General features: G+C 36.3%; 1 protein-coding gene across 1 annotated transcript; it reads left to right on the forward strand.

Annotated features, from left to right (window-relative positions):
- Positions 1–28,913: 28,913 nt before the first annotated feature.
- TYRP1 (tyrosinase related protein 1) lies at positions 28,914–46,867 on the forward strand. The gene is made up of 8 exons (XM_070480508.1): positions 28,914–29,046; positions 29,476–29,941; positions 31,336–31,658; positions 34,415–34,619; positions 37,492–37,659; positions 40,123–40,302; positions 43,225–43,371; positions 44,224–46,867. The coding sequence occupies exons 2-8, from the start codon at positions 29,557–29,559 to the stop codon at positions 44,427–44,429; spliced, it is 1,614 nt and encodes a 537-aa protein (XP_070336609.1). The 5' UTR covers positions 28,914–29,046; positions 29,476–29,556; the 3' UTR covers positions 44,430–46,867.
- Positions 46,868–72,089: the final 25,222 nt, after the last annotated feature.

Below are 72,089 nucleotides of genomic sequence, written 5' to 3' on the forward strand. Positions count from 1 at the left end.
AGTTATCCCACCAATGCAAAGTTTATTTAGCATTAGAAAATAAATCGGTGTAATTTATCACGTTAATAGAATAAAAGTGAAAATCCATATGAGAATCTTGAGATTCAAAAAGATTCAATCTCCATTTATAACATTAAGACTGTATCAGCAAATTAGTAATAGAAGAGAATTCCCTTAATTTGATTAAGGATACTTCCTAAAAAAATCTATAAGCAACATTACTATTACTAGTGAAATGCTGACTGTTTCCTATTTAAGAACAGGAAAAAGATGCCTAGTATTACCACTTCTAATCAACATTGTGTGAGGACCTTATCAGGGCAGTAAAGCTAAAAAATAAAATGTAAGGGGCTTGAATGGAAGACCTAAAATTGACTTAATGCATAGATATACCGATTGTTTGAAAAGAAAATTTAAAAAGAACTTACAGAAAACCACTATTAGAATTAATATGGGAATTTAGTGAGGTGGCTCCATTCAAGGTCGGAATACATAAAAAATAAATTGCATTTCTATATACTAGAGACATAAAAATGAAAATGGAATTTTAAAATGCCATTTAAACTTCCCATCATTAAATATAAAATATCTATGACTAAAAGTAATGAAAGTTATATAAGGCCATTAAACTAATAATCACAAATAGAGCTAAGAAAAGTTAAAGACCTAAATAAATGGAAGGTGTAGAGCAATTGATAAATCCCATACATTTCTGGTATGAGTCTAAATTTGTATCATCTCCTAGGAAGACAATTTGGAAATAACACTGTATGTACACATAATCCCTGACCAAGCAATTGAACTCTGAAGTATATATCCAAGAGAAATGAGTACTTCTGTGCATCAAATATACTCCACAAGGTGTTCATTCATTCTGTATGCTTGTAACAGCCCCAAACTGGAAACAATACAAATTCCTGCTTAAGGCTGCATAACTAATAAATTGTAGTATATTTATACAATTATTTATATAGAAATCACAAAAAAATGCAACTGCTGCTGCATAAAACAACATGGATGAACCTCAAAGCCATATACTGAGTGAAGACTTCAGGATAGTCTTTAACTAGAGAGGCATATTAATTGGAAAGAGGCATGCAGGAACCTCTCAGGTCTGCTAGAAATGTTCTATAGGTGGTTCTAGGTAGTTGTTACACTTGTGGCTATATACAGAAAAAATTTCAAGTTGTACACTTAAGATTCAGTCACCTGACTGTATTTAAATCATACTTCAGTTTTTAAAAGGTCAAAGGGACAGGGTAATGGAAGAAACAATTCATCTTCTGAATCTCTATTGTCTCTCACACAGACTATTCAGACTGCACTTTCTTTCATCTGGTATTGCTATCATTAGCTTAAACACATTTTCAATTCTTGATTATTCATGACATAAAAATACAGTACCATAACTTAAGATTCTATTTGTCAGTGTATCCTCAGTTTCTAACTCATTGTCTGATTGTAATATACAGAAAACAATAAACATAAAATATGATCATGAAGAATAAATGTGGTAACATTTATTATGAACATATAACCTAGGATAGTGCCGAAAACAGCATGTGCTTAAAAATATTTACTATTTTTCTTCCCTTCCTAGCAGTACAAGCTAATTTTATGCTTAATATGCAGCAATTACAGCAAACTGCTTCTTTCATTCTGTAATTAAATTCTCTCTGTGAAATGTACTAGGGATTTTATTCCCTTTTAATAATATGGATTTCTTGTAAAGTATGATTCAAAATATAGAACAGAATTACACTGTTGCTCAAACAGCAAACTCTTGAACAATGTTGACTGTCCATTAAAGGTGAGTCAGTGATCTGTTTTAATTATTGAAATGTACTAATAACCAGGACATAACACTTGATTTTCACTTTGTTTCTGGCCAAATATTGTTAAACAATAGCTAAAATATATAATGGTAAGTATTTCCAAACAGTTCCAAACAGAAGTGATGGAAGTCTAATAAGATTTGACAATTCAATTATTTTAAATGGATTTGTGAGTAAAAGACTGATATTCTCAATTCATCGTTAAGATTCTATCTCTTCTATTATAATTACTTCTAGGCCATGTAGCATAAACAATGTCTTCTTTGCATGGATCTGGGGCGAAAGGAAAGCTACATCTAGATGAGATAGACAATTAGCATTAAAAGTAGCAGAAACTGAGGAATAGGAGAGGCCCTTGTATTTCCCAATCAGAAGTAAATGCATGATTCCAATATGAATCTTAAAGTGTAATTCACAGGGACAGACACAAAATTACTCACATTGATTTGTGATTAAATTGCTGCTCACATGAGCAGTTCTAGGAAGTGTATTTCTCGGGTGAGTCGCATCAGGAATACATTCATTTGATGATGGGAAGTTATTTTTCTCAGGAATGACTGGAGAGGTCAGCTAATCAAACATAAATTCATATGGCTGATACAAGCATTGGGGGGAGCTAATAATGCTACAGAAGAAAGAGCTATTCTCAAAGGGTTAGCCATCTACGAACATGATACTGTGTGGTTGGGTTTGATTTGTAATTCTATACAATGACAGTTCTTTAAAACAAATTTTTTTAAGTAGACTTTTAAAAACATCTAGCAGAGAGATCTTAGGACAACCACAGTAACTTGTCTAGATCATCCACATAATTTCACTAGCTCTCTAGTTTATACTGAACGAATGTTATGTGTGTATCTTCCAGTCAGACACTTACCTATTTCACGTAAGAATATAAAGGTGATCTGTTTTGACATATCTCTGGACATTTTCCTTCTATTGAGATGTTTCACAAGTACATATTTTGTTTATTTTACAAATAACCCCAAATAAATATAACCAAAGAATAATCTAGGAAAGTTATTGCTACTGCTTAAAGAAAGAAGGTAGTTACATATATTTACTTACATGTTATCCCAAGATAACAATTAATTGCCAAGTTTTTAAAAAAGAATAGGCATGCTGACATAAATATCTTGGTGTTTCTTCACTTCTGATGATCAGAACATCCTAATTATAGTAGAATTACAGAGTCAATAAATACCTTAAAAATGTGTCAAAAGGTGTAGCGACTCTAGCCAGCTACACTTTAAAGGCGAAGGGAGTAGGAACCTTCTCAGCAGATGGAATGGTGTAGTGTCTGGGGCTGGGGATTTGCATGAATATGAATTACAAATAGCACAGATAACATGGTGTTCAAAAGCTGTTAACGAATCTTGAATGTCAAAGTCATTTAGCTGACATTTGGAGGGACATAATTACCTTAAGAACATGGAAATGGGTTGGTCTAAATGGCATGGGCAGAGAATAACAGGACACACAATGGCATTGCTTTGGCAATAACTGTGACGAGCAGGCATGGCCAAGGAAGCCAAGAATGGCAGACATTAATGCAGTGACATTTTTTCAATGCATGCTGCCCTTTCAGAAATATGCATATGAGGCCTAAATAACCTCTGACCCATTATAAAATAACAGGAGACAAAAAAAAAAAAAATCCTACCATAAGCCCTATTACTGGCAGCTTAAAGAAAAGAGTTCATTCAGATTTGATGCACACAGCTTTACATATTTCAAACACTTAAGATACATTTAACATTACTAGACTTCAAAGTCCCATAATTTGTCATAGGCTGACTTATAAGCCACCTAGAGTATCTGCATTGAAAAGACTGACAGTTCCTGATGGTAGAATATGCTGCTGCTAACTAAATAATTTCCTAAATTAACATAAATTATCAATCAAAACTTAAATATACATTTATAAAGGAAAACTGTTTTTCATCAGTGTCTTACTCATTCAGGTGTATAAAAAGATACCTGAAATGTGAGGCACTGTGAGAGCTGGTGGAAGTGTACCAGACAAAGGTATATATAGTAATAGGTTAGTTCAAGGTTTCCTGGAGGAGAAATATGGTAGAGATCCACAAGAGAGCCTATTTCACTCCCTAATATTTGGCACTGGTGCTATACCTTGGGTATCAACATGATATTAGAGGACATCAAAAGAAAGTGATGTCCCATTAACATTTCATCAGATCATTCACATATCATTCCTGAAATATTAATTAAAATTCAACACCAGTGATGCAATGAACACTTTAATATCTACCCACTAAAAGCAAATTTGTGAATTCTAATTAATATTTTATTTGAAAAAGTGAATGAGATACTTGACTTCTTTATCAGATCAATATCTCAGGCTGCAACATTTGGAGTCCAGCAAGCAGACTTCAATTTACACTTCTATTTACCTCCATTCTGATGCCAGCCCTGATGAACTTCAGCCTCAGTGATCACAATTTCCTCTTCTCTTCAAAGGCACGGTGGTCTGTTCCACACCATTTTACATTTGCTTACTTCTGTATTGTTTGCTAATCTTTCTTATACATCAGTATTTTTTTCTCTGTGGAATCACATAAATTACGTATGGAATGATTAACATTATATTGAGGATGTAATAGCTACTGATAGAATTTGTTGATAGAAAGACACTGCTGTGTGATGAAAAACAACAAACATAGGTTGTCTATTTATGCTAGGAACTGTGTTAAAATATGGAATAATAATTAAAAAAAAAAAACATGTAGATCTTTTTAATGGAGATCACAGCCTGGAAAAGTCAGAAAGTGGGCATGTGGATCCACAGTTAGCAGTCAAAGTGATTGGGAGACAGACAGACATGATGATAATCACTATTACTATTGAATACAATAGAAAAACATCATGAGGAAGTATGGTGGAAGATTCAACGAGGTTTTGTTAGTGAAAGGAATAAAACCACTCATCATAGAGAGGGCTATTTATTAATTGTAACATATTTCAAGGTCAAACTTGAGTAATTTGAGATCATGCAAAATTAAATTGACACAATAATTTAAATGACAGAAATAAAATCAATATAGTTTATCTCTAATCTGAGTGAACAAAATACTGAAATCATTATATCTGTAAGGTACTCTACCCTAAAGGACCTGATTCTAAAGTATAATCATCATAATTAAAACTGGTTCATTCATCTAATGAATAAGTACTGAGCCCGTACTCTTCTCAGACAACATGCTGAGGGGTTGGGGAGAAAAGCCATCAGGATTGATTCTCATGACAGTATTTCTCTTTGAACAAAGGGTGCTTATTTTGGCTGGCTCGATATACATCTAAAATTACAAATGATTATAATTACATCTTCTTTATAGTAATAATAATACATGTGTGTTATGGGAAGATTTGAAAACAGAAAAAAGGAGTTAAAAAACTACAAAACCTTAATAATGTTCTCTTTAATGCCTGTATTTTAAGTTTAGATATGTTATTTTAAAACCTCATATCTTACTGTATACAGAATTCTATTACATTTTAATATAGCTTTATGTTTTAATTATTCTCCTCATAAATCTTCATAAGCATGAATATTATGTTTTCATATTTTTTTCAACTCATTTATTCCACAAGTGGTTGTTCAGGATATACTATGCTGCTGACACCATTCTATATGCAGTGATACTCCCGGGAACAAGGAAATAAGTTTCTTGCTCTCAGGGATCTCTGAATGGCTCACATGGCTTTGCTCTAATTAATTCTTTTATTCACTGTTTTTGGACAATATTATTTATCACTAGAATAAGGAAGCACAATGAAAGCTTTATATAAATATGTCCTTCAAATACTTGATAATCACCTAATGATACAGTTCTTGAAATGTCCTAAATCATAAGCATGTATAGTTTAATATTTTTGTTACATTCTGTAAAATTTTTTAAAGAAGAATTTGATAAGTATTTACATGCCTACCTGCGGTGTATGAATGTGGATAGCTTTACACCTCAATGCTATTAAAGATGTTTTTTAAAGCTTTGTCAATTTAATAGTCAAAAAAAGACCCATCTGAAATTGGCTTTATTTATTGTAAGATTGTATAGATTTTCTTAAGTTCATTGGTAATGTGTATTTTTATTATTTAAACTATTTGTGCAAAACATTTGTTCATTAGTCAACTGGTGGTATCTTTAATGGATTCCTAAGTGTAATTTGTATGGTTCAGTCTGTAATTTTTATAAATATTTTCCTTTGAATAAAATGGCTTCACACTGGAAGAGTGCTTTCTTAAGTCAATTATTTACCTCTCTTCATAGAGATTTATGTTTCACACAGACTGCTTTAATCATTTATTTTTCTTATTGATATAACATATGAGATAAATGTCTAACTTGGTTTTCTTCCTCATCAGCATGGCAGCAGCATCTTAAACTCATGTCTTTATTTCCAGGTGATAAATATATTTTTCTATTTCATGTCTCATAACATTAGATGGAACTTCTAAAACAATGTTCATGATAGCAGTGATAGCTACCATGATGGACTCATTTTGATCTTAATAAAAATTACTTAAGTATTTCCCTTTTAACTGCATGGCTAGCTGTTGACTTATATGTGTATTTTTTAGTCAAGTTAAGGAAATAGTCTTCTGTTATTAGTTCATCAAGAGTTTATTTTCATCAGAAACTGGTAATATATTTTCGTACATGCCTTTTAAGAATGTACTAAGAACTCCTCAGTGTTTTTACTCTTATGTACTGATAGACCATAGTATTCAGTTTCCTAAAATTAAATTCCCATTTGTATATCCTAAATAAATTCTTGATTATAATTTATTATATTTTAATAAGCTACTGAAATGTATTTATTGGTGTTTTGTTTAAAAGTTTTGTATCTATATTCCAATGTGAGATTTGTATGTAGATTTGTTTCTCTGCATTGTCTTTGTGAGGTTTGGGAATAGGGTTTTTAGAGCTTCATGCAATAAAAACAGTCTGTTTCTATGACAGATAAACAACTGGGACTAGGATTATCCTAACTCTTCTTACAAGTTTTTAATAATCATATCAGTACATCAGTGTGCCCAAAACTCTTCAGATACTGAGGATCACATTTAGACTCCAAAGAAAGCCAGAAATTGCTACATAAATATAGAGGGGGAAGATTTTTACTTACATTGAGTCAGAGGTTTCTCTTTAATGTAGAGAAGTTAAAGAAATAGTCTTCTGTTATTAGTTCACCAAGAGTTTATTTTTATCAGAAACATGTTTACACACAGCATAGATTTTACACCACACCTAACTTTTGATGCCAACATAATATTTGTTTTTTGTTTCTTTCATGTGTTTCATTTTGTCTTATTTTAATGCTACTCAATAGTATAAGACTTTTACTCTGTGGTTATATAGATTGAGTTATTTATCAGTTGAAAAAGAAATAGTTCTACCATATTAATGTAAATAACTAATGTGATTTATACATCTTATAGCTTTTCTTTGGGATTAATTATTCCCCATAAGTTAATTGCTGTGAATGCATAATTAATTAACTAATTCTAGGTGAGGTGTCACCTAAGTAATTGGCAGAATGTCTTTAAAACTAGTAATCTGTTCTCCAACTATTTGCAATTATTTCAAGGTGCTACTTTCTTTTTAATGTCATTAAATCTCAGATTGCTATACATGAAACAGGTTCTGTGGCATGACAAACTTAATTAGAGAAAAGGAAATACGGTGCTGTAGAACTTATGAGAACACATTTTCAAAGTTTTAACTGGTGACTTTCACACTTGTAAGGGAAACACAATATTGTATTCTTTGTCATGTGGTCATGGGTTACTTGTACACATGTGTGCGTACATGACTGACGTCACTTGGCTCAATGAACAATACCAAGTTATCAAGGCACCCATGAGAACTGCATTTATGAAATTCACTAAGTTATTTCCTTTTTCTATTCCCTTGGCATTTCCTTTCATTTAAAAAAAGTACAATGGTCTTAATTTTCTTACTCTGGAATTTCTCCAATTTGACTTGGTCAAGATAATTGGTTCCTTTCATGTCTTTTGAGTTTCATTTTCTTCAAATTAAATAGATTCTGTGGATTTGATAATTTCTGAGATCTTATCCTTATGCAACATATTATAATTAATAGGTGATGAAATATATGGACATTGTAGACCACATTAATGACCTGAAGTTGAATTCAGAGTTATTTTTTAACTTACTTGCATTTATTCATAGCTAATTAATTTAAATCCATTTACTCTGAGTATCTTCATATGAAAAATAATGAGAGTAATAGATCCTATGTCATAGAATTGTAGGAAAATTTTAAAAAAAGATATGTTCACAAATACTTTTACAGTGTCTAATATGCAATGAGTGTTCAATAACTTTTGTTATTATAATGATTATTATTTTTCCTTCACATTGACAGGCATGCTTTTAAACAAGTACTAATATCAATGGGAGAAGGCAAGGGTGGGATGTTCTGAGAGAACAGCATTGAAACATGTATATTATCAAGTGTGAAACAGATCACCAGTCCAGTTTGGATGCATGAGACAAGTGCTCAGGGCTGGTGCACTGGGAAGACCCAGAGGGATGGGATGGGGAGGGAGGTGGGAGGGGGGATCGGGATGGGGAACACATGTAAATCCATGACTGATTCATGTCAATGTATGGCAAAAACCACTACAATATTGTAAAGTAATTAGCCTCCAACTAATAAAAATAAATGAAAAAATAAATAAATAAACTAATATCAATGAGGACATTGCATCCTATAAATTATATTTCTTAAAAAAGCTACACTAATCATCTATATTATTATTTTTAGTTGATTATCATAAATTGACTTGTGAACAACTTTTGGAAACCTTTTACAATTCTTCATTTCAATCTTTACATCTTTATTACAAGAATACTAAAATGTTATAGGCATAGTGTGACTGATTTTGAATAGCCTTTGATAGTCTTGTGATTTAATCTTGCAAACACAAAAAAACAATAAGGGCTAAATTAATACCAAGTGGCTTTTCAGTGGGCTGAGAGATTACTCAATGGGCTGAGAGATTACTCATTAGTAACAAGCAAAACCCATATGAAAGAATGACTCTGTAAAACCTATCTACTAAAATTGAGTCAATTTTTTTTTAACAGAGATAGTAGACATGTATCAAATTTACAAGTGACACAGAACTGGACACAAAGGTCAGAAAAATAATAGGTTACAACATAGCTTACCAAATTTAAAATTGGCAAAATTGAGCAAGTGAAACAGAACAGGGACAATCAAACTCCAAAAGAAGTATAACGTTAAAAAACAAGTGAGAGGAGTGATTTCCTTATTAGCTATGTGCTAATAAGGTTTGAATTTACGATAAGCTCAATGAATGACGAGTCTGTTGAAAAAATGCAACACAATTATAGGATTTATTTATTTAAAGAATAGGAAATGATTAGTCTTCAACAAAGGAGGCAAGAGTATACAGTGGACAAAGTCTCTTCAGAAGTGGTCTTGGGAAAACTGCACAGCCACATGTAAATCAATGAAGTCAGAACACACCCTCACACCATACACAAAAATAACTCAAATGACTTAAAGACTTTAATACAAGATGAAAATTGAAAGTGAAATTTGCTCAGTTATGTCTGACTCTTTGCAACCCCATGGACTATACAGCTCATGGAATTCTCTAACCCAGAATTCTGGAGTGGGTAGCCTTTCCCTTTTCCAGGGGATCTTCCCAACCCAGAGATCGAACTTAGATCTCCCACATTGCAGGCAGATTCTTTACCAGCTGAGCCACAAGGGAAGCCCATCAATATAAGATATTATACCATAAAACTCTTAGAAGAGAACATAGGCAAAATATTCTCTGACATAATTCCTACTGATGTCTTCTTAGCTCAGTCTCCCAAAGCAATAGAAATAAAAACAAAAATAAAAATAAATAAATAGGACCTAATCAAACTTGCAAGCATCTGCAAAGCACAGGAAATCATCAACAAAATGAAAAGACAATCCACAGAATAGGTGAAAACATTTGCAAATGACGTGGCCAACAATGGCTTAATTTCCAAATAGACAAAGAGCTCATACAACTCAACAACAGAAAAAAAACAACTCAATTTGAAAAAGAACATTGAGCACTCACTGTGTGTGTGCTTAGCTGTGTCTGACTCTTTGCAACCCCATGGACTGTAGACCACCAGGTTCCTCTGTCCATGGAATGCTCAAGAGACACAGATATAAAGAACAGACTTTTGGACTCTGTGGGAGAAGGCAAGGGTGGGATGACTTGAGACAATAGCATTGAAATATGTATATTACCATATGTGACATAGATGACCAGTCCAAGTTTGATGCGTGAAACGGAGCACTCAAAGCCAGTGCACTGGGACAACCCAGAGGGATGGGTTGGGGTGTGAGGTGGGAGGGGGGTTCAGGATGGGGGACACATGTACACCTGTGGATGATTCATGTCAGTGTACGGCAAAAACTACCACAATACTGTAAAGTAATTAGCTTCAAATTTAAATGAATCAATTAATTAAAAAAAAAAAGAATACTGGAGCAGATCTTGGTGGGCTACAATCCATGAGGCCAAAAAAAATCAGACACAATTGAGAATGCACACACAAACCAATTAATAAATAAATACTTATTTGTGACTATGTATAGCTCAGTTCAGTTCAGTCATGTTTGACTCTTTGTGACCCCATGGACTGCAGTACGCAGGCTTCCCTGTCCATCAGCAACTACCAGAGCTTACTCAAACTCATGTCCATTGAGTTGGTCATGCCATCCAACCATCTCATCCTCTGTCGTCCCCTTTTCCTCCTGCCTTCAATCATTCCCAGCAACAGGGTTTTTTTCAAATGAGTCAGTTCTAACTGTTGTTTATTGACCTGCATACAGATTTCTCAGGAGGCAGGTCAGATGGTCTGTTATTCCCATCTCTTAAAGAATTTTCTACAGTTTCTTGTGATCCACACAGTTAAACGCTTTAGCATAGTCAATAAAGCAGAAGTAGATGTTTTTCTGGAACTCTTTCACTTTTTCAGTGATCCAACAGATGTTGGCAATTTGATTTCTGGTTCCTCTGCCTTTTCTAAATTCAGCTTAAACATCTGGAATTTCACAGTTCATGTACTGTTAAACCCTGGCTTGGAGAACTTTGAACATTACTTTGCTAGTGTGCGAGATGAGTGAAATTCTGTCGTAGTTTGAACAATCTTTGGCATTGCCTTTCTTTGGGATTGGAATGAAAACTGACCATTTCCAGTCCTGTGGCCACTGCTGAGTTTTCCAAATTTGCTAGCATATTGAATGCAGCACTTTCACAGCATCTTCTTGTAGGATCTGAAATAGCTCAACTGGAATTCCATCACTTCCACTGGCTTTGTTCGTAGTGATGCTTCCTAAGGCCCACTTGACTTCACATTCCAGGATGTCTGGCTCTGGCTGAGTGATCACACCATCATGGTTAGCTACGTCATGAAAACCATTTTTGTATCGCCCTTCTGTGTATTCTTGCCACCTCTTCTTAATATCTTCAGCTTCTGTTAGGTCCATACCATTTCTGTCTTCATTGTGCCTATCTTTGCATGAAATGTTCCCTTGGTGTCTCACATTTTCTTGAAGAAATCTCTAGTCTTTCCCATTCTATCGTTTTCCTCTATTTCTTTGCATTGATCACTGAGGAAGGCTTCCTTATCGCTCCTTGCTATTCTTTGGAACTCTGCATTCAAATGGGTATATCTTTCCTTTTCTCCTTTGCCTTTCATTTCTCTTCTTTTCACAGCTATTTGTAAGGCCTCCTCAGACAACCATTTTGCTTTTTCCCATTTCTTTTTCTTGAGGATGGTCCTGATCACTGCCTCCTGTACAATGTCACAAACCTCAGTCCATAGTTCTTCAAGCATTCTGCCTATCAGATTTAATCCCTGAATCTGTCACTTCCACTGTACAGTCGTAATGGATTTGATTTAGGTCATACCTAAATGGTCTAGTGGCTTTTCCTATGTTCTTCATTTAAGTCTGAATTTGGCAATAAGGAGGTAATGAAGAGCCACAGTCAGCTCCTGGTCTTGTTTTTCCTGACTGTATAGAGCTTCTCCATCTCTGGCTGCAAAGAATATCATCAATCTGATTTTGGTATTGACCATCTGGTGATGTCCATGTGAGGAGTCTTCTCTTGTGTTTTCAGAAGAGGGTGTTTGCTATGACCAGTGCAATCTCTTGTCAAAACTCTGTTAGCCTTTGCCCTGCTTCATTCTGTATGCCAAGGCCAAATTTGCCTGTCACTCCAGGTATTTCTTGACTTCCTACTTTTGCATTCCAGTCCCCTATAATGAAAAGGACATCTTTTTTGGGTGTTAATTCTAGAAGGTCTTCATAGAACCGTTCAACTTCAGCTTCTTCAGCATTACTGGTCAGGGCATAGACTTGGACTACTGTGATAGTGAATGGTTTGCCTTGGAAATGAACAGAGATCATGCTGTCGTTTTTGAGATTGCACCAAGTACTGCATTTCAGACTCTTTTGTTGACCATGATGGCTACTCCATTTCTCCTATGGGGTTCTTGCCCACAGTAGTAGAGATAATGATCATCTGAGTTAAATTCACCCATTCCAGTCCATTTTATTCCGCTGATTCCTAAAATGTCAACGTTCACTCTTGCCATCTCCTGTTTGACCAGTTCGAATTTACCTTGACTCATGGATCTAATCTTTAAGGTTCCTATGCAATATTACTCTTTAGAGCATCAGACTTTACTTCCATCTCCAGTCACATCCACAACTGGGTGTTGTTTTTGCTTTGGCTCCATCTCTTCATTCTTTCTGTGGTGATTTCCCCACTGATCTCCAGTAGCATATTTGGCAAATGTCGACCTGGGGAGTTCATCTTTCAGTGTCCTATCTTTTTGCTTTTTCATACTGTTCATGGGGTTCACAAGGCAAGAATACTGAAGTGTTTTGCCATTCTCCTCTCCAGTGGACCACGCTTTGTCAGAACACCCCACCACGACCCTACTGTCTTGGGTGGCCCTACAAGGCATGGTTCATAGTTTCATTGAATTTAACAAGGCTGTGGTCCATGTGATCAGATTGGTTAGTTTTCTGTGACTGTGGTTTTCAGTCTGTCTGCCCTCTGATGGAGAGGGATAAGAGGCTTATGGAAGCTTCCTGATGCGAGAGACTGACTGAGGGGAAACTGGGTCTTGTTCTGATGGGTAGTGCAATGCTCAGTAATACTTTAATCCAATTTTCTTTTGTTGGTTAGGTTGGGTTCCCTCCCTGTTATTTGACCTGAGGCCAATCTGTGGTGGAGGTACTGAATTTAGTGGCCTCCTTCAAAAGGCCCCATGCACACACTGCTGCACGCAGTGCCCCCAACCCTGCAGCAGGCCACCACCAACCCACACCTCCACCAGGGACTCCTGGACAAGTTTGGGTCAGTCTCTTATGGGGTCACTGCTCCTTTCTCCTGCATCCTGATGCACATAAGGTTTTGTTTATGCCCTCCAAGAGTCTATCGCCCAGTCCTGTGTTAGTGCTCACGGCTGTATGGTGGGGTTAACGGCAACCTCCTCCAAGAGGGCTTATGCCAGACCCAGGTCTGCTGCACCCAGAGCCCCTGCCCCTGTGGCAGCCCTCCGCTGACCCAAAACCCTGCAGGAGACACACACAGTTGTCTCAGTCTCTGTGGGGTCCCTGGGTCCCGCTGCACACAAGGTTTGTTTGAGCCCTCTGACCATCTCTGGCAGGTATGGGGTTTGATTTTAAATGGGATTTCGCCCCTCCTACTGCCTTGCTGGGGCTTCTGCTTTGCCCATGGACGTGGGGTATCTCCTTAAAGTCACTCCAGCGCCACACAGCCACCACTCCAGCACCACGCAGCTATGTATTTATGACTATTCAAACATGGAATTATGCAGAGGCTCGTCACTACATGATAGCATTTTCTAAGTTTCTTATTCTATTGTGTTGCTGCTGTTTTGCCACTAAGTCATATCTGAGTCTTTGCAACCCCATGGACTGTAGCCCACCAGGCTCCTCTGTCCATGGAATGTTCCAGGTAAGAATACTGGAGCAGATTGCCATCTCCTATTACAGGGGATCTTCCCAACCCAGAGACTGACTTCACGTTTCTGGCATTTCCTGCACAGGCAGGTGGATTCTTTACCACTAGCATCACCTGGGAAGCCCCTCAAAAAAAGGCAGAAGACCTAAACAGACATTTGTCTAAAAAAGCAACAGAGATGGTCAAAAGTCCCATGATAAGGTGCTCAACACCGTTAGAACAGGCTTTAGTACCGGCACAAAGAAAGCCCCAGATTCAACAAAATTTTTCCAAGAATTTAAGAAAAAATAACACCAATCTTCACGAAGTTGTCCAGATCATAAGAAAAGGAAAAACTTTTGAACTCACACTTTTAATCTGGAATGACACTGTCAACAAAACCTGATAGGCTGTACAAGGAAGCAAATTAGAAGCTATTCTTTCTCATCAAGAAAAACATAAAATCCTAAACAAAAACTTATCAAAATGAGCTTCGTAATAATTTTAAAATATAATGTGTCATGAAAAAATATTTTTTAAGAAGGCCTCCAGAATATTTTTAGGACATTATAAAATACAATGTGTTTCTCCCGATATGACACTCCATCAGTGAAATCCCTTCCTTATTATTGACAAAAAAGATTTTAACCTCTAATCAGGACAACATTTTTTCATTAGACAGTGAAAAGTATATAAATGATCACATTCTTCTTTCCCCTTCTATTGGTTGGAAACTCAGAATTCACTTACTCATTTATTCAATTTTTACTTATCATATTTGTACATTATATTTCAGAAGTTATTCTGTTCCAGGTACTGGAAAAAAAACACTGAACATGACATGTTCTTGTGGAACATTTATTCTTGTGGGCATGGAGACTGGGAAGAAAAGACATGAAGCAAACAAGCAACAAAATACATGAGAAAAATATGTTCAATAGAGATAATGTTATGAATGATATTAAATAAATTGACAACACTGAGTTGAATTTTCACTAATTCAGGACAACTGCGAAAGTGCTGGGATAAGAGCATCTAAACAAATGGAACAGCAAGGATAAAAAAAGCCAACAAAGGCAAGAATCTCGACTGCTGATGGAAAACAGGAAGAGCAGAAGGCTTCAGAGTACTAGACTTAGTGTGCTGTCAAGTAAAGTCGGAGACCTGGACAGAAATTGATAGTGCTGGTACTGTAACATGAAGAGGTAATTAAGGCTTTATTCCATGTGTGAGAGGAAGCCATTCAAAGGTCTTAAACAGAGCAGCATGATCTGTTTCTCGTTTTTCAATAAACAGTCATTCTGTAATGCTGTCAACTCTTTAGAAATCTATGATTTACACATATATAAGCATATGCATTCTTCGTTTCTCACATGCTGATCTTCTATTCTGATTTTTGTGTTCTCTCATCTTGTCAACTTATTATTTAAATCTCAATATTTTCTGTGTATATGTATTTCTTGCAAGCTTATTAAAATCTTAATAAAAAAGGTAGGTCATAAATTTAAAAATTAAACAAATTATGATTTGCTGAATATGTTTTTGAGAAGAATTAATTTCCAAAGACCCAAGTTTAGTCTTTAAAAACTCAAAGTCTGAGAGTCTAAAGATCTCTGTTTTTGTTTACAGAAGAGGCTAGGAGGGTTGGAAGGTGAATTTTGGGCCAGGCAGGAGGGTGAAGACACAATTGAGGGATGAGGGCTAGGGAAAACTGGAAGTGCAAGCTTGGTCTAAAAACACATGCTTTCATTTTTCCCAACTCTGGACCAACCAAATAAAGTGTGTTTCCCCCTTAGAATGTGGTGTTTTCCATTATGCCTGTTGAAGATCTTGGGCCACAGACTCAGGTGTGAGAGAAACACTTATTTTCCTTATATCAACCCATTCCTCAATGAGATGTGAGAAATCCCTATGAGTAGTGGGAATCTGTCCCTCATTCAAGGGTATAAGACTCAAACTTAAAATGATGCAAGAAATTATGGGAAGGAATGATCATTTTCAGTGTATCCTGGTAACTGCTGGCAACCTCATCTCCAAGTCCAGAGCAACCACTCAAAATCCAGTGGCTCTCCATTTCTTGCCACATATTTGATAAAGGAATATCACTTTGGGGTAGGATCCTATGGGGGCTTCCCTGATAGCTTAGTTGGTAAAGAGTCCACCTGCAATGCAGGAGACCCCTGTTCAATTCCTGGGTTGGGAAGATCACCTGGAGAAGGGAAAGGCCACCCACTCCAGTGTTCTGGCCTGGAGAATTCCATGGACTATATAGTCCATGGGGTCGCAAAGAGTCAAACACAACTGAGTGACTTTCACTTTAGAATCCTGTGATTCAAGTCTCATCTCCGGAGGTGCACCATGCTACCAACACGTGTATGGGTTGGCAACCTCCCTGTTTATTTGCCACAGAGCACTTCCTGGGCCCCATTATTCCCTGGACAATCCCCCCTACATACCTTCACTCACCCCAACCCCTATCTCATTCCCTGACCCAATGAAACTTCAGCATCAACTTTGAAAAGATACCCTCTCTTCCCTTTCTTGTCAGTAAATCAAATGGAATTTCTTCAATTGGCTTTGAATTTCTGAAACAGTCTTTTTCATGTTATTCTTACTGTTCAAATAAAGATTCCCAAAAGCCTGGTTGACTCAAATGAGAGAGAAGAGAGAAATAAATGAAAAAGCTAATAAAAGTTATTATTTCAAAAACAAATCATACCTTTTACAAACCATTTCTGCTTGAAAGTATGGTTAGAAATTTTTAAAGTCACATGAAAATTCTGCTAATAGGTCACTGAAAAATCACAAATATTGCTCTCTGAATTTTCTTAATGTTGAATTCATTTTTATAATATTGATAAATATCATTTAGTTAAGAATAGGAGATATAAATATATATAATGGCAAATTAATGTAGAAAGTCAAAAAGATTCAGATTGTGTCTCTAGGACTGAGGAGCAGAAGAACTGAAACTATCAATAATAATAGGTTAAGTCAGTGAATGTAAAATCCTGATGTTTAAGAACTTTAGAGGAAATTCACTGCAATTTTGCAACAATATGATTATATAACCATTATCTGTGACTCTGAATGTTCCTTATTTTGGAACCTTTCAAGAGTCTCTGTAAAGAGGTCAACCTCAGTATTCCATTTTAGATCAATTATTTTTTATAATGATTAGATGAAATCAAGGGTAATATTCAAAATATATTTTTTAAAGTAAGAGAGATACACAGATCAGTTGGACAGATATAAAAAGCAAAGTTCTATGGCACCTGGCTTGAATCCTGTACTTAATGGTTGAGACACAAAAAGGAATGAAACTTGATGAGAAAGGAGCTATAAAGGGACTGGAATCTGGGAAATTATCTGCCTATTTCTGGCAAAGTATTTCAATATTTTAACAACTAATAACAACTCTACTCATGTGTAGCAGCTATCAGCTCTGTGTGTAACCATGTATGTATCATTCGGTGAGTCAGAGAAGTTGGGTCAAGTAAATGCAAGTATGTATTTCCTCTCTGAATAAGGGAAATGAAAAATGACAGGAAATTAATTACATGTTACAGATGATAGAGGAAAGATATAATTTCAAATTCAGTCTAAGGGTACACACTATCTTAAGCAGTATTTTAACATTTTTTGTATTTAACTCCACCTGGTTACAAAAACTTTCCTGATCTCCTCATTTAAAATAAAGTATATTTTCCAGTTCCCCACTGTTAGCCTTGTTCCCATGTTTCCAACCCTGTGTCCATTTCCTTTATATCAAATATCACTACTTGTAATGTTTTTAATTCAGATGTCTGTTAGTTTAACTGTCAGGGCTTGGCATTTATTTGGAAATTGTTCTGTGTGTGCATGTGCTTGTGTGTGTCTGCTTATCCTGGTTTTTTGACTAGAATGCAAGCTTCCTGAGACCAGGACCACTTTTGCATCAGGCATATCTGTATCCCTTGTATTCACAGTGCCTGGCACAGAGATGATCAATAGTTTATTGACAAAATAATGATCCGAAATCATTAGCCAATCACTCCAGCTCCATTTTAGCACTTAATGTTTTTTAAAATGGTGTGAACTCCTTGAGAATAGGGGGCAGGTCTCAAATGTCTGTGTGTGTATGCTGGTCTGTTTCCCAGGGTCAGACCCAAAGATGGAGTTATTAAATGGCAGCTGAAAGGCAAAAGGAAGACAGAGAAAGCTGCTTCTATTACTTCTCCACAACAAAGACACAATTATTTGGCCAGACTCAGATGCTTAACTAATCAAAGTTTGAATCTCAACCTCCAAACATGGGGTTTATTCCAAGATCACATGAGTTATAATGAAAAAAAAGAAAGAAAGGAATGCAAACTATTTCTGCCTGAAAGCATACTCTTACTCTAAAAGTCATATGAAAAATCCAGCAGCAAGTCACTGACAAACCACAAGCATTGTTGTCTGAGTTTTCTGAATTATAAATTTCAAATGCTTCATCTTAGAAAACCAAGAAATAATAATAATCTAATTCTGATGTCTCTCCCAAATTCTAGAAAGCTGGAGAAATTTACAAATAGTTAAATCTTTCTCCATCTCAGGGAACCAAAAAGGAAACTTGACTTTCTCCTTCAAAGCTTTAGGTTTGGGATTCATAGGAGGACTGTGTTAATTTTTTAACCATTTGATGCAATACAGCATTCACATGGCTACAGTCCACAGTGTTGCAAAAGCCTCCAACACGCCTCAGCAACTAAACAGTAACAACATTCACAAGAACTGGAAAAGTTCTGCAGTGAAACAAACCCAGGGACGGGGGAGATGCCCTGTGGCTAGTCTGCTGTGGCTGTCATATGCTGCCTTAGACCAAACGGTGGTCTCTGGGTCTTTGCGTTTCAGTTGAGAAGCAATGAATACATCAGTTTTATTCATATAAAATTATCCACATTTAAAAAAATAATCTGGAAAAATAATAAACAATGCCTTTTTTAAACCTTTCAGTTAAAAAATGGCACTGCTCTTCAGAATACAAAATATACTGTGATTATGAAATTAGCAAATAAACTTACAGGATTCCCAGGTAGATCTAGATATCACAAAGAACAGTTTTGTTTTGTTTTGTTTTGTTTTGTTTTTTAGAATATGCATGTTTCATGCAACATACATGAAAAAAAATATTTGTGGTTATATGAAATTCAAGTTTATCTGAGTGTCCAGAAAACCCTTCCAAAAGTTTGAATTCCAATTTTTCTACCAACTACTTTTGGCTATTAATTTAACCTCTTTGATGCTCCCCTGTCTGGAAAATGAGAGTGGACACATCTATCTTGCAGAGCTTTTGAGTAAGCTAAATGAGACACTGTGTTTCCTCATATAGGTGCCAGGTCAGAAATAAACTTAAGCATACCTTTCAATGTTAAGGCACATTATTAGTCAAGATAAGGCTCGGCATATATCATGCTAACAATGTTGAAATGCCCAGTCTCCTAACATTACAAAAGTGTGTTTCTCTCTCTTGCATTGTTTGAGATTCTATGTAGCTTCTCAGTAGTCCAGACAGCATGGATCTTGTACCCCTACCATTTTGCCATGGGGCTACCTTCCTAATCATCAGGCACAAGTAAGAAGGACATAAGAACTGTCCAAGCAATTAACTGTTTCAGCCTGGAAGTGATACTTCACTTCTGTGCATGATCCACAGACAAAATCTGTCATATAGCCCTACCTAGCTACAAGGGGGCAGTAAAATATAATCTCCCACTACTTTAAGAAGACAGGAACCTGTGTGCGTTAGCCCTACAAGTCTTTATTACAAAGGTTATCACAATATTAGAAGCAATGATAAAATCTGCAAGTTAACTAAGCACTCAGTGGTCCAAAGTTCTTCCTAATGTGAACATCTCTTCCAGGATGTCACTAGTGCTTCATTGACCCTTAGCTAATGCCTCCAGTGGCAAGAGACTCATGGCTCATTGCTAATGATTTTCATCTTTGTTGAATTTGTTCAACTCAAATCTGTGTCCTTACAATTCCTAAAGTTTGTTCCACTCTGTGGCTGTCACTGTCAATATTTGTGCTTTGTTGAAAAACAACAAAGAAAAACTACTATAGAAAATAAGGTAAAAAAATGGAGAAGGCATAATTACTATAAGAATGAAGAATAAACAAATACTTGAGAAAAGAATAGATCACTTTTAAAAGCTGAGAATACTAAGGGAAATTACAATGTATAATCAGTCAATTAATTTTCTTTCTATTTCTTAGAAGCTACTCTCCAAAAGACAGGAATAGAGGTGCAGCAGTGTTGTGGGGGGGAGGGGAGGGGGTTGGTTACTACAAAAGAAATGTTTGCTTTTTACTCTGGTTGCTGTCTATGTATCACTTTTATTTTGAAAGAATAATTTTATGTGGAAAGTTTCAAATTATAAGAAAAGCAAGCTTAATACCTTTGACCAATTTAGGGCTACCTTTTTAAATCCACACATCAGGTGAAAGTGTTTAGTGTACCACACTATATTCTGAAAGATAATAAACTGCAAGAACAGCAGTGCCTAAAGTTTTAAGGGCCTTTTTGAATTTGGTGATTAAAATAATAATGGAAATATTGAATATATGTATCTATGAATAGGAACATAAACTGTTTTATAACTGGATTTCTATGCTTCACTTATTCAAAAGAAAAGTTTTGTTTGCTTTCCATTTGATCTCTCCCACTAATTAGTATCTGGGCTTAATTTTCCTTCTCATCAGGTTTCCATTTTGTTCATTAAAACCTTTTGTGCATTCTGGAGGGAAATCACTGACTACTTCAGAAAGAATAAAGAGCTCTATTTTTTACTGACCTACTTATAATTCTGAATAAGAAAATAACCTACTAGTAGAACTCATTTCAAATTATAGGAAATGATTTAATAATGACCACTGACTGAAGGAGACTCAAATAGCACCTAGAACATTACCCCAGGGTTAAATAGGAGCTTGATATTGAAAGGTTGTAGTCTATACTGGTTAATACAAGTCATTAACACAGTTTATAAATGAAACACATCTATTAACCAATTTCTCAGTCCCCATGGACATCAGTTTACTGCTTTTTATAATTCCCTCTCTGCTCACTCTATCCCCGTACTCTGCCTACAACTGTAATGCTTATTTCAAACCATACAGTAACAACCACAGCCAGCTATAATGTCCTTGAAATACTGCTGGATATAGTACTAAAAAAACACATTCAAGCCCAGATTGCTTCGTTACTGGTATATAAACATAAGCAAGTCATTTTTGTTTTATGAACCTCTGTGAATAAAGATACCTGCCTTATAAAGTTTGTGTGAGGATTAAATGAAAGATATGACACACATTTGTATCCAATATTGTAAGTTCTTTGTGAGTATGAGTTCCCTACCCATGTTCATGTCCATGGAGACAAAAGGGTTCATCATGAATGATTAATTAATGTGTATCTTTATTATCAACAGTCTAGATGAAGAGCTGTTATAAAACAAGCAAAAAGCAAGCATAAAAGTTGAAAAATAGAAATTAATGAGCCCTTGAAAGACAGATAGTATAAAATAAGAAGTGCTAATAGCTCATTCCTTAATAAAAATAAAATGCTTTTTCTTTACAGTCTATATAAACACATAAAGTCATACTTAAGGATTCTTATATTTTACAAAGGTAAGAAGCCACTGTTGACATTAACAAGAACTTTTTGTAGGTCTCAAGAATTTTTAGGTGCTGAGAGATATAGATATGAATAAATAGGCACAAGAATATTTATAATAAATAGCATGCCAACCTATATACCTCACTTTCTTATTGTGACCCAAAATAACTAATTTTTCTTCCACTTTTCTAATTGGATGAGAATTTCTGCCCAGGAAATACTGTTTCCTTCCACCCCCTCATAATAAATGTTCCAGAACAATCAAGTGCAGAAGTTCATTTATATTACAAATAGCATTTGTAACCTTGTGCTGTGACTCTAACATTAATGTTAGAGGTTAGGTTGGTAGAGTGCTCTCAGTTAAAAGCCGTAACAGATAAAATTCACACCGTTAAAGACAGAACTTGTTTTAATCATCTGCTTAATTTAAAGTTAAGTGACCTTTCTCCGCCATGCAGAGTCCACAGGGCACCAATGATAGAGAATCCCTCCTGTAGTGTTTCACGTGTCCCTAAGTACCATCTCCTACATAGATGCTCACTCTCCGAACATAGTCCTTTTTAGTCACCTTCCAGGACCCTTCACAACTTCTTCATTCCATCCCTTTTGGGAGTAATTTTTGATGTCCAAGTCCCTTGGATTGTCAAATGGAGGGGAGAGAAAGGAGAGGGTAAAATTTGATTCTAGGGAAAAAGTAGAAAGGACAGGGGAGTCTCTCCCATTGCATGACTTCTGGAAGTTTACCTAAAAATTAAGGAGAGTTCTTTATAAGAGTGGTAACAAAACCAGATGTCTCTTCAAACTTCCCATAATCGAAAAAAGAAAAACAAACAAAAGCTTTGTCTTCTTTCCTAAATTTGGTTCACATAACCAAACAAAACGGACTTTACAGGTTTCAGTGTAAGAAATGTGTGCATGCATGTATATAGAAAAAGGGGAGAAAGAGAGGGGTAATAATCCATATAAATACTTCAAGATCGGGCCTGGTGCACTAGGAAGACCCAGAGGGATCGGGTGGAGAGGGAGATGGGAGGGGGGACCGGGATGGGGAATACATGTAAATCCATGGCTAATTCATTTCAATGTATGACAAAAACCACTGCAATGATGTAAAGTAATTAGCCTCCAACTAATAAAAATAAATGGAAAAAAAAAAAGAAAAAAAATCATAAGATACAATATTAGTAATCCTACATGTACACAAGGTCTTTCTGTGTTATCATGCTTTCATTTATCTCTCTGGGTCCCCTAATTTTAACCTCTTAAATGTCTCACTTTACCTGTCTATAAATCAGAAAATTATATAAGCTAATTTGATGAAGAACATTTATTTGAAATATAAACAAATAACTAGCTTGCCAGATCAAAACTAGTTGATATTCCTCAATCCATTAGTACATGTAGATGTCATTCTATTTTATTAGAAAATTTGACAATGATTTATTTTTCAAGATCCTCACTTTTCCACCTGCATATCTCAAAGATTAATTTTTAAGGTAAGAATTTTTCAAAATATTCAATCTTTTATAGGATTTCAAAGATCTTCATTCAAAATGTTTTAGCATAATCATTCTTATAATGAGATTTGTATATTTCTATGTTAGACATAAAAAATAAATACATACAATTATCATGTTGGCTATGTTGATCATGAACTTTATTTACTCTTTTTCCTTGGGCTTTAGCTAGTTGACATTTCCCAGCTTCCCTGAAAATCAGTTCAGTTCAGTTTCTCTTTTCTTCAAAAGAGTCAGTTCTTTGCATCAGGTGGCCAAAGTATTGGAGTTTCAGCTTCAGCATCAGTCCTTCCAATGAATATTATGGACTGATTGCCTTTAGGATTGACTGGTTGGATCTCCTTGCATTCCAAGGGACTCTCAAGAGTCTTCTCCAACACCACAGTTCAAAAGCATCAGTTCTTCAGCACTCAGCTTTCTTTATGGTCCAACTCTCACATCCACACATGACTACTGGAAAAACCATAGCTGTGACTAGGTGGACCTTGGTTGGCAAAGTAATGCCTCTGCTTTTTAGTATGCTGTCTAGGTTGGTCATAGCTTTTCTTCCAAGGAGTAAGTGTCTTTTAATTTCATGGCTGCAGTCAACATCTGCAGTGATTTTGGAGCCTAAAAAGTAAAGTCTCAGTTTCCATTGTTTCCCCACCTATTTGTCATGAAGTGATGGGACCAGATGTCATGATCTTAGTTTTCTGAATGTTGAGCTTTAAGCCAGCTTTTTCATTCTCTTCTTTCACTTTCATCAAGAGGCTCTTCAGTTCTTCTTTGCTTTCTGCCATAAGGGTGGTATCATCTGCATACCTGAGGGTATTGATTTCTCCCAGCATCTTGATTCTAGCTTGTGCTTCATCCAGCCTGGCATTTTGCATGATGTACTCCACATATAAGTTAAATAAGCAGGGTGACAGTATACAGCCTTGAGGTACTCCTTTCCCAATTTGGAACCAGTCTGTTGTGCCAAGTCCAGTTCTAACTGTTGCTTCTTGACCCACATACAGATTTCCCTGATAATAGTGTAGGGCTAAATGATTAAGTTCTAGCCAATGGAATGTTGTAGGGAGTGATAACAGCTACTTTCACACACATACATACATACATATATATACTACTATATAATATCTCGCTATATGTACATATATAATATATATTTAAGTATAATGCTTTATATAATGTATATCTATCATGTAACATCACTAATATTACACTTATAAATTAAAATTATATCCCATACATTAAATTTTTCAAGTAGTTAATATGAAAACAAATGGCTGAGTATTCATCCTGTATTAAGTGAGACTTTCTTCACTGTAGAATGTTTATGGCTTCTTAAATATTTGTTTTACTAGAACAATCTATCACTATTTCTATGCTTTATACTATGGATATTATTATAGAAGTTCAAGTAGAAAGTAGGGCTGCCATTTCCTTCTCCAGGGGATCTTCCCAACACAGGGATTGAACCCAGGTCTCCTGCATTGCAGACAGACGCTTTACCATCTGAGCCATGAGGGAAGCCCAGAAAGTCGATCAATGTTGTTGATCAATTACACAGGTTTGATATTGTGCTCATTTCTATATAATTCCAAACTGCGGTTTAAAATGTAAGAAGTGTCGATATGCTCACTACAGACATATTTAATTGTTTCATAAAGACTTGGAGTATAATGACTATACTACCCTGTTGTTTTCAGAGTATCAACCCTGTTTGGGCCCCTAGCACACAGTAAATGCCAAATAAGAGGATATGGTCATGATGATGACCATAGAGATATGTTTAAAAACCACAAAATAAAAGAAACTTTATCTTTTACAAATCTTATAGAGCAGATATAATCTTTGAAAATGAGTAATTAATTTTAACTACACAAAAAATGCAATACTTAATTCCACCCTTAAAACAAGTATTTTTTTATATTTTGACTTAAACACATAATATATAAGTATGTATTTAAAAATTTCTTTGTAGGGAACTCTTACAAGGCCATCTTACAAGCAGAACAGAGATCATCAGCAAAAGAAACACTTTGTTTTAATATTAACTTAGCAAGAGAAAATTCCACTATCAGAAATCAAGTTATTGTTAACTACCCCAACACTAGTAATTGCAGTACTGTGCTCAGTTCAGTTCAGTCGCTCAGTCATGTCCTGACTCTGTGACCCCATGAACCTCAGCATGCCAGGCCTCCCTGTCCATCACCAACTCCTGGAGCCAAAAAACTCATGTCCATTGAGTCAGTGATGCCATCCAACCATCTCATCCTCTGTCGTCCTGGAGTTTAGAAAACTCAGTTAAGAAATTAATGGCACATTTGATCAGAAACTACATTGTCTGTGATATCAACTTGAAATATTGTAAAATAGCAATGTTATGTTTGACTGAATCTCTGCTCAGTGACACAAAAACACAACCCTAACATTCTTCCTCTTTGCTTTCACAGAATTTAAGCTTCTCCATGAGGCAAAGCCACATGACCAGGCTAACAGATGACTATGAGTTGCCTTAATGCCTTTGGCATTCTAGCTATTATACTAAGCTTAGTATAACTAAGCATATAATTTAATAACATTTAATCCAATTGAACAATGAACATATTCAATACCACTTACCACAAATGATCACTAAATATATTAACATACATCTAAAATATTTCTGGAAAAACAAAGGCATTCTGAAACTCTTTTTCTCCTCAACTTAAACTAAATTCTTGGTATTTATCATTTAGCTTTTTGATTCCGTCTTTTATAAATGACAATTGCAAGACTTCAAAGGACAAATTAGGATGGAGGGACTAGCCCTTTTTCTTGAGATACGAACTTCACATCAGCTTTGAATATATGAATGCACACTAATGGTGGTTACTAATAAGTCTTTATATCCTGCTCATGTGTGTATTTCTGAATAGCCCAATTCTTTTTTTTTTTTTTTTCCTTTTTCTGTATAACTTATTGCTGCGGCAGCTGCTGCTACTGCTGCTGCTTAATCACTAAGTCATGTTTGACTCTTTTGTGACCCCATAGACTACAGCTTGCCATGGGATTTCCCAGGCAAGGAAACTGGAATGGGTTGCCCTTTCCTTCTCCAGGGGATCTTCCCGACCCAGGGATTCTACCCATGTCTCCTCATTGGCGGGTGGATTCTTTATCACTGAGCCACCTGGGAAGCCCTGTATGGTTTATTACAGGGTGTTAATAAATATAGTTCCAAGTGCTATATAGTAGGACCTTGCTATCTATCCATTCTATATATAATAGTGTGCATCTGCTAACCTTATAAGGCAAAATTATTATATAAAACTTAGCTTCCATCAAAGAAATCTCAGAAATAATTTCTGCAGGAGGCCAAGGAGTGTTCCACATGTATTTTGACATTGATCCCTGACCTATGATGTGACTAGATTTTTAAAAATATATAGCATTGACACAGGGATAGTCAAACTTACCTACAGAACAGAACAGCAATGGTAGAAATAAATCCATTCATAAATGAAAACCAGAAACAGTGATACTGCAGGTGATTGGGAGAGGACAGACCTGTCTGTAATGGTGCTTAGAAAAAAAAAATGAGTTTTGGTGTGAAATAAAAATTTAACTGAGATTCTTATTCACATTATGCAGAAGAGCCAATTCCATATGCGTTTAAAGGCTGAAATGTGAAAAGCAATATTTACATTTTTAATGCTGAAGACAGTATCAAAAAATAGTTCATTGCTTGTACAAGGGGAAAGATTTCTTAAACAAGATATGGAAGCTACTAACAATAAAGTAAAAGACTGACACAAAGACACTAAAATGAAAAAACTACTAATCATCAGAAAACTGTGTCAAGAATGCAAAAACTAAGCCATAAATTAGAATATGATACTTTCAATATTTTCAATATAGTTATCTGACAGAAGATTAGGAAGCCAGCATACATAAAGAAGTCTTATCTAGCAAAAAGACAAATAATATAATTTTAAACAATGGGCAACCTACTGTATAGCACAGGGAACTCTGCTCAATGTTATGTGGCAGCCTGGATGGGAGGTGAGACTGGGAGAGAGTGGATACATGTATATGCATGGCTGAGTCCCTTTGCTGTCCACTTGAAACTAGCACAACATTGCTAATCAACTATAGTCCAATACAAAATAAAAAGGTTAATAAATTGTAAAAAAAAAAAAAAAAGTCAAATATACATACAAAAAATGGGCACTACACATGAAAAAAAATTTACAATGAAAGAAACAGAAGGGATCAAATCACAAGAATAGTATTAAAACACACTAGTCATTAAGATGAATGAATTATCTGTATCTATATATGTTAATTAAATCTATTATTACCAAGTGCTAGCAAGTTTGTGAACCAATATTAAGCACTCTGGTGGGAATATAAATTGATAACAACCACTTTGGAAAACAATTGAAAACTAACATAAATATTCATGAATCCAATGACTACAAATTCACTTTAGATACTTATAGGGAGAAATACTTATATGTTCAAAAAGAAACATTTAGAAGACTCTTTATAGCAGCATTGGAATAAGACAAAAAAAATTAAAAATCCAAGAAAATAATCCAAATGTTCACTAACAAGAGAATAGATATATATATAAAGAGAGATATATCTTACAATGTCTTACAATGTCTTGTAATTGTAATGGCTGTCTTACAATGTCTTGTAATGGTAATATTTTACAATGTCTTACAATGACATATCAAGCTGACCTTTAAAAAAACATAAAATACTGCCACATGCAACAACTATGTATTCCACTCAAATACATAGTGGAAAAAAAGTCTGGTCACCAAAGCTTACTTATATAGTAATGATGACAGCATTTTTGTAATCATTTTAGGAAATATCCTAATATTGTATTAGTAGACTATTGCACACATAACAAAATATAAAAATAAATTTTAAAAAATAACATTTTAGATTTACAAACATAAATCTTAATAACCACGGCTTGATAAGGTTGTAATAAATCATGTTGGTGGTCTTAACAAGAGGCTATACACAGGAAATCCTTATTCTTTTTATCTTGTAGACATAGCCTTGGTTGGCTTTTTGTTTGTACCATATACCCAAGTCCTTTATATAGGTTTCTGGACAATTTTCTGACTGAAAGTCAAATAGGACAGCTAACCCTGATCACAAATTCTGATAACTTTTGCATAGTAATTATGCATTTCAAACTAAAGATTATCCTGAAGACCAATTTCACATGTATGAGTGTTCAGAGAAAAATTTCTTTTGAAATACATGAATCTATTACCCTAAGTGCCATTAACTTAAGACTTCTTGCAGAGACTGCAGGAAAAGTAAGCTATTCAGTGGTCATTTTCTAAATATTACATGTAGCAGTGACCCTGGGATCCTTTGCCACAGAGATGGAGATGAACACCCACATATTGAAGGTAAGGGAGTTGGAGTACCCAAGTGTCAATGCCAGCAGGCAATGGCAAGTGAGTTGTTGCAATATTACCTGATGCTTTTTCTACTACAATTATTCTCTCTGGACACATTAAAAACAGCAGTGTCTGTTTGCAAGATGAAGCATAATCAAAAGCTACCATCAGGTACAAACACTAGCCTAGCCCTTTATCACTAAGAAAGAGGTAAATAATCTCATTTCATCCTTTAAAGATACATTGCCAAAGGAAAAAATAAAGTTCTCTGCAATGAAAACAAAAGCTCTCTAATTTCTCTGATTTGTATTCCAAATTCATGGCTCTGACCTTTTCTTAAAACTTTAAGCATCACAAGGAAATCAGTGGGAAGGCAATCATGTGCTATCCAAATACTTAAAGGGCAGAAAAACTCACTGAAGTGAAAAAGGATTAGTAAAGGGTAGAAAAGAGGACTGGCCCCTCCCAGTTGGGGTGCACTGATTTGGGATTAGCTATCAGACAGAAAACCCACAAGCAATTAAAAGTTCTGACATCAGGGAACAAGCAAATATAAAACACTCAACTCTAAGCGAGGTTCAGCAGAGAATGCCTTCAGGAGTTCAAGGTACTGGAGAGAAACTCTATGGGGAGTGGGTGGATTTCCACCAAAACTCCATCAGAATATGGGGGACTTGAAGTCTTGGAAACTAACTTGCTAGAAATCTGCCCCCAATTCTTCTTTCAGCTCCATGGGTAAATGTAATTAATGGTGCTGACCTGTTAATGAATATTTTTGGTAAATGACATCCATGAGAAGTACTTTTTATATAAATAGAAATTAAAATGAAGAAAATTAAATGACTAGGACTGGGGATTTAATTACATAGATATTATACCTGTCAAATTTTTAAAGGTAAATTACTATTTTTATCATTTTTGTAATGTCATCTTACAGACATGAAAAGCATTTTGAAGGTGTGTTGGGAAGGGCCTCATGCCATTTATAATGGTACAAAAAAACTTGCATGATTTCATTTTGCTATTTTCTTTTCAGCTTGATTTTTACCTATGTGCCTCGGTCTCTACACAGAGGGCTGCAACCCAGAAGCTGTCCTGCATTCTTGCTTCAAGCAGAATGAAATCTCCTACACTCCTCTCTCTGGGTTACACGTTCCTGGTCCTGCGTTTTTTCCAGCAGGCCTGGGCTCAGTTCCCAAGAGAGTGCGCCACCACCGAGGCTCTGAGGAATGGGGTGTGCTGCCCAGACCTGTCCCCACTGTCTGGGCCCGGGTCTGACCGCTGCGGTTTCTCATCGGGGAGGGGCAGATGTGAGGTGGTGACCGCCGACTCCCGGCCCCACAGCCCCCAGTACCCGCACGATGGCAGAGATGACCGAGAGGGCTGGCCCACACGCTTCTTCAACAGGACATGCCAGTGCAACGGCAATTTCTCAGGACACAACTGTGGAACCTGCCGCCCTGGCTGGGGAGGGGCTGCCTGTGACCAGAGTGTTCTCACAGGTAAGTGGAGACTGAACATGCACAGTCCTGCATGGAACTCAACACATTTAATATTGTAGACCTTTGAATCAGTTGAGGTTTAAGAACTCCTAGATACCATAAAGCTTAAGCCTTACTTTTCATAGCTGAGGAAACTGAGGCTTAGAGAAGCTAAGAAATGTATTTAAGGAGTTGAAGTTGAAGCTCAGGTCTTCTAACTAATAACATTTCTTTTCAAAAGATTTGTTGAGCGATGCCTTTATAACAGGAACAATGCTAGATGTTTATGACCAGACCTTTCAGTAACTTTGCAAGGTAGTTAGGTTAATTGTAAATACATATTGGAGCTCAGAAAGGTCAACTCCATGTAACTGGTATGTGGGAAACCTGGAGTTCACACTGAGATCTGTCCAGCTCTAATCCATAAGCTTCTTGCACAGCCCTTGCTGACCACAAAGACGTTTCCCACTCTGATGGTCAAGTTCAGCCATTCTACAGGGTGAGCCTGGCCTGCAGCCTAAACAATAAATGACAGAGATTTAAATAGTAGCAGCTGGCAATACTGGATTGTTCTATTTGTGCCAAACATGAGACCAAGAGTTTCACAGAACCCTTACTGAGCTTTCTGTTTTAAATTTACATTATTGTGTTAGTTTCAGGTGGAATGCAAAGTGATTCAGTTATACATATCTATTTCTTTCAGATCTTTCCCTTAGAGATTATTAGAAAAGATTGAGTATGGCTCCCCATACTATACAGTATATATTTGTTGGTTATCTATTTCACATATAGTAGTGTGTACATGTTAGTCCCAGACTCCTAATTTATCCCTCCCACCTACCCCTTTGGTAGTCATAAATTTGTCCTCTATGTCTGTGGTGAGTCTTGATTATGAACCAGGCTCTGATCCAAGTGCTTTTTATGTGTGTCCTCTTTAATCGTTACAATTCTATAAAGCAGGCATTTCTACACATACTTTACAGATGAAAAACTGATGCTTAGAGAAATATGTGCCAAGTAACAGAATTAGACTCTGGTCCTAACCACTATGCTAAACCACGTACTATGTTTTTGCAAAATTTATGGTATTAAAAGGTAGAAAATTACAAGAAATATGCAAATAGTGAGCAGAAATCTACAACAAGATCATAGAATCATAAAGTCCATGGTAAGATTAAGGAAAGCTCTTACTCTGTATAGAGTAAGTTGGAGAAAGAGGGAGGAGATCAGAGAGAGAAAGCAGACATGAAGAAGGGATTTTAACGAGGGATGTTTTTAAAGTATAAAATGATGTGAGCACAGATGCAAATTATCATTCAGGGCTAAGTGGGACATGGGGTTAGAAGATGATTGAGTATTCTCTATCCATGCTCACATGGCAGATGCCTTCACATTTTAATTTTATGTCCCTAAAGTCAGGAGAAACCTACTGGACTTAAGTACAGAAGAAAAGAACCGCTTTGTCCGGGCTCTGGATATGGCAAAGCGCACCACTCATCCTCACTTTGTCATTGCCACCAGGAGGTCAGAAGAAATATTGGGGCCAGATGGCAACACACCGCAGTTTGAGAACATTTCCATTTATAACTACTTTGTTTGGACACATTACTACTCAGTCAAAAAGACTTTCCTGGGAGCAGGACAGGAAAGCTTTGGTGAAGTGGATTTCTCTCATGAGGGACCAGCATTTCTCACCTGGCACAGGTACCACCTGCTGCAGCTGGAGAGAGACATGCAGGTATGCATGAGGCATGGCCACATTCATGTCCTTTACAAACAGGTCAACTTGTTTGTAAGCCATTCATTCACTGTGTCCCGAATGATCAAAGTAGGCGATGACAAAGCGATTTCACGTTATTAACCTGCCTTTGGCGTTCTGTTAAGTCTCTCCCTATGCTAATCACTTCCTTATTAATTAATCTTTATCCTTTTCGAGGTGAAAAGAAAGTCACATCAACGGTCAGGAAGCCAAATGAGGTATTTGTAGGTGTGAATTAAAGCACTGGACATAGTCTACAGCTCTGTCATTGAAAAAATGACCCTCATATAGTTTGCAATATAGGACTCTCACTTGATCTGTCTCCCTTCTGAAATGTAAACCAATAGCCCCTCCTGGTTTGAATGAGGAAAGTGTATATGACTTTTCAGTTTTCTAAGTTCCAAATGTATAGCTCATTTTATAAGTTGATGATTTTATATGATATATATAGGGTTTAAACTACAAAAATAATGCTTTTCATTTAAATTGGCATATTCTAATTGAACTCCTGTGTTTCCATGTTCTCTACCACTTTGAGGCTTACAGCAGAAACCTACTAACAATATCCACTAGGTCAGACATCATTTTAATCTAAAGACATTGGCTTTTTTAGAATGAAGTGAACGTAAACAGTTATTTCCAGTTTATTTTTAATCAGATAAACTAAAATCACATTAAAGTAGCTGTTAAGATACTTTCTTATTGTCTCTTTTACTATTTGTTCTATTTTAAGAAAAGCATTGTCATTTTCAAACGACTTTAAATTTTTTTCATTATTGAAGTACAGCTGATTTCGACATTGTATTAATTTCTGCTATACAGCAACATGATTCAGTTATATTGGTTTGGCCAAAAATTTTGGTTGGGTTTTTTAGTAAGATGTTATAGACAAAACCACACAAATGGTTTGACCATCCTAACACATATCTATGCTCTTTTTTATATTTTTTCCATTATGGTGTAGGGTATTGAATATAGGTCTCTGTGCTACACAGTAGGACTCTGTTTTTACCCATTTCATATATAATAGTTTACTACTGTCAATTACAAACTAATTCTTAACCCCTTTAATAGTCTTAGAACTCAACTAGGAAATCGACAAGTTGAATTTGTTTTCTAGGTGAAATAAGAGCAATAATTCCCTCCTCACAGATTAAAATCTAAAAATATCTGAGGGCAGGAAAAAATATCTGAGGGCAGACTCAAGTATTGATTTGCAGTACGCTTAGGCCCAGCATTATCCAAGAAAATAAATGGTTAGGAGGGAGAGATTTAAAGCACTAAAATACAGAAAAAAATATTCATATGTACGTAGCCCATCCGTATGCAGTTTGAGAGTGATTAAATGAACTCAGCTGCTACTCTGAACTTCATATTTTATAGCTCTGATTTCACATAAGACATTTAGTAGATTATGAGTAGATAAATCTGTCATTTGTAATCAACTCCAGATCTTCCTGCCTTCAAGTCATTTTCCCACGAGTGCATCAAAATGAAAGGGCAGGTGGAAAGTATCTAAAAGCTTCAATTGTGCCTGTGTAAACTTCAACCTCTATGACTTACATTTTTAAAACCCAACTGCACAAGGGATCCAACAAATTATAATCTAAATGTAATGCACAGTTGAAATGCCACATGAATATGCTCCAGCTCCCAAATGCCAGTTGCTGAACCACAAACTGACTTTTAATGATCCCTTAGAAGCTGTCACTAATCTTTGTGAACCAGAACAATGACTGCTCAACAAGGCCTCTAAAGCCCTGGAGATCAATAACGAGGGATGCACTGGAAAGCTTTTGACCCTCTAAAATACCCCAAGGACAAGGAAATGCTTCCTAGAAAGGGTTTAAGAGTAAAAAAGCAGAAAAGTACTAAATGTTTGCAAGGTGAGATTAAACAATGGCAATCCCTACATTTATCCCACACTCTAAATATAGTTCCCCAAAGGCCTAAAGGAATGAGAAATAATAAGTACAATAAATATATCTTTAAAGGAACCCAATAAAATAAGCATGTGATCTTGAGTCCAGCATTTTTTATTTGTTGAGATCAGCTCTAAATGGGAACTAGGTCCCTGGTCTAAAGAACAGCGTGCTCAGAAAAATATTCAGCTTCTGTTAAGCATTTCCTGTCTATATTGGTTTCTGGCAAAGGCCTGAGTCTTCATAGTTTAGATTCTGAAGCAGAGGTCTCTAAGTAAAATACCAGGCAGATAAGGCTAATTTGAAAGAAGCCTCTGTAGTGTGTGGCCAAAATAGAATCTAATGCCTAAAGTCGACTCAGTTAAATTAAAAAACAGAAATGAAATAAAAAGCACTGCTTCACATAATATATCTCAAGGCTGGGTCTAGCTCCAGACAAGAGTTCGTGCTGCTCCAATTAGAGGTAGGAAAATGGAAGGAAGTGAAAATGTCAAAGAGTAGAAGTTATTGTTGATGATTTTTAGTATAGCCAACTTGCCTGAAAAAGAAGAGACAACTCTCCAAAGCATTTGCAGAAACTTCTGTGTAATGAATTGAGTTTCACTCCCTCTAGTGCCTAAGTGACTTCTTGTAGTAAATCAAGAGCTTTGTTAAATAAGGTATCTAAGTCCGCTAGCCCTGCAGACACCATTGACACTAACTAGTTCCCAAGTAGCTGAGAAAACTAATAGTAGCAGACTGCCAGGGAGTAAACCAAGAAAGGGAGAATTTTAAACAAAAGCTGAGAATGCTAACAGAGTTTCTGTGATCCAGGAAATGTTGCAGGATCCTTCTTTCTCCCTCCCTTACTGGAATTTTGCCACTGGGAAGAACACCTGCGACATTTGCACCGATGACTTGATGGGATCAAGAAGCAACTTTGATTCCACTCTTATAAGCCCGAACTCTGTCTTTTCTCAATGGCGAGTAGTCTGCGAATCCTTGGAAGATTATGATACCCTGGGAACTCTTTGCAACAGTAAGTTCCAAATGACAACTAGGATTTGGAATTCCCTATTAGATAAACAGATTAAATGTGCTGCCAGAAGGCCCTTCATTTATTAAGGACTTCAGACTAAAGTTCACTTTTATTATAGAGAATGGATGAACAGATATTCACTAAGTACCTAGGATAGTCCAGGCAATCTGGGGTGCTCCAGGGAAAAAAGAAAGTGCCTATACATTTTTCCATTGCTTTTTCTGAACAACTTGGTTGGTGCATTGCTTGCTTTCTTATTTGGGAAATGTCTATTTGTACTAGTTAATCCTCTTAGTAAGCCCAGCGCTGCTTTGTGGTCATGTGTCTTGTGCTGGAATTTCACAAAAATGTGTCCCTAGGAAGTGTGAAATCTGCATAAAGAGATGGAAGTACCTTGGGAGTAAAAAATACACATTTAATAATAATAATTGTTGTATAAGGGTTACTATTGTTTTGTTATTATATTATTTTTACTATTATGTCACTTTGATTTCCAACCTTCTGACTTAAGATTAACAAAGAGAATGCTTAACCAACTGTCCTACTGTCCTTTCTCCAGTGGTCTGAATGCCCTCTGCCATAGGTCATGTTTCTGTCTTTTGTGGAACAGTTCCTGTGAAGCTGTCTGTTCTCTTCCTTGGATCTTATCTTTACCATCTCCCTTGATATTAACACAAGGTCTTAATTATCAGAGTCTTTCTATCTCACTTTGTTTTTCTTCTTCAGACATGTCTAAATATTTTGAATTTTTGTTCTTCCCTATAAAAACTAGAATTATTGAAATTTATTTTTTTCATTATTGTACTCATAACATTTATTCTGCACATATTTTTAAGCACCAAATATTAAATTACATTGTAAACTTAGAATATTTTAAATAGAACAACAAAATTAAGTAGATTTTTTTACCATTAGATTATTTAGCTGTATATAAGAATAAGAGAAGTAACCATATATAAAACTTTATCCTATATAAGTATAAAATTAGAATTTTTATTTGATGAAATGAGGTGAAATTGAGGATTGGTGTATATTTAGGTACCAAAACATTCATCTTTCCCTGTGACTTTTTTTTCTTTAATTTGCTTGCACATGGACAACTTCTGTCATTGCACCTAGGAACTTACTATGGATTAAAGTCCTGTGGGATTGCCATGCAGGAATGAATGAAAAGTTCAGAGTGTCTGAAGTAGAAAGTAGATTTGAGAAGTATTATGAAGGAAAAGAGCATGTCTTTCATATGATGAATCAAAAACAGTTTAGTGGCTGGATAGTTTAGTGGCTGGAAGAATATCAGGTGTCAATAAATAACTCTTTGGTGGTGGTTTAGTCACTAAGTCATGTCCAACTCTTGCGATCCCATGGACAGAGAAGCCTGATTCTCTGTCCACGGGACAACTCCAGGCAAGAATACTGGAGTGGGTTGCCACTTCCTTCTCCAAAATAACTCGTTAGTGTACCGAATTTGGTGCATTCGTGGTAAAAGGAGAGAGACCGTCTAGAAAGCATATGAGAACATAAGCATGGAAGCTTCGCTCTAAAGATGTACATGTATGCATGTCCTGTAAAAGATGATCAGTGAAACCACAGGGATGGATAATTTTATCAGAGAAGAAAAGTAGAGGGAGGAAAGAATTATTTTGAGGATTAAATATTTTATCAAAGCATTTGGCATCATATCAGACACGTTAATGGGTGTTCAATAAAATGTTATTTTTCCTTTGTTCTTTCATGGGCCTAATAAATAAAATAGTTCTGATCTAACTTCTTATATTTCCTGCCATCGACTACCCTCTTCCATTGCCACATACTCCAGGCTAGCTGTTCACCTAACAGTCTCTCTCATACAAATCAACCTTATCTTTTCATAAGTCAACATACACCAAACAACTATTTAGCTTCAATTATATGCCATCTACTGGATCAAAACTGGAGGACATACTGGTGATCAAGAACAGTTTGTGCTCTAATGGGGCTTATATTATGCACAGAAAAAAGCCTGTCATCCTTTATTATTATCTCTGCTTAAAAATGCTTGACTTGTAAATTTTTTCTTATTTCACCTCTGGCAATTTTCCTCAGATCTTCAGGACTCTGCAAATCTGTCTACCCAATGAAGTCTTCCTGAAGCTGTCCAATTGGGAAGAATTAGTATTCTCTCTCTTTTTTTTCTCTCTCTCTCCTTCTGTCCCTCCCTCCTTTCCCTATTTCTTTCTCTCCCTGCCTGTCTCCCCAAAGGCATCTTTATATTCCTAGGGATATATATTATCCCTAGTATAGCAGCCCTTTGTTTACCTGTTTATCTTACTGACCTTCAAAACTTTTATTTTTCACATTAATTGCTGAAAAGTATGTGTTGATTGAAATATAGATCACTTCCCAAAGAGAGTTAAGGTTGTTTTAACATTATTTCTTTGAAAGCTTGAAACAAACAACATTCAAGACCAAAATTTCATTAAGTGTGAAATATGGATTTCAGTGTAGAATTTTGGTTTATGAGATCATATTCACAAAATTTAATCTTCCACGGAACTTCTCTTTTAATGTGTTCTCTTGAAAAAAGAGATTTAACATATACTGATATGCTAATAACATTATACTGATTTAACAAATACAAGGACCTCTGTTTTTACGATCATCTTTTTCTTCAGATGATACTGTGTATCACATATTTTCCCTATTCACAGAAGTTGGACATGATAACCTAGGTTTTATCACTTTAATACCACAGAATATGCATTAAAAAATTTTTCTCTTCTACAAAGGAAAACCTGTCTTTCTGTGTTCAAGACCCCATGTATACAAATTTAATAAGGAAAGCTAAGATCTCTAGATATTCCATACGTGTTAACATACCCCATCTTTTTCCCAGGCACTGAGGGTGGGCCAATTAAGAGAAACCCTGCTGGAAATGTGGCCAGACCAATGGTGCAACGTCTTCCTGAACCACAGGATGTCGCTCAGTGCTTGGAAGTTGGTTCATTTGACACACCTCCTTTTTATTCTAACTCTACAAACAGCTTCCGAAACACAGTGGAAGGCAAGTAAACAAAACCAGTGCTCTGAAATGATCTAGTTGTCACTGGAAAAATTCAAGTGCTCAAATTAAATCTCTTTAAAAAAAAAAAAACCTTTGAATGTCATATGGATCCTGTGAGTTTATATGAATAGGGCTGCCTATCATGATATAGTCACAGTCCTCTGCCCAATAGAAGAACTTTCTTAAGAAAAGTGTAGGCCCTGAAACTTTTTATCACAGGAAAATCCCTTGGAAAGGATCCTCCATTTTCTTAAAATACCTAAAAGGTATTTAAACTCAAATTTCTGTTAGATGGCTGGCCAATATGGGTATAACTATATCAAATTCTACTGTAGGCAAATAATATTCAAGACTTGGAGATATTAATTTTTTTCTTAAAAAAAAAAGTCCTGAACATCCAATAGGTGACATCAAATAAAAAGTCTGCTTTGGGTGTACGTATTATTGAGGTATCATCCTGAAAGTTTTTTTAAGATCTATCAAAAATCAAACTAACATCTAGAGATATTTAATTTGATTTTCTTTAAATAATTCAAGTATTTTAAAGTTGAGAGATCAAGTCCAAAGAAGTGAAAAGATATCCAGCTAGTTAGTAACAGAGCACAGATTCAAATCAAAAATTTCTAAGTCCTCTAAAAATTTTATGTCATTTATAATTATTTTATAAAAAACTTTTATACCTCTAAATTATTCACGACACGTTAAAGTCTTAAAAGAACAGAATCATGTTTAACTTTATTATAAACTTGTTCTTGTCAAATTTTACCTTAAATACAGTATTGTACATGTTAGACCACCCTCCCCTCCAACCAAAAAAGGGAATAGATCTCTCTTTACCTTGATCTAAGATACTTGATATATAGATATGATAATTAATTTCAATTATCTCCCTTTTTATCATCAAAATTAGGTGCCATTCTTTCCTATCTTTATGTGAATTTTAATAACTACATATGAATACACTGACTTGGAGTTTCCTCAATAATCACCATATTTTGATTAAGCTGGTATTTTTATAAACTAATGCTGTAAGTAGTGATTCTGTAAAGAATGTAAGAATATGAGTGTATTTTATTGGTGCCCAATCAAAAGACAAATTATACTGATTTCCAGACAGAATGTACAAAAAGGTTAGCGCCTACCATGTACAATGTAAGCAATCTTTAAATGTTTTATAAGTCAAAAAATAATGGAATAAACATATAAAAAAATAATGAATAAATGAATGAGTAGTTATAATTACACTACTGACTTAATGCATTTCAAATTCTAATATTGCTTTTATAATACACAGGCATACCCTGCTCTCCCACCTCTGGTCTTCAAGCTAACTGCACACTCATAACTCCATCCCACATCAGAGATTCCCTACTTTGGTTTGTGATCTATCCATGTCTTCTCCCTAATATGCTTACATGAACAATATGTGATGAGAGTATATATGGGAAGTATATGTGTTATACATGACATATATACTATATGAGAAATGTATATATTATATGTAATAGGTATGCAATATGTGGGTTATATATAAATGGGGATATGTACAATGTACGGCTTCCCAGGTGGTAAAGAATCTTCCCAGTGGTAAAGAATCTGTCTGCCAACACAGGAGACGTGGGAGGCACAGGTTTAATTCCTAGGTCAGGAAGATTCCCTCAAGAAGAAAATGGCAAGCCAGTCTAGTAAGTTTGCCTGGACAATCCCATGGACAGAGGAACCTGGAGGGCTACCATCCATGGGGGTCTCAAAGAGTCAGATGCAACTGAGCATACATGCACGTAAACAAAACACACATGAAATACATGTAGTGCATAATATGGAAATGTTTTTGGAGAAGATATAAATATATAAATGTGTGTGTATATATATAGAATAGAGAGCATCCTCAAAAGTTCTATAAATGTTTTGACAGCAGTCTTTTCAGATATTTAAAACTAGTACAGAGATGATAAAAAATAAAAGCTCTGAGAAATTCTAACTTCTCCACAGAAATAATTTTCTAAAAATACACATGCTGACAGTCTGAAGGAGTAAGGCAGGAGACTAAAGTAACATCTGGCAATTTAGGTTCAGGGCAATCAGAGCAGTGTTCTCCCAATTGTATCAGCAGTTTTTATAGAAGCTAGAGATTTCCACTGTCTTTATCTCCATGTAGACCAATGTTAGCCTTGTCAAAATAGAGTGCTGTATATATTTTGACTGGTATCCTTTGGAGGTCATTATTTTTAACCTAGAGGCTACACTTAGAATGTCATGCCACTAGCTTCAAACTAACCTAGCTCTTACTACAGCAAACAAATGTCACCACCCATAGGTACAGAGAAGCAGTGCTATTACACTAAGGTAAAAATTGGCCTGACAAGCTCAGGAAAAAATTGTTTCCCAATGTAATTACTGCTTTGGACTTAAAAAGTCAGATATTTATAATGGATTTTATTATTCTCTTATTTTTATATCTAGGTTACAGTGATCCCACAGGAAGGTATGACCCTGCTGTGCGAAGCCTTCACAATTTGGCTCATCTATTCCTGAATGGAACAGGGGGACAAACTCATTTATCTCCCAATGATCCTATTTTTGTCCTCCTACATACATTCACTGATGCAGTATTTGATGAATGGCTGAGGCGATACAATGCTGGTGAGACTCTTTCACATGCTTTTTGCAAACTCAGCAAACAAGACTGTTCGATGGCATAGTTATCACTTTAGGCTAAGAACTTGACATATTTAAACTACGCTTTACAATAGGATAAAATAATTCTAATATTTAGCTATTTCCAAATATTTTAAACCACTCTGAAAAGGCAGATAAGAAGTCTCTCAGTATAGTAATAAAAAGATGACTTATTAATATCCACTAGGACTAAAAACTAATCCCTTCACCTCTTTACCATGTAAAGATGACTACCATGTTTCCCCAATTTTTCTTTCTCATATCTTCCAATGAACATCCTCATTGCTTTTCGTATGGATGTGAAAACCTGAAAGAGCTCTTCTTTGATACCCCAAAGACAGAAAAATTATACTCATAAACCACAGTTCTGATTTTTATTACTTTACAGCCTCTCACAAATGGAAATTTTATTCAACTTGAAAAGTTAATGCTGGTTTTTATATCATACCATAGAACATCTCTTTTAAGTTCACTTTAATGCATTCTTTAAAATGCTATTTAGAGGCTACTTTCTCTTCACTCAGCTGAGAGGGTTATATTACTATTCAAACTATGGATGTGCTTTTACTGGTTAAAACATCATAAATTTTCACATTTAAAAGTGTTCTAAATTTTGGCTCATGCACCTTTATCTCATCAAGGACATATACATAATATTGGAGATTATCTACTGATTCATTTATTCATTCAGCCACCTCTTACTTCTGTTGCTCATGTGTATGTGTGTGTATGTGCTTGTGAGAGAGAGAGAAAATACAGTAGTAGATTCTAATCTAACCTGATTTGGACTATTAATTGATGAGTTGGTCAAAAGAGTTTGTTTCAACTGAAAACCATTTAAGAAATAAATAGCCTAAATATAAACATTTATCTACTTATTAATCTTCTGTGAAGTCATTGTTTGGAGTTCCACCTGATTTTTCATGTGTATTTATATACATACATGCAACCATAATGAATTATCTGTAACTTGCATTGTCTGTTTCTTTAAAGTGAAACAAGAAATCCACAACCCTTGTGATGCTGAGTACAGTATTATCCTAAAATTTTCAGTTGCCCACTCCTAATTCTATAGCAGTGTTATAGCCATTCGCTCTTATAAATCTTTCCAAAGCAGTCCATTTATTTATTATGAAAACATCCTTCTCTTTTTATATTTACAACTATCAGTTTATGCATGTTTTATTATACTACTTTTATTTTAATAACAATTAACTCGAATTAATAGGTTTATGGATGAACAAAACACATTTTTATTAGACATGTACTTCTGATAACAAGATAGCAATGTATAAGCTGACAACAAACATATGTAAATAGATACAGTGTATGGGGGAGAGATTCTTTGTAGACAAGTGATATTAGGAAAGGGGCTAGGGAGGACTGTGTAAATAGATAAAGAAAGATGGTCCTAAGAAAGGAACAAAGGAGCCACAGTTGCTGGACCAGAGTAGGGAGGGGGATGAAAAATGGAGGGAGATGACAAGGTCAGAGGAAACACTGGAGCAGATCCTTAAAGGCATGGGATTTAACTCAGAGACGGGGAGCCATGGAAGGATCTGATATAGGGAAGTAACACTGCAATGCAATTGTTACTTTTATTAGTCTTCTTTTCCTCCATTTATTTTAATGGACATAACTTTTTGATGCAGCTGAAACAACTGAGTTGAGGCTGATTCAGTAAAGAAAAAATAGGAAGCCTAAAAAATTATCTGTTATTAGCTTTAATATCTAACTTTAATAAATAATTAGTATGAGTGCTTTGAGGTCAGGAATCCTATCTTTGGTTCAATGCTATAGCTCATGTGCCTAGGTCAGTGCCTGGCATGAGGAGGAACACAATAGACTTTAATGGATACATACTTAATCATCATTAATTCAGAGTACATTTGAAATCATTAAATTTTAAAGTAATTAAATTTAAGGTTACAAAAATATAAACACTACCTGCCATTTCTATGATCAATGTTTCTTTAGAGTAGATGTTAAAAAACTTTCCTATGCTTCACAGTATTGCAGTGACTGTCCAGGTAATATACTTCTTGCAATCAGAAAACCTAATACTTAACTAGCCTTCTCACATATTTCAGCTCTTCTAAACATATTCCCACTAATGTCTTGCCCAAACCCACTTCCAATTCTGGTTTTGTGACATTTCACTTAGCATTTAATTATACCAACATAAATATAAACAACAACAATAAAGAAAGATTTTTTGCCACAAAGAGCATCACTCCTTTTATCTCTGATAACAAAAACGCACTAATAACATAAATGCCTATGATTTGTATTTAAGTAGAAAGATGAAAGGTAGCAAGAAACAAATAGTATTATAGGACCTTGATTCAAAATATTAAATGCTTTTTGATAACAGAGTAAGAACCCAGGGAATAAGCTCACATTTATTGCTCTAATTAAACAGAAAAAATGAAAAGTGCTAAACAGAAATATGCATAGTCAAGGACAAACCTCCATCAGATACACTGCCTCCTAAATTTAAACAATAGATGATGCTACAGCAAATTACAGGTTCCATCTTTCTTTAGCTTTGAAAAGTAAGTTTAATGAATTTTACTGAAAATAATCTCTGTAATTTAAAAGTAAAACAACTAGTGATTATCATAGATAAGAAAATACTAAAACTTTCTTACTTCTAAACTTTCTTTTTATATTGGATGACATGGTACTATTGTACTCAAAGCGTTTGAGCTCTGCTTCATGCAATTCCCAATTCTGCTGTCATAATTTTTTATGTTGTTATTCAGTATAAAATATGAAAGAACTTTTATTGTTATCCTTGAACATTTTAAGTCACCTTCAGAACATAATAATATATTGATACAACCTGATTATGTCTATTAACAAGGTGTCTTTGACATATTTTAGATATATCCACATTTCCACTGGAAAATGCCCCTATTGGACATAACAGACAATACAATATGGTACCATTTTGGCCTCCAATTACCAACATAGAAATGTTTGTTACTGCTACAGACAACCTGGGCTATACTTACGAAGTTCAATGGCCAAGTGAGTACTGAAAATGTATTTTTACTGTGGAAATTTCCAAATCAAACTTGTTACCTTTAAGTAATCTCAGTTTTCTGAGATAAAGTAACCCACAGCTTTCACTATGATTAAATAGTTTCATTTGAATTTTTATTTGGGGATAAAGAGAATGAATTTAAAATTTGTTGGGACCCCATTCTGACCTGGTTGAGCTGGTTACAAAGCACACTATTTCATTTAATACTTACAACCCTCTGAGGAAGGTATTAAAATCCTCATTTTACAAATAAGGAAGATGGGATGAGAGTAATTACCAAAGATCACCTTCCTAGAAGCACAGAGAATGAATTTTGAGCTTAGCTCTGTAAAATATACCCTGTGTAATATACTCTTATTTTTCTACTACGTGAATGTGCTTCCAGTTGTTTATCTTAAAAGAGATGAAATGAGACACTCTGAGCTGTTTTTTGAGAGGTTGTGAAATTCAAAATCTCCTGGTTTAATTTTAAATCCTTTTCTTAACCAAGGCAATGGGGTACAGTGGAGGAGCACAGGATTTGGATCCTGAAAGATCTGGGCTCCAAAACCAGCTCCACCGCCTACTAACCAAATGACCTTGGGCAAGTGATTTAAACACTAAGCCATCATCTCCTCACCTTCAGAACAGATAATAACTATCCCAATAGGATGCAGTCATTATGAGAAATTGGGGAGTGCTTTGAAGATGCCAGGTGCTATAAAAGGCAATGTGGCCAATAAAAATTAAATACGAGGATTTTTGTCAAGTGCCTGGAACAATGCCTACAATTAGGGTATCCAATTTTGGCAATGATTTTACTATTTATTTTTTGCTCTCATTTTATTTTCAAACAGGTCGGAGTTTTAGTATTTCTGAGATTGTCACCATGGCAGTAGTGGCTGCATTATTACTGGTTGCAGTCATTTTTGCAGGCGCTTCTTGTTTGATTCGTGCCAGAAGCAACATGGATGAAGCAAATCAGCCTCTCCTTACTGATCAGTATCAACACTACATTGAAGAATATGAAAGAATCCATAATCCTAATCAGTCTGTGGTCTAATGACAAGTGTAAATTCTCATATGCATCTGAATCATAAAACCACATGCTTAGAAAATAATAGGTTGAGTTACTAACTATATTTTTTTTTACTCTGTTACTTCCTTCCTCGTGCATGTGCATATCGGAATTACAATCTCCAGATATTATTTTCCAGAACTGGGGAAAGTCACAATCTTTTCAATGGTTTCTATTTTTCAGTTCTACTTAAAAAAAAGTGTTCGGGCCGGGAGGGTGGCGGGGGGGGACACTTCCCTGGTGGCTCAGCTGGTAAAGAATCTGCCTGCAATGCTGGAGACCTGGGTTCAATCCCTAGGTTGGGAAGATCCCCTGGAGAAGGGAAAGACTATCCACTCCAGTATTCTGGCCTGGAGAATTCCAGGGATTACAGTCCATGGGATCTCAAAGAGTCAGATATTAGTGAGCAACTTTCACTTTAAAATGGTAGGTTGTACCAATTCCATGGTATTTAAACAAATAGAAAGATTTGGGGCATGTTTTAAAATTTTAAAGATCAACAAAATGACAATCTAAATGAGTTGCTGTACTTTGTTTATATTGTAAAGAAAAACCATGATTAATAGTAAACTGATTAAAATACATGAGTAGGACACAAATGGACTTATTTATGAAGGAGAAACAGACTCACAGACCTAGAAAACAAACATAGTCACCAAAGCGGAAAGAGAACAGGGAAAGGGTACATTAGGAAGTGCAATTAACAGACACCAACTACCATATAAAAAAACAGATAAACAACAGGGTCCTACTGTATAGCATGGGGAACTATACTCAATATCCTATAATAAACTATGATGGAAAAGAATATGAAAAATAATATATGTATATAACTGAATCACTTTGCTGTAGACCAGAAACTAACACTGTAAGTAAACTATACTTCAATAAAAGCTTTTTAAAAAATGACTTGGCATTTCTACAATGTTAAGATGTAAATACATTTCCATTCCTTGGCAGTGCCCATCACATATAAAGGAAACTACATTTGTAGTTTAAATTAATCATGTGACATTATAAATGGGATCCTAATTAACTTTTTAAAATTGATCTTCCTCTTAAGGTTCAAGGCCACAGCAAAATCACAATCTTTGTCACACTTTGGAGAGGTAAAAGCTTTACTTTGTAAAAAGAAAGTTAATAGTGCCTGTACTAGAACTGTGTTCTTCTATCTATTCAATGACAGAAGAACTACCCATCCGTGTTTCACCTCCCACTTCCTCTTAGAGGCCCACAAGGAGGCACAAAGGAAGAGAAAATGCATCATTGTGCTCTACAAGTAACATCAGTTCATTTTGTTTGATTCAAATATCACTGTCTCTCATTTAGCAGCCTGCTATATATTTTCAAAAAAATATTACTCCACAAGTCCCTCATTGTACAATTCCGCGAGAATGTCATTTGTTAATATCTTCCTATCTTTTAACAAATTATTTTTTCTCTTTTTGATCTTGTATTACCAAAATTATATTCCCAATGAAGAGCTCTTATAGGCTAGTTATAAAGGGCAAACATTTTAATTAAAATGAAATTTTAAAAAGAAATTATATCAATAATAATCAGGCACTATAGAAAATAGGTAGTCTGACATTCCCATCTCAATAAACAGACACAAGACTAAAATTATATACATCTGATTGGTTATTGTTTTTCCCTATATTAAACAATCTTCAGGCTATGTATACAAGATATTCAAAATGTGTTAGCAAAAGAGAATGTATATAATAATAGCATTGCTCTAACTTTCAAAGAGCATTACTCAGTTGGTCCCTGCAAATACATTTTGACTTATTAAAACATTATATATGCAAAGCTTTTCAGAAAATGATTTTATAATGTAAGATTTATTAATATTTTATATAAACATCAATGAAACTGAATTCTTCACTTCATATTTTTTGAGCTTTATTGAGTACTCATTTATAGACATGTATTAAGCACACACTATGGATTTGAGGAAGGGAAAGTCAAGAACATACATTGAGATGATATTTGACTTGGGTCTTAAGAATACCAATGACTTTGCCAAACTTTAGAGTGTGTGTTAGGTGCTCATTCATGTCCGACTCTTTGCAACCCCATGGACTGCAGGCGGCCAGGCTCCTCTGTCCATAGAATTCTCCAGGCAAGAATACTAGAGTGGGTAGGCATTCCCTTCTCCAGGGGATCTTCCCAACCCAGGGACTGAACCCAGATCTCCTCTATTGCAGGCAGATTCTTTACTGTCTGAGCCACCAGAGGAGCCAGATATTAAAGTAGAGAAAGGCATTCCATGTGGAAGTGAGACCATGAGCAAAGTCACAGGAATTTGAAAGAACATGGAACATTCAGAAATATAAAGCAGGTCAGTGTGGTTGGAGCACAGTTTTCATGGAGGGGAGTAGAGAGAGAAATTGGGAATAAAGCCAGTCATATGTGCAATACTATGAAATTTGGAATTCATTCTATCTGTCACAAAACATAAGCATTAAATCTAAGAAATCTTAAGTCTTAAAAGAGAACTATACCCATTATCTTGATAATTTTACCCTAAATGTGCTGCTTTATTTTTCTTTTACTCAAGGACTTGTTTCCATTTATTTACAGCTCTGTAAGACCTTAGGACTTATCTTGATCACGTGGCCATTTACTCTTCCTTTAATATGCTGTATTATTTACTACAAATAATACTTTTTTGCAATCTTGGAGATTTTCCATTGTTCTCAGTCCTCCAGTCCACTTATAAAACATCGTAAATGAAATTATAATGCACTCACTGGAAAGTACATTGCACACCACTTAAATCCAGTTTCCTGATGCATAAGCAGCCACTGCATGCCAATGCCACAAACTGAGCTGAGCTTTACAGTCTAAACAGAGTGAGTAAAAGTGCCTGATTAAACCTTCCTATAAGATCGAGAATGAAAAGCTATTACTTTTGTGTCCCTCTGAAGTTATGTTCTGTCTTCTTTCCTACAAGCAGATCTCAGAGGTGGTGCTCACTTACATCTCCATATAATCTTTAAAACTGGAGGCAGAGGAAAAGATCTGTCTAGTAAAATAACTGTTCCACGGACTGGTTATAAGACAGCTGTTCTGAGCTCAGTCCTTGAAGACCAAATAATATCATGTATTTTGTTCTTTGCCATTTCCTAGTCAAAATTGTCACACAAGCAACCAACCAATGGAAGATCAAATTGGGTAGAGAGAGATAATATGAACTTTAAAAAAATAATAGTAATAAAAATAAAAAAGAAATAAAATATTTAAATATATTAACAAACCAAGAACAGAGCTTGAAATGTAAAAGATGACATTTAAAAGGAATAATGCAAAGTCTCACACTTTGAAAGCATAATCAAAAAATTAAACGGGATTAAAAGACAGAAACTAACAGGAGAGTTTAGTGAATTTCAAGGTCAATATAAGGCAATAGTGCAATGTAACCAATAAAGGTGCTATGTGATTGACAAAGAAGAAAGAAATACTATGGAAGTGCTATGGTATTTTGCTTCATTAGCACAGAAACAGAAATCTGTGGTCACATCTGGAATATTTATTTGACTTAAAGTCCATGGTTTAAGAGGAACATTGACAAACTGGAACATGTTCATTTAAGTGATACAATGATACAATCACTAGTCCAAGACAGACACTTGGAACTCACCTTTGAATTCTACCAATTCTACTGATCCCCACATCCATTGAATTCATAATGTTGTTAATACAGCCAGTATCTATTGACCACTATATCCTGGGCACTGAACCCATCATCTAAGACAAAGGTGCTCAATTGGTAAGCAATTTACGCTCAGGAGACAGCTGAGGGCTGGGGAGCCACAGACACCTAGTGGGTATAGGCCAGGGGTGCTACTGAACATCCAACAATGCACAAAACAAATCAAATTATCCAGTCAAAATAATATACACATCCAGTCCAAACTGTCAATAGTACTGAAGTAAAGAAGACTTGATCTAAGGCTACAAGTATAAACAAATTTCATAATGCTCATAGCCTCGCAGAGCTTGGGATCTAGTGAAAGAAACTGACAAAACCTAGGCACTCTTTTAGGAATGCATTATTTTCTCACAACTAGGAAGCTTGAAAGACAGCCCAAGGTAAGTAAAAGAGCACAATGCTGCCTTCAGGAGGACAGGCTCTTTATAACTTAATGTGTAGGTTTTACCTTTTTACTTTTACTATCAATACTGTAAAATGGCTACTACATCTTTGGACTTTATCCCACATAGAAATCTTTTTTTATTTGGAAATGAATATCATCCCAAATTCTGCCTATATCATATTAGAAGTTTATCACATGGAAGGAAAATATAGAAAACTGAAGGAGTTTTTGTTGCTGTTGATTTTGGTTGTGGTTTATGCTTTGGTTGGTTACTATCCTGAATAATATCAGAAACCTAACTGTAAGGAATAGAGGGAGAGGAACTGGAATTGTGGCAGCTGGGAGTATTGCCACAAGAACAGATAAACAAGCAATCAAGATACTTAACAATTGTAGAAGAAGGAAAGAAACACACAGTGTGCTTTATTTAAAAAAATCTGGTGGGGGGGGTTGCATCTAATTTAGATGAGTGATTCAAGATGAGTTAAAGAATTAAGCTGAAACCTGGAGGATGAGAAAATTGCTGGAAAAGTTAATTGAACAGGCTATGATAAAAGCTGAATCCTCATTAGCCACAATAGCATGTTAAAACATGCTACCTCTAAATTTTTTTAAAGGGAAGAAGTTTAACTATGCTCTTTAGAAATAAGGAGGCAAAATCAGAAGACTCAACTTGAAGAGCTGAAAATGACTGTATCTAGGAAGTATGAGTTGTATGTGGGAAAGACTGGAGCAAAGGGACTTTTATAGTCCTTCATGAAACTTGACTTTTTTAAAGGAAATTTAAAAGAAAAGAGGGACTTCTATTTTGAAATCTTGGTAAAGAATGACCGCCACTAAGCAGAAATTTATTCTTATTTTCCCCTATGAAATAGGAAGCTTCAGACTTTTAATTTGAGAAAGAGTTTAAGAACAAACAATGAATAAAATCTGTCATGGCTTTCAAATGGAAACTATAGCAAAATGAGTAAGACAGGTTATCAATCAGATTAAGTAAATTACACATGGAAATATACTCTTGTATTTTTTATGTGGACTTCAAAACAGATCTTCTGACACGTGCTAAAATCTACTTCTGCAGTGTTCTTTCCTGCTAGTCTTTGGATTTGGTCAGACTTTCATTAAAGTGAAAGTCACTCAGTTGTGTCTGACTCTTTGCTATTCCATGGACTATCCATGGAATTCTCAAGGCCAGAATACTGGAGTGGGTAGCCTATCCCTTTTCCAAGGGATCTTCCTGACCCAGGAATCAAACCAGAGTCTCCTGCACTTCAGGCAGATTCTTTACCAACTGAGCTATCAAGGAAGTTCATTGCATCTGCTAAAAACTGAACAGACTCTTACCACATGGTGGCAGCTTTGAACACATTTCAAAATGTTGATAATGGACATCAAATGTTTCCAACTGAACAGTGAAGACATCTGTTCTTTCTCTTCTGGTTTAAAAGATAAATGTTCATGTGATCCCTGAAAGGCAGAAGAAATGCAGTTTTTCATTTTGGTGGAAAAATGCCCTGTGAGATTAATGATCTCCACATGGCTGAAATTCCCAACTGACTTATAATGACAAAAAGAAAAAAAAATGTGTCTTCTTATCGACTAGAACTCTTGTATACATTATCCTCCTTCATCACGATCACTTATCATGAGGCCCTTCTGGGCCACAAAATGAAGAGTGAGTGGCAGATCACCCAAATGGTTTCACATACAATATATGATTATGCCAGTACCAAAGACGCTGATAATTTGTGACAAGGGTGAAAGGGCTAGTCTGCTATGGGAATCAGCTCCACTCAGCCACTGAGACTACACATAATGAAAGGCATGGCTAACTTTGCAAATGTACACCTTAAAGCTGTGAAAGAAAAATGAGCCTACTAGAAAGCTAAAAAGAGTACCAATTCATTTTACCTTACTTTGAAAAGAACCCAACCTAGACAACAGATGCAAAAATACAATGACCTCCTGCATAGTCTCCTACATTTAACAACTGTCAATACTTTGTGCATTTTTGTCACTCTATTTTCATATTACCCATTTATATATTATGATCAATATTTTCTTGGACAAAGTTGAAAGCTAAGTAGTATATACCATGACCAACATTTGTCCCTATTTCTGTGTGTCCCCTAAGAAGAATGGCATCCTCTTATATAACTACAATCCAATTGTCAATTTCAGGAAATTTAACATGGATTCAACACAATATTCCAATATATATTCCATAGGAAATTGTTCCAAAAGTCTCTTAGAGTAATTTCTTCAAATAACCAATTTAATACTTAAAACAAGAAATACTATATTTAGTATGATATAAGAATGTTAAATACATGAGGAAAACTTATTTAAATCAAGTTGAGTGAAACTAAGTAAACCCAAAGAGTAGAAAAAAAGTGGGGAACTGCTACTAAATTCTTTTTTAGAAAAGTACTCAACATCTGATTGAAATAGGTGAATTAAACGACGAAATCTGAACCCAGACAGCCCTAGGAAGGCCTTGTGTCTCTTCTATTTATTAGCAATATGTCATTGAGCAGGTTGCATTACTTTTCTGTGCCACAGTTTTGTTATCTGTAATAGAAGGGCAGTTTTTTGTGTTTTTTTTTTTCAAAATAAAAAAATTTAGGACATTAAAACCGACTTTATATGGTAAGTACATTTCCCAGTGGCTGGAATGCAGTAGGTGCTTAATAAATTTTATCTTTCATTCCTAGCATCTTGAAAACTTAAACTCTTCCCAACAACCTCCCTAAAACTAGTTCAGCAAAAAAGAATTTCTGCTCCAAAGTTAAACTTCATGGTTCACGATGCCATGTTGCCCACTGGTTTCCAACTGAACGCTCTCATCCCACTGCCGTCAAGGGGCATGTCACAGCTAATTATCTGTCATCACGCCCTGTTGCATAGGCAGTGCCCTGCCTGCTGCTGCTGGGACCTCGTTGCTGTCTGTGGATTCATTTGCATTGTCTCCGGAGTGTCTCTGCTCTGTACGGATCACGCAGAATGAAGCCCAGGGGCCAGCTAGCTGGCCCATCTGAATTGCGGAGCATATCTAAAGCCCCTCCTCATTAGTTAGTGAGTAATGTGGGGGATGTTCGCTGGTTCACACACCCTGGCAGTGTAAACGGTCATCTGCTGCCTCATCTGCTTTTCCGCGTCTGGGGTGCAGGACCAGATCGGCTGAGGAACTTTGCTAGCACTTATGCAAATAGCTATGGGAGTTCCTGGGTTTGGCAGCATTTCCTTTCCGAAGCCTCATTTGTGGCTGTGCCGTCTGCCTCTTTTGTGCTTCCACATTTTTGTGAGGAGACCTCAGAATACATCTCTCCCATGTTCATGTTGTATTTCTGTCAGTACATTTAATCCACCCTGTTTAATGACTGTGATGTGTCTGTTTAAACCCTGAAAGAACATATTTTTAAGATACAATCAGATTAGATATAACTAGTTTTCCAAATTAAATTTAGATTTAAAGTGCATAAATAAAATGTTAATGAATGTATAGACATACAGCAATGAGTCCAAAACTGTTAGGCATGCACATATAATATATAATGTATAATATATAATTATTAATATATTAATATACAAATACTAATATATTTTATAATATATACAAATATTAATATAATAATATAATATATAATACAATAATTTCATTCCAATACTGTATTCTTCCAAATACATTACATCATACATACAAATTTTTAAAATTATTTTCAACCAACTTCATAGTGTGACTGTGGAATCAGCAACAGCACATTAGTAAATGACAAAGATATAATTTAATCTTGATACAAATTCTTATTCCATTAATGAAGTTTCTCAACTTTTCTTCTTTTCTCCATGTTGTGCTATAATTTTTAAAAATATTTATAAATTTTATAATTTAGGGGATAATCCTATAGAAACTAAATTCAAAGTTGGCTTAAAAAAGAAGGAAAAAAAGATTTAGAAATAAGCTACCGCTGTAGAGGAGCTTGATCCATAATATAAGGAACTGGGAAAAGCTCTGCAAATAATGATACTTAAAACTGATTTCCTCTAGGTGGCAGTATAGTCCCAGAACTTAAACCTTAACCATAATGAAAAACTAAGAGCACCAAACAAGAATTGCTTATTACCAGTCCATACTATTTATACATTTGAAAGATTTTTTTTCTTTTGAAAACTAAGCTAAATTTACAACTGTGAATGTTCATCTGCAGATGATATAGTGGATTTTGTACTAGAAAGAATAAAATGTGGCTATATTTCACCAAACACACATTGTTTTCCGTATCTTTTTTGGTGCTGTAAGATCTTAGCATTCATTTCTGGATACTATAATTTACTTTCTTCTTTATATAGACATTAACACGGTTATAAAAACTCAATAAACTTTATCTTAGTTAATTACTGATATCCTTTACAATAATTGGACTCAATTCAGTAATGCCCACTGGCACAGAGTCTTGAATTATATCTTATCACCAACTGTCTAGATTTGTTTAGTTAGACAAACAGAATTTTAAAAGCAACACAACAACACACAAAGATTTTAATGAGTATGTAGTTGATGTGTTGTATCCCAAAATGTACTGAATTGAAACACTAGAATCCCCAGTTCCTCAGCCATAAAAAAATTCTTCTTTCTTCTCTGCAAATTAAGCTTCCCCAGTCATCTATACACCATCCTGATGCGTCTCAGTGATCAGACTTAGAATAACAGTGACACATCTTCACCCACAGATTTAGAGCCTTCCAGAAATTCACTACACCTTACCTTTTAATTTTTCTCTAAACTTTATTTTTAAAACCTCAAATCCTCAAAAAACTGAAAAAGCAAAACAATGAAACACTTCATTTCACTAGTTACTAACATTTTATGACATGTTTTACCTCTCTAAGCAAGCACTTTGGCATTTAATTTTAAGTAGAACATTTCTGAGGAATAGAAAATTCTTGTTAATCAAAAACATCAGTGAATGTGAATAAGCCTGACAGTTATTCATGACGTCTTCAGTCTAATTATTATACTATATGACACATAAAGTGTTCCTGAATGTATATGTGTCTAGTTGCCTATTAGGATGATTTGTAGTCCGCAGAAAGGACTGGAACTCTGAATCAGATAGATAAACATACAGTGCAATCACAAAACACTAAGAGGATCATTGCAGTCCCTTCCAGAGCTCACACTACAGAGCAAACACAACCTCTGTCTCCTCTGAACATTCAGATCACCTCGATTTATACCATTAACATTACTCTGTAAACTGAGGAGGGAGAAATTACAAAGAAGAGGGCTAGGTGACCTGGGTTACCAATCTATACAGGTCTGGAAGACATCACTTGAAAATTCGGAAAAGATGGTTCTAATGACCTTACACATAACTCCTGGCAAAATGTAGAGGGGTCTCTCTCTGATCAAATGAGATGAGAAATTTTTTTAAAAATGAAACTAAACTCTATGATAGAATTAAAGCTGTCTATTAAATAAATGAATACACTGTATATTTTTTCATTAACAGTCTGAATGGCTGACAAATGATTAGCCTATCCTGGGCCCTAAATCTCAGTCCTACTCAATTTGCTTCCATAGCTCTGTGGCCAACTCTATTGACCATATTTCTTTCACAGTTAAGGTGAAAGTTCATGTATCAAAGTTCCCCAGAGAGTAATATTGAAACATGCTCACTTTTCTGGAAGGCTTTATTTTGCACTTTGTCAAAACATATAAAGAAAAATGTCTCTCTCTGCCTAAACAAAAGCTTTTTGGTTTTTGTTTCTTTTTAATAACTCAGAAGATCTCTATGTTAATTATTTTATGAGTTTAAAATTCGGTTTTGGTTCCCTACTTGCCTCTGTAACAAATCACTACTACAAAACTGATGGGTTTAAAATAACACAAATTTACTCTCCCGCTTTTGGGAAGACAGATATCCAAAAGCAGCTGCACCGGACTGAAAGTGATGTGTAGGCAGGACCATGTTCCCTTAGAAAGTTTTACAGGAGGATTCCTTTCCTTGTCTTCTCCGGTTTCAAGAGTTTTCCTCCCTGCTTCCCTTGGCTCATGGTCCCTTCCTCCATCTCTGTAGCCAAAAGCATACATGTTCTTGCTCTGATTTTTCTCTGCCACCTGGCCTTCTTCTCCTCTGTCAATCACCCTCTGCCTTTCTCTTAGGATATTTCTGACCATATTCAGAGTCCTCTCAGATAATCCAGGATCACCTCTCCCCATGTCAGGATCCCTAACTTAATCACAACGGCAAAATCCATTTGTCATAAAAGGTAACATTCATAGGTTCCAGCTATTAGGATCTAGCTACCATGGGAGGCTCTTTTTCATCCTACCACAAATACTTTCTCTGCACGCCCATTTGGGGAAATTGGCTCAGTTATTACCAACAGAGAAAAATGAAGCCAGCTCCAAATTTTTCATTTTTCTTCATTAAACTGCCATGAAAATCTTATACTTAGTCTCTTTTCTGGTAATGAGAGAAGATGCTGAATCAAGATGGTAAAAATTACGAAAGGATTCTGCTCTGTCCTCATAAATCTTCCACAGGGATGTCCCTCATGCTCCAGTGGCTAAAACTCCAAGCTCCCAGTGAAGGGGGCCCAGGTTTGATGCCTGGTCAGGGAACTAGATCCCACATGCCACAGCTAAGACCCAGCATGACCAAACAGATAATATTTTTAAAAAATAAACTTTCATGAAATCAAGATGGCTTTATTTGTCACACCTTTCACAAGAAAAGTAACCCACTTGCCCTTATTAAAATACCTTTCAGAATTAAGGAGGGTCCCGGGGGGGGCACCCACAGTCCACTGCTCTTTGCAAAGTGCAAACTCTATTTAGGTGATCTCAACCATTCTTTATGCTACTAATTCCCAAACTGTCTATATTTCACCTTAGCCACTGCTGTGAGCTTCAGTTCCATATAACTAACTGTAGGTTAAACAAATCCATTTGACTGACTCTCAAGAACTTCAAACTCTGTATATCCAAAATGGAACTATTTCTTTTCTCTACATTAAAATGCCTCATCTTCCTTTACCCTGTGACTCAGTTAAAATTGCCACCATCTATGAGAAGTTTAGGCAGAAATCTGGGAGTCATTTTGGGTTCTTCCTTTCTCTTTCATCCTCCAGTCAGCTACCCCATCTTTATAATTCATCCACGCCATTTCTGCTCATTCATCCTCCAATTCTCTTTCTCTGATCCTTTTAACACTATGTAAGAAGTCTTAGATATTTTCACTTTGTGACACTTCAGTATATTAACAAGGGGAAAAAAGCCAAATCAGTTATAAAACGTAGAGTATATATTAAACACCTAATTTGAATAGTGCTCTCAAAAGGGAACTTCCTTGGTGATGTAGGGGCTAAGGCTCTGTTCTCCAAATACAGGGTGGGGCCCAGGTTCAATCCCTGTTCAGGGAACTAGATCCCACATGAAGCCAACTAAACATCCCACAGGCCACAACTAAGACCCAGCGGAATCAAATAAATATTTTTAAAAATGAATGTGAAACTGTGATTCATGAGACAATTACAGGTCTTACAAAACTTCAGACTATATTAAAAGAAATAAAGCTAATATTAGAACATGAATTTAAAATCATTTGATACTGTATTCTTGCAAACCTGTCAGTGTTTATCTGAGTCTGAATGTATAATCTCATGTGGAAATATTAAAAAAATCTATACTTGAAGTCCTTGGTGAATGTGAATACAATAGCACCTGTCCTTTCTGTAATTTCCCTCTGCACTGCCTCTGAATCATCGATGGTGAGGTTGGAGATAGATGGGCCCCTGGGCTGAACAGCTGGTGTTCGTCAAATGAAGTAAAATTGAAGCTTTGTTCTTACCCAGACGCTCCAGAGACAAAGCTAGTGGAGAAGCTGAGGTCTGCTGAGGCAAAGAGATAAGAGGACCACTCCTGAGGTCAAAGAAAAATTCACTGCCTAGTCATTTTGTTAATTTCTTGAACTAAACTTTAAAAATCAATTTTATTTGAGGCACAATTTATATGTAATAAATAGACACAATCTAACGTTAAAAACAAAACAACAATAAAAAACTTCCCTGTCTTCATATGCTCAAAAGGTTCCTTGGAGGTCAAACCGGAAGGGGTGCCACCCCATAATAACTGTGGACATACCCCCACGGGGCTCTGCTTAAGATCCGTCCTAACAAAAAGTTGTGCGCACATGTTGGGGAGGATCCTAGGGCAGGCGAGGTGTGAAAAAAGAAACAGGATAATCGGTAAATAAAGATTGTACTATGTAGGTGATTTAAATCACCCCTTCCCTGCGCTTCTCATCACTAGAGAGGACACTCATACCTCTTCTCTCCACGTGTGTATTTCTGCCTAGCTTCTGTCTTAAATAAGCAAACTGTTTCTCTGTATGCTTTCCCACTTATTGCGCTATGTCTCTAATAATAAATTTTGTACTTGTTTTTATAGTTTTTGCCTCTTTGAAGCATTCTTGCTTTCAAAAGGAGGCGAGAGCCCAGGACCACTTTGCTTCTAGCCTCTAGCCCTTGGTAGTCTAGAGGCTAGAATCCCTGGGTTTCCATCCAGGCTGCTGCTAAGTCGCTTCAGTCTTGTCCGACTCTGTGTGACCCTATGGACAGCAGCCGACCAGGCTCCTCCATCCACAGGATTCTCCAGGCAAGAATACTGGAGTGGGCTGCCATTTCCTTCTCTTCCGTCCAGGCTACTCAGGTTCAATTCCTAGGCAAGGAACTAAGATCTCTCTTCAGGACTGCTCACGGCTATCTCTCTGAGATCAATGGGACCCCAAGCTTGATCAACCAAAGCCTCTTTCCTCCTCACAAACTTATCCTCTTCTTGACCAAGAGACCGATATATCAAACCTTAACCATCTCCCTGCCTGACAAAGAACCGTCAGGAACTTGCCCTCTTCTCAGCATCACATCCTCAGCCAGGCTTCTGGGACCAGCCTGGGATTGCTTTGCAGACTCATCTTCTGTTTCTGCTGCTTTTCCAAAGTTTAAATTCTAGGATTACAAACTACTTGCTTTTCCGAAAAACCGATGCTTTTTCTTCCTTTGGTGCTGTGGCTCACGATATATTCTCTGGTCCATCATCTCTACCGCTGACTGCTTCTCAGGCAAGACCCCTCCAGGCCAGGTACCCTTCTCAGAGCAGCACCTCCTCTAGGCTCCCCTCTCCAAAACAATTTCCCCAAGGCAAAGCTTTGGCAATTTCAATGGCAGCAGCCTCACAATATTGCATGTTCTTTGAGGACAGAAATCATGTCTTACTTATTTTTGTGACCAGATGCCCTGCAGGTTACCTCACACAATATAAAAACATGTAGACTCTCAAACTGAACAAAACTGAGTCCAGTGAACTTGAAGGACAGGTTTTCACGTCTGCTAAACTCCACCAGGTGGCACTATTTTATTTTCAGTAGAGATCCAATCACAGCACTAGAAAGTACAGAGTATTTATATCCCATGCACGTATATGTGTGTGTATGGAACTCTTTTCACGCTACCCATTTATACTAATGCAACATATGGACAGTCAATTTTGGTACCTTTTTGATCTTCTCAAAAGCAAAGTTGAAAAAAATATTAAATTACCAGGCAGTTATTAGAGTCAATCTTCTAAACAAAAAGGGACCTGGTCTCCTTTTCATCTGTAGTGTTATTACTCAAAGGTTTTAAAGAGTAGACATGACAGTGAATTTCTACTCTTGAGATCATTCAAGTCATTCCCAACTAGAGAGACAGGAGGATAGAAAGATTGGAGAAGGGCAGGTTACAAGCAAAGAGCCCTTACTTTGTATGAAGTCAAGAATTCATAATTTTAAGTATAAAAACTGGATAGTGATGCGTACCTTTAAATTCTGATGTTAAAAGCGTACACATTATGTAACCTATGATAAAGTACCTGGCACAATAAAGAAACTGAAGATGTGGATGATGGTTATTATCAGAGAAATTAGATGGATCAAGGAACATAAATTTCATCTGCTCTCAAAGTTTATTAAAAGATAAAGTGAGGCATACTAAAAAGTTAAAGAGTCTATTTGAGCAAAAAAAAAAAAAAAAAAAACAGCAGGAATAAGGGCAAGTCAAATCACCAAACAGGAAGGAGTTAGGAGCACTCTGCAGAGAGGAGCCAGGAGGAAGACTTTTAGAGAGAAAGGGAAGGGGAGGAAAGCAAGGAAATTGGTTGATTGGCTATAGCTTATAGCCTGATTGGTGCAGTGGTAAAGAACCTGCCTGCAACACAGGAGATGCAAAAGATGCAGGTTCGAGCTCTGGTTCGGGAAGATCCCCTGGAATAGAAAATGGTACCCCACTCCAGTATTCTAGATGGAAAAATTCCATGGACAGCGGATCCTTGTGGGTTACAGCCCATGGGCTCTCAAAGAGTCGGACACGACCAAGTACTGGCTTTTCATTTTCATGATTAAAGCCGAGTTGGCTGTTTGTCATTGTCCGTCCTCGGCTTTTTAATTTTGTAACCTTGAGGCATTTACAGGCTGAGATTTTGCTTTGCTTAGGTAGACTGTCATGGCATTACAGCCACATTTGTCTAATGGCCTCCTGGTTTGATTACTTTAGCAAATTTAAAGAATTCAAACTGCTTTGGTTTCAACAGACTGCCTGGGTTAGAATCTGTTTCACCTTCTGCTTTGATGTTTAACATGTCACCCAAGCCTATTCTTCCCAGTTGTAAAATGAACCTTGTAGCAATCTCTGCCACATGTGACTGCTAGGGGCACTGACTTAAAAATTAGTCAGTAAAAAGAAATAGTCATTAGTCTAATGGTAATGGTGAAGCAAGAGTGAGTCTAGGATGTAGCCAATTATTTGCCCAAACCTCTATCCATTAATCTCAAACTATGATCTAAATCTGAAATTTCAGTTTAGCATGCTGATCCCACCAGTGGTATTGAATTCAGATAATTATGTTTAAACCTTTCAGTGGGGCTGAAAAATTGGACTTAATGTATGTTTTATGCCCTTTATCTCCAGTAAGATGGTGTTCTTTCCCTTTAAGGAAGCAAAGCCTCATCTGCCTCATCCTGTATCTCCCGGGCAATTGTAACCATACGGATACAGCCTTAATTCCTATTCCAGAGCTTCCCTTAGCTGAGTGGAAAAAGCTTTGAGTAACAATGTCAGTGTCAGTGATAGTATTCTGTTTGGGAGTTCTGCCCTTCCTAATTATGGATGAGACACTTCTTTCTTAAATAAGAAATAGAAGAAACCTGGTGTCTTTTTAAACGAAAACTTAACCACCAAGAAACTCATTCTTTCTAAGTCTTACTTATTAGTTACCAATGCCCACTTGGGTGTTTGACTACTAAGTATGCAGACTGCATACCACTTCCAGAAGTGGAATAGAAATCTTGGGAAGTGAATATCTGAGCAATGAATACCTCCTTCAATAATTAGTGTTTAAAATATTAAAATTAATTAGAAGTTAATTCCTAAAATTCACAGTTACAGATTCATTCTTTGGGCTTAAGACGCTTGGCCCAGATAAACATATATAAGGGCTTCCCTGGTGGCTCAACAGTGAAGAATATGCCTGCAATGCAGGAGACCTGGGTTTGATCCCTGGGTCCGGAAGATCCCCTGGAGAAGGAAAAGGCAATCTACTTTAATATTCTTGCATGAGAAGTCCACAGACAGAGGAGCCTGGCAAGCTACAGTCCATGGGGTCACAAAGAGTCTGATAGGACTTTTTAAACAACAACAAACATATATAAGGGCAAGTACACTTGATGTAATATCAGTTATTTGTATATAAATATGAGTAATCTTATCAGATCCTTTCCCCCATAAAGTTTTGAAAAGGTTAAAATGGAGGAAGCATAAAGTCTCCAAAAGCTGGAAAGCAAAGGGGAGGCTGTTTTGAGTACATTAGTTACTTGATTTTAAATACTCACAACCATGCCCCAAAGTTCATGTTTTTAAGAGGGTTAATTACATTTTATAGGTGAAATGAAGCTCAGATAGCCCATATAAAATAAAATGACACAGCTTACACAGGCAGAAACCTTGGAGATATTGCAGGCTCTGTTCCACACCATAGCCATAAAGCAAGCCACATGAATTTTTTGGTTTCCTAGTGCATATAAAAGTTAAGTTTATAGTGTACTGTAATCTATTAGGTGTGCAATAGCATTCTGGCTTTTAAAAAACAACAATGTACATACAGTAATTTAAAAAGATTTCACTGCTAAAAAATGCTAATCATCACCTGAGCTTTCAGCGAGTCATCATCTTTTTGATGGTACAGGTTTATGCCTCATTGCTTTTGATTGATCAAGGTGGTGGTGGCAGAAGACTGGGGTGGCTGTGGGAATTTCTTAAAATAAGACAACAATGAAGTTTTGCATTTGCTGCATTGATTGACTCTTGCTTTCACAAACAATTTCTCTGTAGCATGCAATGCTGTTTGTCAGGATTTTCCCATAGTAAATCTTTTTTGTTTTGGCTGAACCATGCAGCATGCAGGATGGAACCCATGCCCCCTGCAGTGGAAGCATAGAATCTTTTAACCACTGAGAACTACCAAAGAAGTTCCCAAACTTCTTTCAAAACTGGAATCAATCCTCTCAAATCCTGATGCTATTTTATTAACTAAGCTTATGTCATATTCTAAATCCTTTGTTGTAATTTCAGTAATCTTCAACAGCATCTTTGCAGAGAGATCCAATCTCAAGAAACCACTTTTTTGGTTCATCCATAAAAAACAACTCTTCATCCATTTAAGGTTTTATCATGAGATTGCAGCAGTTCAGACACATTGTCAGACTTCATTTCTAATTATAGTTCTTTGGCTATTTCTACCACATCTGCAGTTATTTCCTCCACTGAATCTTGAATGTCTCAAAGCCATCCATGAGGGCTGGAATCAACTTATAACAAACTCTTGTCAATATTGACATTTTGACCTCTTCCCATAAATTATTAATGTTCTTAATGGCATCTAGAATGGTGAATATTTTTCAGAAAATTTTTAGTTTACTTTGTCCAGATCCATCAAAACAAATATGGTTTATGGCAGCTATAGCCTTACAAAATGTATTTCTTAAATAATAAGACTTCAAAATTGAAATTACTCCTGAATCCATGGGCTGAGAATGAGTGTTATTAGGCATAAAGATAATATTAATCTCCTAATATATCTTCATTAGAGCTCTTGGGTGACCAGGTACATTGTCAGTAAGCAAGAATATTTTTAAAAGGAATCTCTTTTTTTTCCCTGAGTGGTAAGTTTCAATAGTGGGCATAAAATATTCATTAAACCACATTGTCAACAGATGCACTCTCATTCAGGCTTTGTTGTTCCATTTATAGAGAACAGGCAGAGTAGATATAGGCAAATTCTTAAGGGCCCTAGGATTTTCAGAATGGTAAATGAACACTGGCTTCAACTTCGAGTCACCAATTATATTGGACCACAGCAAGAGAATCAGCCTGTCCTTGGAAGCTTTGAAGCCAGGAACAGACTTGTCCTTTCTAGCTATAAAAGTCCTAGATAGCATCTTCTTCTAATATATGGCTATTCTATGGAATATGGAAAATCTATTTTCTAAAGTAGCCACCTTCTTTAATGATCTCAGCTACATCTTCTGCATAACCTGCTGCAGCTTTTATATCAGCATTTACTGCTTTATTCACCTTGTACCTTTATGTTATGGAAGCTCTTTGACTTTTTCCTTGAAACCTCGTGAACCAACTGCTGCTGGTTTTAAACTCTTCTTGTACAGCTTCCTCACCTCTTCTGCCATTCGTAGAATTGAAAAGAGTTAGATTCTGGCTCTGAATTAGGTTTTGGCTTAAGGGCACATTATGGCTGATTTGATCTCCTATCCAGATCACTCAAACTTTCTCCATAAGAGCAACAAGGCTATTTCACTTTCTTATCATTTATGTATTCACTGAGAAGCACTTTTAATTTTCTTCAAGATGATCCCTTTGCATTTCTCTAACTGGCACAAGAGACCTAGCTTTCCATCTTTTTCAACTTTCAACATGGCTTCTTCACTAAGCTTAGTCATTTCTAAGTTTTTATTTAAACTGAGAGACTTGTAACTCCTTTTACTTGAACACTTTGAGGTCATTGCAGGATTATTAATTGGCCTAACTGTTTGTCTCAAGGAATAGGGAGGGCCAAGGAGACGGAGAGAGATTGAGGAGCAGCTGGTCTAGTGGAACAGAGCAGTCAGAACACACAACACATTTAGATTAAGTTTGCTCATTACATGAGCATGGTTCACGGTGCCCAAAACAATCTCAATAGTAACATCAAGGGCCACCAACCACAGATCATCATAACAAATATAACAATAATGAAAAAGTTTGAAATATTGTGAGAGTCACCAAAATGTGACACAAATATAGATTGAGCAAATGCTGTTGGAAAAAATGGCACCAAAAGACTTGTCTGATGCAGGATTGCCACAAACCTTCAACTTGTAAAAAACACATTATCTGCAAAGTGCAATAAAGCCAGGTGCAATAAAATGCGGTAAATCTGTATTCAGATGAAATCTTTATCTCTAAATTTTATATATTCAAAGTTCAGACTATGAGACCAAGAGAAGACTGACTTCATCAATGCCAAAGTTCTGTGTTGGGTGCTCTCTCTCTCTCTCCTTATACTGGACACTTAAAGGAAAAGGAACTCTGAATAAAACAAACATGATAAAAAGACAACTGCAACTTTACAACTCTTAGCCATACATTCAGATTTTTCTCCCTTCTCCTTCCACACATGTTATCAAGCTTAATTTAACATATGTAAAACTTGAAGAATGTGTTTTAAATTGTAGGTTATCTTCATGCAGCTCTGAGGGTTCCCAGAAAAGATTATAACTAGGAGTTAGTTACTTGTTGAACTTTTCTGCATAACCAAAATTGATTTCATTTGCTACCCACTTTTCCTTCCCCAACTCAAAGCAGCTGCAACAAACAAGAGATGTTGTATGGAATCCTAAAATGAATAAATAAATGAATAAATTCTTGCTTTCCTTCACAAAACTAAATATAGAAGTTGAAATTAACCTCTGTTAAGACTCCTGAAGAAATTTTGCCATCACAGCTTGACATATCTAATAGCATTTTGCAAAAGTGATGGCTCTATCATGAAGTTCTCAGAATTTCTGTCACTATGTTGACAGGTGGTAAAACACATTTCTACTAGTAAAAGGATAAGAGTGAATTTATCAAAATCTTTTGTAAGCAAATAACGTTTGTTAGTGCAATGCTAGGCCACATCCTCATATATCACCTTAAGAGATCAATCATTTTGTTAACATTCAACAATGATACAGGGCCTCTTCAGTAATCATGATCTATGGTGCAATTTTCTTATATGTCTACAAATGTGGTTTCCTAAAGTGCTTTCTTCAGTTGACTAATGCAGACAACTATAAAAAAATCTTTTTCAAGTAAAGAGTTTATAGACTGTGTCAAAGGTTTTATTTAGTTGTTAATTACTTTAATTTATTCAGCAAGCAATTTATTACAAGCGTACTATGCACAAGGCAGTATGAGTTGACAAACGTGTAAGGTATGGGCCTCGGCTGCAAGAAACTCATAAGAAATTTACATATGAAAACAACATGCAAAACAGTGTATAATAAGCAAGGACCCAACCAACCCCCTTTCTAAACTACTGTAAGAGTCAAATGTCTACAGGAGGCACAAGTTGATATAAATGAAAGAAATGTTTCAAAAAACATACACACTTTAAAAGGGCAGCTGCCCATTCAATTCAAGTTAAATGTTACTATGCAAATAAAAGAAAGAAGATTCAGATTTTTCACGTGGAAATCTACCAGTATTCAATTAGTGTTATCTACAGATTTTTTAAGATACTCTACAAACTAAACACACACACACAGGACAAAATAAAAATCAGCTGGCAAATTCTACAGTTTTCAAAAGAATAAGGAAGCACATCTGATCAGCATGACCTAGAAAGGCTGTGTACAAAAGACAGTATTTTAGCTGTGTCTTAAAGCAGAAATAACATTGTCAAAAGATGATGTGAAAAATAAGCATTCCAAATTGAGAGAAAGTTTTAAAGAAGGGGGAGGTGGCTAGAAAATACATTTAGGAAGCAAATAAGTGGGTTTCTTTTTTAATATCTTCAGCATTTTTTGTAATATGATCAGAGTAAACTACTGATCTAGAGGATGTAAAGACAAGGGAACCCTCTTGAACTGTTGGTGGGAATGTAAATCAATACAGCCAACTGAGAATGGAATGAAGATTCCTTTAAAAACTAGGTAGAGAACTACCATACGACCCAACAATCGCACTACTTGTCATATACTCCGAGAAAATCATACTGGAACAGACACATGTACCCCAGTGTTTGTTGCAGCACTTTTCACAGTATCTAGGACATGGAAGCAACCTAGATGGCCATGGATAGATGCATGGATACAGAAATTGTGGTACATATATACAATGGGCTATAACTCAGCTATAAAAATGTATTCGAGTCGGTCCTAATGAGGTGGATGAACCTAGAGCCTATTATACAGAGTGAAGTAAGTCAGAAAGAGAAAGGCAAATACTGTATATTAACACATGCATATGGAATCTAGAAAGATGGTACTGATGAACTTATTTGCAGGGCAGCAGTGGAGCTGCAGACATAGAGGGCAGACACACAGTGTGGGAAGGAGAGGGCGTGATGACTTGAGAGAATAGCATGGAAAGATCTACATTATGTTAAGTAAAACAGATAGTAAGTGGGAATTTGCTGCGTGACACAGGGACACCGTGCTCTCTGACAACCTAGAGGGGAGGGGTTGGGAGGGAGATGGGAGTGGGGTCCAGGAGGGAGGGGACATATGTATACCTATGGCTGATTCATGTTGATGTATGGCAGAAATCAACACAATATTGTAAAGCAATTAACCTCCAATAAGTTAAAAAAAAAAAACAAATTTAAAGAGTAAAAAAAAAAAAGATGGTGAAAACATAGTAGAACTTTAAGATTTAAACCATTTTGAAAGAGCTGTTTTATCTTATTGTTACAAAATGAAATGTACTCAATTTAAAAAAATACAGGTAGGCCAAGATAAGAAAATAACATGATCCTTTTCCCATTGCCTAAATACAGCGACTGTTAACATTTTGTCAAATTATAATAGCTAATATTGTATCAGGTTGGCCAAAAAGTTCATTCTGGTTTCCTACTATATTAGCTACGCACATATAATATACTATAAGCACTGTACTAAGCACTCCTCAAGTCCTCACCTCATTTTATATAAATACAGATTTTTAAGCCAAAATTGATCATATGTATATGGTTTTTAATTCATCTATATACAAAAGTATTATTAATCCCATTCTATGCACCTAGTCACAGGAAAAATAATTTCTTCAATGGCGACATCTCTAATTCTTCCACAGTGTTACCTTCTAATTCCTACTTACTATTCCATATATTTGTGATTTTTTATTGTCAGTTCTCTATTGATAGATATTTAGGATGTCTGCAGATTTTCCTTCTATGAAATATCAAATTTTATTAATTCAACCAAATGAAATGATCTGATTCAAGCTGCTAGAACTTATTAAGGCTAATATAACTGGTTAAAATCCCAGATGTAGGGCACAGGTCACCTGTGGTTCAATCAGAGCTAAGAGTTCTTGTCTCTGAGATCCTTTTGGGTCTGTTTTTGTCAAAGGGTCTGCTTAGTCCTTTGGCTGGTGAAGAAATGAGAGCAACAGTTCTGAGTTGCTCTCAACACAGCAATATCCAGAACAGCAATCATCTCTTTCAGGGCTCCCAACAAAAGGTCTCTTATGTTTCATATACCCACTTGTGAACCATTTCCTGAGATGGGCAGAAACCCAACAATAGGTTGGCAAAGCCCAGTGTTTTTCAATAATCATTGGAAACAGAAAGTGGATTTACCATAAGACCCATGAGGCTCTGCAGGACTGGAATAGAAAAATGTCAGCCCTGAAACAAGAGGGGTGAGATGGATAATTGAATGCAAGTTAAAAATACTTGGGAAGGGGAAAATAGATTATATAAGCAACCAGTGATGTTCACTACAATAAATAATGCAGCAAACACCCTAGGAAAGGAAAGGTTGAGGTCCATGTGACTGTATTAGGTTAGTGCAAAAGTAACTGTGGTTTTGCATTAGTGAAATTTGCATTTGGTATTGGAATACATTGTTAAACATACATTATTAAACATTATTAAAAATGCAGCTGTATAAAAATGTTATACATCATTTTAATGTGTATTTCTTGCTTTATGTTTTCTGCTAATGACTTATTACTTACTGTTTATTTTATATTTAGTTTAGACCATGGAAATGATATTAGACAAAAAGCAAATTCAAGCAATTTTCTTATTTGAATTCAGAATGGGTCTTAAAGCAGCAGAGACAACTCGCATCATCCACAATGTGTTTGGCCGAGGAACTGCTAATGCAGTGGTGATTCAAAAAGCTTTGCAAAAGAGAAGAGTGCCTTAAAAATGAGGAGCACAATGGCCACCCATCACAAACTGACAATAACCAACTGAGAGCTATCATCAAAGCTGACCCTCTTACAACTACATGAGAAGTTGCCCAAAAACTCAACATCGACTCTCTTATGGTTGTTTGGCATTTGAAGCAAATTGGAAAGGTGAAAAAAGCTCAGTAACTGGGTGCCTCAAGAGCTGATGAAAATCAATAAAACTGTCATTCTGAAGTGTCATCTTCTCTTATTCTAATGCAACAAGGAACCGTTTTTCAATTGGATCATGATGTGCAAAGAAAGTGGATTATATATGACAACTGGTAATGACCAGCTCAGTGGCTGGACACAGAAGTGCCCAATCACTTCCCAAAGCCAAACGTGCACCAGAAAAAGGTATTGGTCACTGCTTGGTGGTCTGCTGCCCATCTAATCCACTACAGCTTTCTTAATCCTGGAGAAACCATTACATCTGAGAAGTATGCTCAGCAAATTGATGAGACAGCACCAAAAACTGCTATGTCTCCAGCCGGCTTTGGTCAACAGAAAGGGCCCAACTCTTCCCACAATAACACCCCACCATACATCATACAAAACACCACACATCAACTTCAAAAGTTGAATGACTTGGGCTACAAAGTTTTGCCTCATCTGCCATATTCACCTGACCTCTCACCAACTGACTACCATTTCATCAAGCATCTCAACGACTTTTTGCCAGGAAAATCCTTCCACAATCAACTGGAGACAGAAAGTGCTTTCTAAGAGTTCATCAAATCCCAAAGCATGGATTTTTACACCACAGGAATAAACAAACTTATTTCTCATTGGCAAAAATGTGTTGATTGTAATGGTTCCTATTTTGATTAATAAAGATGTGTTTGAGCCTAGTTATAAGGATTTAAAATTCACCATCTGAAACTGCAATTACGTTTGCACCAAAAACTCCAGTACTTTGGCCACCTGATGCGAAGAGTTGATTCATTGGAAAAGACCCTGGTGCTTGGAGGGATTGGGGGCAGGAGGAGAAGGGGATGACAGAGGATGGGATGGTTGGAGGGCATCACTGACTCGATGGGCATGAGTTGGAGTAAACTCTGGGAGTTGGTGATGGACAGGGAGGCCTGGCGTGCTGTGATTCATGGGGTTACAAAGAGTCAGACATGACTGAGCAACTGAAGTGAAGTGAACTGAATACACAATTATTTCCTTAGGAGTTATTACAAGAAGAGGAATTTCTAGAGCAGAGGAGATTGTTTTTAATGTTTGTTTTGGGTTTGTTTTTATATAATGCTGAATTTCCAATTAGAATTGCTATATCAATTGATACTTCTTCCAGCAGTGTTTGAGTTTCAGGAAGTGAAGTATCTATTAGGCTGGCAGAAAAGTATATGTGACTGATGACTGATAAGACTAGACACATAGGCTGAACTGAACTATGGATATCTTAAATGCCAGAATGAGGAATCTGAACTTTACTAAGCAAATATTTTTAACTCTTTTAAAAGATTTGACATGCTATTTTTTTTCTAAAAAGGGTTTTGAAAGGTTTAAATATATAACAATATTAATTAAATATAGATGTGGGAGCATGAGAAGACAAGCCACACTGGAAGAAAATAGTTGCAAAAGATATGTCAATAAATGACCACTATCTAACATGGGGCTTCCTTGCTGGCTCAGACGGTAAAGAATCTGTCTGCAATGAGGGAGACTCAGGTTTAATCCCTGGGTCAGGAACATCCACTGGAGAGGGAATGGTAGTGTTGCTGTGAAAATCTCATGGACAGAGGAGCCTTGTGCGCTACAGATTGTGAGGTTGCAAAAAGTTTGACACGACTAAGCAACTGAGCATGCCCAGAACACATACAATATATATAAAGATCTCCTAAACAACAATAAGAAAACAAGCAACCCTACTAAAAAATGGGCAAGAGACCTTAACAGACACCTCACAAAAGAAGAAATACAAATGGCAAATATATGAAAATATGCTTAATGCCATATGTTGTTAGAGAATTAAAAAAAAAAAACAAGTTACCACTACATACCTGTTCAGTTCAGTTCAGTTGCTCAGTCGTATCTGACTCTTTGAGACTCCATGAATCTCAGCACACCAGGCCTCCCTGTCCATCACCAACTACCAGAGTTGACTCATACTCATGTCCATCGAGTCAATGATGCCATCCAGCCATCTCATCCTCTGTCGTCCCCTTCTCCTCATGCTCCCAATCCCTCCCAGCATCAGGGTCTTTTCCAATAAGTCAACTCTTCGCATGAGGTGGCCAAAGTATTGGAGTTTCAGCTTCAGCATCAGTCCTTCCAATGAACACCCAGGTCTGATCTCCTTTAGGATCGACTGGTTGGGTCTCCTTGTAGTCCAAGGGACTCACAAGAGTCTTCTCCAAGACCACAGTTCAAAAGCATCAATTCTTCAGCATTCAGCTTTCTTCACAGTCCAACTCTCACATCCATACATGACCACTGGAAAAACCATAGCCTTGACCAGACAGACCTCTGTTGGCAAAATAATGTCTCTGCTTTTTAATGTGCTATCTAGGTTGGTCATAACTTTCTTTCCAAGGAGTAAGCGTCTTTTATTTTTTTTTTAATTTATTAGTTGGAGGCTAATTACTTTACAACATTGCAGTGGTTTTTGTCATACATTGAAAATTAGCCATGGATTTACATGTATTCCCCATCCCGGTCCCCCTTCCCACCTCCCTCTCCACCTGATCCCTCTGGGTCTTCCCAGTGCACCAGGTCCGAGCACATACAGCCCAGCAATCCCACTTCTGGGCATACACACCGAGGAAACCAGATCTGAAAGAGACATGTGCACCCCAATGTTCATCGCAGCACTGTTTATAATAGCCAGGACATGGAAGCAACCCAGATGCCCATCAGCAGACGAATGGATGAGGAAGCTGTGGTACATATACACCATGGAATATTACTCAGCCATTAAAAAGAATTCATTTGAATCAGTTCTAACGAGATGGATGAAACTGGAGCCCATTATACAGAGTGAAGTAAGTAAGCATCTTTTAATTTCATGGCTGCAATCACCATCTGCAGTGATTTTGGAGCCCAAAAAAATAAAGTCTGACACTGCTTCCACTGTTACATACCTATTAGAATTACCAAGTCCAAAACACTGCTAATACCAAATGCTAATAAGGATCTGAAGCAATAGGACCTCACATTTACTGCTGATGGTAATGCAAAATGGTATAACCACTTTGATAGTATGGCAGTTTCTTACAAAATTAAACATACAATCCAGCAATCACACTCCTTGGTATCTACCCAAATGAGCCTACACATGGATGCTTGCATCAGGTTTATTCATAAATGCCAAACTTTGGAAGCAACCAACATGTATTTAAGAAAATGAATTAATAAACTGTAGTATATTCAGACAAAGGAATATCATTCAGTCCCTCCAGACAATACAATATATTCAAGCCAGGAAGGGTATGAAGATAACTTACGTACATAGTACTAAGTGAAAAAAGGCAGTCTGAAAAGGATACAATAATTCTCTTCAACAAAAAGGCCATATGGTTGCCAGGGTGTTGGGGAAAGTGAGGGATGACAGAGGATTTTTAGAGCCGTGAAAATACTATATGATACTACAGTGGTAGATATATGTCATTGTACTTTATCAAAACACACAGATACTACAACACCAAAAGTGATCTGTAGTGTAAACTAGGCACTTTTGATGATAATGATGTGTCAGTATAGGTTCATCAATTGTAATAAATGCACCACTCTCAGTCAATTCGGTTCAGTTCAATTGCTCAGTTGTGTCCGACTCTTTGTGACCCCATGAATCACAGCACGCCAGGCCTCACTGTCTATCACCAACTCCCGGGGTTGACTCAAACTCATGTCCATCGAGCCAGTGATGCCATCCAGCCATCTCATCCTCTGTCATCCCCCTCTTCTCCTGCCCCCATCCCTCCCAGCATCAGGGTCTTTTCCAATGAGTCAACTCTTCCCATAAGGTGGCCAAAGTATTGGAGTTTCAGCTTCAGCATCAGTCCTTCCAATGAACACCCAGGACTGATTTCCTTTAGGATGGACTGGTTGGATCTCCTTGCAGTCCAAGGGACTCTCAAGAGTCTTCTCCAACACAATAGTTCAAAAGCATTGATTTTTCGGCACTCAGCTTTCTTCACAGTCCAAGTCTCACATCCATACGTGACAACTGGAAGAACCACAGCCTTGACCAGACAGACCTTTATTGGCAAAGTAATGTCTCTGCTTTTTAATATGCTATCCAGGTTGGTCATAACTTTCCTTCCAAGGAGTAATCATCTTTTAATTTCATGGCTGCAATCACCATCTGCAGTGATTTTGGAGCCCAAAAAAATAAAGTCTGACACTGCTTCCACTGTCTCCCCATCGATTTCCCATGAGGTGATGGGACCAGATGCCATGATCTTAGTTTTCTGAATGTTAAGCTTTAAGCCAACTTTTTCACTCTCCTCTTTCACTTTCATCAAGAGGCTTTTTAGTTCCTCTTCACTTTCTGCCATAAGGGTGGTGCCATCTGCATATCTGAGGTTATTGATATTTCTCCCGGCAATCTTGATTCCAACTTGTGCTTCATCCAGCCCAGTGTTTCTCATGATGTACTCTGCATATAAGTTAAATAAACAGGGTGACAATATACAGCCTTGACGTACTCTTTACCTATTTGGAACCAGTCTGTTGTTCCACATCCTGTTCTAACTGTTGCTTCCTGACCTACATGCAGGTTTCTCAAGAGGCAGGTCAGGTGGTCTGGTATTCCCATCTCTTTCAGAATTTTCCACAGTTTATTGTGATCCACGCAGTTGAAGGCTTTTGCATAGTCAATAAAGCAGAAATAGACATTTTTCTGGAACTCTCTTGCTTTTTTGATGATCCAGCTGATATTGGCAATTTGATCTCTGGTTCCTCTGCCTTTTCTAAAACCAGCTTGAACATCTGGAAGTTCTCAGTTCATGTATTGCTGAAGTCTGGCTTGGAGAATTTTGAGCATTACTTTACTAGCATG

The sequence above is a fragment of the Odocoileus virginianus genome, chromosome 18 (assembly GCF_023699985.2).
Source record: "Odocoileus virginianus isolate 20LAN1187 ecotype Illinois chromosome 18, Ovbor_1.2, whole genome shotgun sequence".
NCBI lineage: Eukaryota > Metazoa > Chordata > Mammalia > Artiodactyla > Cervidae > Odocoileus > Odocoileus virginianus.

Bases quoted from the DNA above. Each gene is read 5' to 3' on its own strand.
- TYRP1 (XM_070480508.1), top strand. From the start codon at position 29,557: ATGAAATCTCCTACACTCCTCTCTCTGGGTTACACGTTCCTGGTCCTG. The intron at 34,620-37,491 runs GTAAGTTCCAAA...TCTTTTTCCCAG, and splicing joins CCTGGGAACTCTTTGCAACA to GCACTGAGGGTGGGCCAATT. The intron at 43,372-44,223 runs GTGAGTACTGAA...ATTTTCAAACAG, and splicing joins TTACGAAGTTCAATGGCCAA to GTCGGAGTTTTAGTATTTCT.